The following is a 72,089-nucleotide window of genomic DNA, read 5'->3' as shown; positions in this document are numbered from 1 at the left end:
TTATCCAAATTCACTAAAGAAGACTAAATAGATAGAGTCCACAGTTCATTTATCAATACAAGTATAGGTTACTATTGCAGACTATATACACGAACTCAACAGAAAAAACTAACTAACAGCTGTAATTTAAAACTAATTGCGGGATATTGAAACAATAAGAGGAACGGGGAAATCAGACTCAAATGTAGCCTTTATTTAAACAGAACTTCACTTGATTTACATGTTCAACAATTATTCTTCACTCACAAGCTAAGGAGGATACCTGGAGACTGAAACAAAGAAGAAAACGAGAAGCCAGCAAGATAAACACCAACAGTCAGCACCAGCAGTAACACAGACCCCAGATCCGGGAAATTGAACCCATAAATCAGTGTAAATTCAATAGAACATTGATTTCAGCAACAGTTTAACCCAAAACTTGAATACCAAACAAACTTCAACTCATTTTTAATCCTTGAGTAATCAGGAATTGTTTTGGAAAGGAAAACCTCAGGAGAAACTTCAATGAAACAGTATTTTTCCTTGAAATTTATGAAAGTAGTAAAATTTTGCAGTTTTGGTATTTTCAGATTTCCAACTCTTCAAAAATCTCTCCTCCCTCTGCCTTGAAAGGCAAGCTAGGATGCCTTTATAGGCAAGCTACTAGGGCATATTTAGCTTGCACTTTGCCTCCTTTTGAATTTTGTTTTTTGCTTAGGTGTCCCTAGCTTAAATTCCAGAAATTCACTTTAATCCCTACCCCCAGCTTCCTGGAAGCTTCCCATTCAGTTAAACTCAAGATTCCTTAGGTCAATTCCCTAGACTACCCTTCGAACCCTGATTATTTACTCTAGGAACCCATATGGGTCATATTGACCTGATATTTAAACCAACATTTGAGCTCTATTCTGACCCATTGACCTAAATCAACCCCCCTTAGGGTGAGGTCTGCAATGGCTTCAAAGCCCAAACAACAAGACGAACTAAATCATATCAGTCAAAAAATAAAGGGCAAACATTTGAATGAGTTTGAGAATTAAAACCTACACTAATTAACTGATTATTACACAAATAAACAAGAAATTAACCAAGTCATCAAGATAACCCTAATTATATTAACTAGGTGACTAAACGAGATATAAAGTCAGAACTTTAAATGAGCTAATAACACAACTAAGGAAACAGAGGCAACTTTCACAAAGAAAGACAAAAAAGAAAAACAACTAATAGAAGATAGTCTAAACCCGGAGGATTGGTCGAGTTTCAACCAGACTAGTAGAAGAAAATTAAACCAAAAAAAAGGGAAGGAGAGGAAAATAAAATAGTAAAAGAATGACCAGATAAAAGAGGAGAAGGGAACCTACCGATTCAGACTCGAAATCTATCGGAGACACATGGCCTAACAAAATTAACGCCGATCGTTTGAATCCAGACTTCAGAACTCGAAGAACAGCCTTTATGACCATGCATGCACCAGGTCCGATAGAAAAGGGCTTTTGAACTTTCAAGGCTCGAACTCAGATCTAAGATTCGAGAAGCTCCGGCAAGATTCAAGGGAAAAAGAGTGAGGATTCGGCATGAGGGGTTCGTAGTGGCTATGTGGAGTTAATCTGGGGCCATTTGGGAAACGTTAAGTTTTTGGTCTAGTCTTCGATTTAAGATTCGAGACGAACCAATGGGATTCAAAGGACACAGGTTAGGGATTTGGGAAGAGGAGATGAATGAGGTCTTGGGGTGTAAGTTTGGTGGCGGTTTGCGGTGGCGCCGCCACCGGCGGTGGAGGATTTGAGGGTGGATAGCTAGGGTTTCGGGGGTGTCTCTGATGAAGGTGATGAGCAGAAAGGAGTTCGGAGGGGGGGGGGTAGGGTTATTCGGATATTTATATATCAAACGACCCTAGCTTCTGAGCTGTTAGATTAATTAACCTCGACGGCTCAGATCCACCCCAGGTGAAACGAGGTCGTTTTGATAAAGGGGAAGGCTGGACCGGGTCAAGGTGGTTTTGGGCTGGGTAAGGGGTGAGGAATCCATTTGGGCTGAGTCTTTTTAAACCAAAATTTGCCCAATTTCTAGTCTCTTTCACAAATTGTCCAAAATTCTTTTCTTTTCTCTTTTCTTTTGTTTTCAAAATCTAAATTAATTCTTGATAAAATTATCCTACAAAGTAAAATAAATAAATTAACTTTAAATAAATATTATCACAAATAATTAGATACCAAATTAAAATAAAGACTACCCAAATTTGAAGCTAATCAATTAAAAATGCAAAATAAGTTACCTTTTTCTTTTGATTTTTTCATTTTTATAAAACAATTAAATTACTAATTAATTTTTTTAAAAAAATGCAAAGTTAAACTCTAAATGCAAATGCAACATATTTTTTTTATTTTTCATTAATTAAATAGAATAAACATGCACAAACAAATGCAAACAATGAACAGAAAATGCCACTAAAATCCACAAAATTGAAAACAATGGAAAAATTATTTTATTTTGAATTTGTAGGAGTAATTCATATAGGAAAAAAATCACGTGCTCACAGCTGCCCCTCTTTGCCCGGAAACACGAAGAGTTTTTGTGCAAAGATAAAATGAGTGGATACGAGCGATTTTTGCCCGTTTGATTACTCCGTGGGAAGCATTTTTTGAAAGATTTGACCGCACCCTGCTTCCGAGGTTTCCTACATATTCTTGGCTATAAAGGAATCAGGTTAGTGTAGTTCGGGAAGTTTTGGTAGCTGGGACTACCATGAGGCTGTGATTTCATTGTTGCTGCTGCTGCGGCTGCTTATTGCATCCCCTTCAGAATAAAAAGAATCTAGGCTAGACTATGATCTATACATTACGAAAATCCTATCTATCTCTTCAACTTGCTCTTGTGGTTCTTGTTGCCTTGTTGACTTATATTCTCCTGGTGAAATCCATTTGTTACCACCTTGAATTGTAATCTGAGATGTTTTCCCTTTCTCCGGGGAGATGTCTGACTGCTGAACTTGATATGAGCTCCCATGCTCTCCAGGCGGGCTCCTGATTGCTGAACTTAAATGTATTCCATGCTCTCCAGGCGGGCCCCTGACTTCGGAACGTAAATGTATTCCCATGCTATCAAGGTAGGCTCCTGACTTCGGAACGTAAATGTATTCCCATGCTATCCAGACGGGCTCCTGACTTCGAAGTGTGAATGTATTCCCATGTTATCCAGGCGGGCCCCTGACTTCGGAACGTAAATGTATTCCCATGCTATCCAGGCGGGCTCCTGACTTCGGAACGTAAATGTATTCCCATGCTATCCAGGCGGGATCCTGATTTCGAAGCGTGAATGTATTCCCATGTTATCCAGGCGGGCTCCTGATTTCAGCTTGAAAGTATTCCTTGCTCTTCAGGCGGGCTCCTGACTTTAACTTGAAACGTATTCCCTGCTCTCCAGGCGGGCTCCTGACTTCAGCAAAATAGACAAAACCGAGAAAGTTTCCTACCCCAGTTTGGTGGCTGGGCACAGATGTGAATGTTAAACTAAATCATTTTGCCAAATATTACTAAGAATTCGAAAGCTAGGTCCCATTATCTAGGAGGGTCCTTACAATTCTTACCTAAACAACAATTTTAAATCTAAGTTATATCTTCTAAAGGTGTGACTTCCGCTGAATCCTGTTATCTAAGAGGGTGTTAAAGCTACATCCCATTATCCAGGAGGGTCCTGAAAATCAAAGGTCAAATTTTATCTTAAGCATAACAATTTCAATTATACTAAGCTACAACAGGATTTATGCTAAATGCTATTATCTACTCGTAATCTTAAAGCTAAGTCTCATTATTTAAGAGGGTCCTGGAAGTTTAAAATTAAATCCCATTATCCAGGAGGGTCCTGAGAATCAAAATTAAATCTTGTTATCCAGGCGGGTCCTGAAATTTCAAAATTAAATCCCATTATCCAGGCGGGTCCTGAAAATTTTAAAATTAAATTCAATTATCCAGGCGGGTCCTGAAAATTTTAAAATTAAATCCCATTATCTAGGCGGGTCCTAAAATTTTAAAATTAAATCCCGTTATCCAGGCGGGTCCTGAAATTTCAAAATTAAATCCCATTATCCAGGCGGGTCCTGAAAATTTTAAAATTAAATCCCATTATCCAGGAGGGTCTTGAAATTTTAAAATTAAATCCCATCATCCAGGCGGGTCCTAAAATTTCAAAATTAAATACCATTATCCAGGCGGGTCCTGAAAATTTTAAAATTAAATCCAATTATCGAGGCGGGTCCTGAAATTTTAAAATTAAATCCCATTATCCAGGCGGGTCCTGAAATCAAAAATCAAACCTGTTTGGCGACTGCCTTTCTCTATGGAAGGTTTCTCCGAAACAATTGGAATTTTCTGCCCCTATTTCAATCAAAAAACATTTTGTCAGTTTAAAATGGCGGTTAGTTGATGGCATTCGTGCTGAAGATCCTTCCACTGCATTGTGTTGTTTTGATTGTCTTCTCCGTACTGGCCCCGAACCGTCTGACTGCCTTTCAAACCCCATGACTTTAAATGACCCGGGTGTTCTATACCCAAATTGTTGTTTCACACCTCTGACCCCTTTAACTGAAACTCCGCATCTCCCATGAAATTACTAAATCATTTTGTCGATGGAACTTTTGCCGACACTTTATCCCACCTTACACCATGCTATTTTTGGTATGCTCTGGCCACGCTGTGCTTTGTAATTGTGGAAGTTGGTAGTGAGACTTGAAATCCTTTTTCACTTGCTTTGAGTATGACTGACATTGAAACCTCTTAGACAAATAAACCCCAAAAGAAAAAAATGAAATGCAATGATTTTGCGAGTTAAGGATACGAAGAATCCAGAACCGGATGACTACTAAATGATAAAGAAAAGAAACTTATCTGATTGGAACAGCTAGTACCAATGATCATGACATGCATTTCGGACTAATCGGCCCAATCTGTCCAACCAATCAGCTTTCAGTCGCCGTAGTTCGTTGCCTCAGAATTTCCATGACCTGATTACTTTACCCAAACCTTGACCTTGTTCATCCTGCGGTGCCTTGAAAGGTTTTCACCATCAAACCTCTTTCATTCGTTTATCTCTCAACTCACTTTCGCCTCACGGTGCCCGTAAGGGTTTTCACCAATAAGACTCTCTCATTCTTTGATTTCTCTCAGCTCCCGTCGCCTCAAGGTGCCTGCGAGGGTTTTCACCAATAAGACTCTCTCATTTTATTTTCCTGCTTGAACCAGAGTGTTGCCCTGACATGAATTACCTTTACTTGCTCGACTGGGCATTTCTCAAAGACTGATCAGAAGGTCTTTCTTTGGACCGTAATGTGGGCTTTTGAACAGGGTTAGAAAGAAAGGATATAAAAGGCTCAAAACAATTCAAATGGGTTAAAATTACAACTTTCGGAATCAGGTTTCTCACAACCACCACAACTTCTACCCTAGTTTCTTGCATGGTGACTTTTGGATTTTTGTTTTGACGAGACCAAACTGTGAGGCTGCCTACGTATCCTTAAAAGGAATTAGGTCGAACTTAGTTCATGTCATAGAGACTACTTTGTTGTTGTGATTTTCTTTTTCTCTTTCTTTTCTTTCTCCTTTTGCTTTCTTTTTCTCTTTTTGTTGTTTTTCTTCTTTCTTCTCTTTCTTTTCATTCTTTTCATTCTCTTTTTTTTCCTTTTTGTTCTTTTCTTTTCTTCTTTTCCTTTACTTATCTTCACGTTTGTGTTCCTTTTCTTTGCTACTGATTCCGAAAGAGGGGTATGAAAGGAAACAAATAAGGCTCAAAAGGGGTGACAAGGGATAAAGTGTTTAGATAACATAACAAAATGCCTTCGTCATTCCAATATTCGAGACATGCCAAATACAAACAAGTACAATTAAACAAAGACTTCATACATAGTATCTCTTGACTGCATCAGAATTGATAGCCATCTCTACACATTTCCCTTCTACATCCGTCAAATATAATGCGCCATTGGACAACACTCTAATTACAACAAATGCCCCCTGCCAATTTGGGGCGAACTTTCCTTTTGCTTCAACCTGATGAGGAAGAATGCGTTTCAATACTAACTGACCCACTTCAAACTTCCGTGGCTGCACCTTCTTATTATATGCTCTTGCCATTCTCTGTTGATACAACTGGCCATGACACACTGCTGCTAGTCTCTTTTCATCGATCAAACTTAATTGCTCCAGCCGGGTTTTGACCCACTAATCATCATCGATCTCAGCCTCTGCGACAATTAGAAGGGATGTAATTTCCAGTTCTGCGGGTATCACTGCTTCGATGCCATATACCAACAGATAAGGAGTCGCCCCTACTGAAGTACGGACAGTAGTGCAATAACCGAGCAATGCAAACGACAACTTCTCATGCCACTGCCTGGAACCTTCCACCATTTTTCGAAGTATCTTCTTTGTATTCTTGTTGGCCGCCTCAACTGCTCCATTCGCCTTGGGGCGGTATGGGGTAGAATTGCGATAACATTTACGTATGAAACTGATACAATCTTGCTCCATAGTAAGCCAATAATAACCTGCTCGGAGAATATTCTTTGCCAACACGTACCCACTCATGTGTGGTCCGCAGACTCCGAAGTGTATCTCAGTCATGATAGATGTGGCCTGTCTAGCATCTATGCATCTTAGCAATCCCAGATCTGGAGTTCTTTTGTATAATACCCCTCCACTTAAGAAAAATCCACTTGACAATCGTCAAATTGTTCTTTTCTGATCACCTGTGGCCTGTACCGGATATATCCCCATCCTGATGTATTCTTTGAGATCATGGAACCATGGCTCCCCATCAAGTTCTTCTTCTACCATATTACAGTAAGCATGCTGATCACGGACCTGAATCTGCAAAGGGTCCACATAAGCCTTATCTAGATGATGTAACATTGATGCCAGAGTAGCCAAAGCATCGACAACTTCATTATGGATCCTTGGGATATACCTGAATTCTATTGACTGAAACCGCTGGCAAAGATCATGCAAACATTGTCTGTATGGTATGAGTTTCAAATCTGGTGTTTCCCATTCTCCCTGAATTTGGTGCACCAGGAGGTCCGAGTCACCCAAGACCAAGACTTCCTGGACACCCATATCCACAGCTAACCTCAAACCCAGAATGCATGCCTCGTACTCAGCCATGTTGTTGGTACAGTAAAAACGAAGCTGAGCCATAACAGGGTAGTGCTGTCTTGTTTCAGAAATAAGTACTGCTCCTATCCCCACGCCCTTCATGTTTGCAGCCCCATCAAAGAAAAGTTTCCATCCCGGCTTCTCCGCTTGCTCCAACTCATCAATGTGCATCACCTCTTCATCAGGGAAATAAGTTTTCAAGGGTTCATAATCTTTATCAACCGGGTTCTCGGCCAAATGGTCTGCCAAGGCCTGTGCTTTCATTGAAGTTCGAGTCACATAGACAATGTCAAACTCTGTGAGCAGGATCTGCCACTTTGCAAGCCTCCCTGTGGGCATAGGCTTCTGAAATATATACTTCAATGGATCCAAGCGAGATATGAGGTAGGTAGTATAAGATGACAAATAATGTTTCAGCTTCTGTGCTACCCAAGTTAGGGCGCAACATGTCCTCTCAAGATGAGTATACTTAACCTCGTAGGATGTGAATTTCTTACTGAGGTAATAGATGGCCCGCTCCTTCCTGCCAGTGATATCATGTTGACCCAATACACAGCCGAAGGAACTATCCAAAACCGTCAAGTATAGAATCAAAGGTCGACCTAGTTTTGGCGGGACCAACACAGGTGGAATTGACAAATACCCCTTTATCTTATCAAATTCTTCCTGACATTCATTTGTCCACTTGGACGCATCATCTTTCTTTAACATTTTGAAGATTGGCTCACAGGTTGTTGTGAGTTGAGCAATAAATCGGCTGATGTAATTCAATCTTCCCAACAGACTCATCACCTCGGTCTTATTCTTCGGAGGTGGCAATTCTTGGATGGCCTTGATTTTTGATGGGTCCAGTTCAATACCTCGGCGGCTGACTACGAACCCCAACAACTTTCTAGACGGCACCCCAAAAGCGCACTTTGCCGGGTTGAGCTTAAGATTGTACCTGCGAAGCCTTTGGAAGAACTTTCTCAGATCCCTGACATGGTCAGACTGCTTTGTAGACTTTACGATCACATCATCCACATACACCTCGATTTCCCGGTGTATCATATCATGGAATATTGTTGTCATTTCCCTCATGTAGGTTGCCCAAGCATTTTTCAAGCCAAATGGCATGACCCGATAGCAGTACGTTCCCCACGGCGTGATGAATGTCGTCTTTTCTGCATCTTCCTCGTCAATTAAGATCTGATGATAACCCACATAACAATCCACAAAAGAACCAATCTCATGTTTGGCACAATTATCAATCAATATATGGATGTTCGGCAGGGGGAAGTTATCCTTTGGACGTGCTTTGTTGAGATCCCGATAATCAACACACACCCTGGTCTTGCCATCCTTCTTTGGCATAGGCACAACATTAGCTAACCAGGTGGGATACCGGGTGACCCGAATGACTTTGGCATCGAACTGCTTGGTGACCTCTTCTTTGATCTTTACACTCATATCCGTTTTGAACTTTCTTAGCTTCTGTTTGACAGGAGGGAATGCTGGGTCAGTGGGCAACTTGTGAACCACTAAATCAGTTCTTAGACCCAGCATGTCGTCATAGGACCATGCAAAAACATCTTTGTATTCGAACAATGATTTAATTATCTCCTCCATGAGTTGAGGTTCCAGATGGACACTTATTTTAATTTCACAGACATTATCTTGGTCCCCAAGATTAACTGCTTCTGTATTGTTCAAATTAGGTTTGGGCTTTTCCTCAAAATGACTTAGTTTCTTACTAATTTCTTCATAGGCCTCATCATCATCAAATAACAACTCCTCATCACACTCAATTTCTTGTATTATTATTTCAGAGTTAACTGGCTTTAAAAACTGGGCTGAAGATTCCTCATGCATGTCATGTCATTGATATCAGCATAAAAAGAACTGTATAAAAGAACAAAACAAAAATAAAATTAGAAGAAATGAAGGAAAATGAACAATTGCATTTCATTGAATTTAAAGATAACAGGGTTTTAACACATCCAACTGGACGGAACATAATATCTGAATTACAGACCCTGGAATAATCTAGACAACTAAAAGAAAATCAAAACCCACTACCAAGACTCCCTCCAGGTAGGAAGAGGAGTAGCTTCCCAGTTGTTGACTTTTGCATGTGGTCCCACGAATTGCACATCTACCTTGCTGGACCCTTCCCCAGCCTCAACCATGTTAACCTCGGCGAATAACCTTTTGAACCCCTTTTCCAAGTCTCCATCAGCACCAATCAATGATTCAGGCACCTTTTACAACAATTGCTTTCTGATACCCAGCCTGACGAATGATATGAATAGATGCGGGATTGGCCTTGGCAATGCCCATGCTTTCTGTTTCATTTTGCAGGCTCGTCTCACATCCGCAACTGTAGGCTTGAACCCCAGAACAAAAGTATCCAGATTATTTGGAAGAGAAACTGGCTGTACAATACCTTGCAGAGATGCACCCAAACCCTTGCCCAGTACAAAACCATTTTTCAACATTTCAACGGCTACCATGACTGATGCAGTAGCTACCTTTGGAGTTGGAATGCACTTCCCTTCTGGAATTTTCTCTACCGATAATGTGTCGAAAACCTGTTAAACCTATGGCCCCTTGTCATCTTCAATTTCTATGAGCGGAATAATGGCATCATTGAGCACACACAAATTATCCTCGCCGTGTACAACAATTTCCTATCGATCCCATTCAAACTTGACAATTTGATGCATAGTAGACGGGACCACTTTGGCAACATGAATCCAAGGTCTTCCCAACATCAGATTATAAGAAACAGCCACATCGAGTACCTGGAATTCCATAGTAAATTCAACTGGCCCTATTGTGAGCTCAAGCACTATGTCCCCGACTGAATCTTTCCCTCCACCGTCGAATCCCCAAACGCAAATACTATTCTTGTGAATTCTTTCATCCTCCACTTTCAGCTTGTTCAATGTGGAGAGAGGACAAATGTTCACGCTAGACCCATTGTCAACCAGTACCCGAGTAACCACGGAATCTTCGCATTTCACCGTCAAATAGAGGGCTCTATTGTGCTCGGTACCCTCCACGAGCAACTCATTATCAGAAAAAGTGACTCTGTTTACCTCAAATATCTTGTTAGCTATCTTTTCCAAGTGGTTCACCGAGATTTTGTCAGGAACATGAGCCTCGTTCAAGATCTTCATCAAAGCCCGACGGTGCTCGCGGAGTGGATCAATAATGACAATAATGAAATCTGAGCTAGTGTTTTCCTCAACTGCTCCACAATGGAATAGTCCTACACTTTCATCTTTCTCAAGAACTCCTCTGCTTCTTCCTCGGTCACCGCTTTCTTCACCAACACTGGGTTATCTTTTGAAGTCTTAGCTTTCCTCAACTCTTCGGGGGCAAAACATCTCCCCGATCGAGTCAAACCATGAGTCTCACACACTTCTTCTTTAACCTCTTTCCCTTTGTAAGTCACGGTCACTGGTTCATAATTCCATGGGACTGCCTTACTATTGACTATCAGTAATTGAGTTACCGGTTTGATAATGACAGCATCTGTGGGGGCGCCCTTCACAATTACCACAGGCTTGTTCGTCACTCCTGGCACAACCACTTTTGCTCTTTCATGTTTTCCTGCAATGTCACTTGAGGACCCCTTCTTGACCTTCACAGATGGTTCATTATTTGCCCCGTTCAACTTGATCACAGACTTCTCACTTGTTGACTTTTCAAATGGCTTGGCTTCACTAGCCTGAATCATCATGATGGTTTGCGAAGGCTTCTTAGGATCCCCTGCCTTATGCACTATCTCAATCATATTTGTTTCATGATGGGCTGGCAAGAGATTCTAATTGATATTGGGCGCCTGTGGAGCTTGGACCTCAATCCGATTGGTGTCAATGAGTTCTTGAATGGCTGTTTTCAATTTCCAGCATTTCTCTGTGTCATGTCCTGGGGCCCCTGAACAATACTTACAACTCACCGAGCGGTCAAAATTTCTGGGGGGGGGGATTTGGCAATTTAGCCTCGATCAGATTCAACATACCCAACTGTCTCAGTCTGTGGAATAGACTAGAATATGATTCTCCCAATGGAGTGAAAGTCTTTTGCTTCTGCAACCTCTCATTCTTAAAGGCTTGGTTGGGTCGAAAACCTGTTCCAGGAGGATTTCTGTAGGCCTTTGGGGGTGGATAGTTATTTTGTGGAGCTTGGTATGGATTTTGTGGAGCTGGCGCACGCCATTATGCGTGAGCGGGAGGTTGGGTATAGGTTTATGCGTGATGGACAGAAAAATGGGGATTGGGTGGTGGGCAGTAGTGTTGTGGTGGACTATATGGAGTGTGGGGGTAAGTTTGGAGATAGGGTTGCGGCTGGTTGTAGTAACGGGGAAGGTTCCTGGATCCAACCCAAGCTCCCGACTCATTTGTCGCAACATCCTCCTTCTTCTTCTTCCCGAGCACACCCCCAGTACCGTTTTGAATTGCCTGAGTGGTCGCTTTGATCGCTGAATAACTCATGATCTTGTTGGACTTGAGTCCCTCTTCAACCATGCCTCCCATTTTTACGACTTCATTAAAGGACTTACCTACTTTGACACCAAGTGACCGAAATAAGTGGGTTCCAAAGTATGCAAGAAATAATCAACCATCTCGCTTTCTTTCATCGGAGGGTCGCCGCTTGCTCTCTCCAACGGAATCCATATTCCCTGAAGCTCTCACCGGGCTTCTTCTCAAGCTTTGTCAATGACAGACGGTCTGGGATAATTTTGAGGTTGTACTAAAAATGTCAGGCAAAGGCTTGGGCCAAATCGTCCCATGTGTACCACCTGTTGTGATCTTGTCTGGTATACCATTCTAAGGCCGATCCACTTAAACTTTGGCTGAAATATACCATCAGCAATTCATCTCTTCCACCTGCTCCTCTCATTTTGCTATAAAATCCTCTTAAGTGCGCTACTAGGTCACTATGCCCATCGTACAGATCAAACTTGGGCATCTTGAACCCGGCTGGTAACTAAACATCTGGATACAGACATAAATCTTTATAGGCCACACTTACTTGTCCTCCTAAACCCCTCATATCTCGGAATGATTATTCTAAGCTTTTGACCTTTCTGATCATCTCCTCATGCTCAGGATTTTTGGGTGGCTTCTCGGTTTCTGCTGTGAGATCAAGATGAGGGGTGTAAGAATATGGTTCTGGAACTTTGAAGGTGGGTTCAGGGGGATAATACTGGTTGTCGTGAGTCTGGAACAGAGGTTCACTGGAAGATCAGTAAGGTAGTAGGTGGTGGTGCCACAAAAACAGGTGTAATTGGTGGGGGAGGGTATGGGACTTGTTTGGGAGGTGGAGCTTGAGAAGTATGGGAAGTGGCGCCATGACATTGTTGGTAGAGGGGAAAGGCTGGAGATGAGTTCACAGTGGGAGGCTCTGGAGGTTGGGCTGATGGTGGGATATAAGCAGGGTTGGCGGGATAAACCGGTGGTGGATGCCCCTTGGCCCAGGCTTGGTACATTTCAGCCATCTGTTGCTTTAACTTATACATTTCTTCCCTCATTGCATTAACGTCCAATTCTTCCCCTTCTTTCGATGGGTCGACAATACTTGTTTCCGGTTCCTGGTTGGCCATATTCAGCCTATCTTTCGATTGGGTGTTGTATGAGTGAGTTGCCAGAATGCCAATCAAATAATCACATGCCTAGACTCAATGCATCAACAACAACATTGTTAGCGATTAGGTTTTAACAGATTGGTAACCGCACATTGGGCATGAATGCACCTAAACAGTTAACCGTCTCTATTATGTATTTGATCGGTTACATGCGTCATCCCGGCCTTTTCTTACTTTTAATTGAAAATTTCCCGCTTTTATTTTCTTTTCTTTTCCTTTCTTTCACTCTTGCCTATGTTCTCTCTTTGTTTTTATTCTCTCTTGATTTCTTATTTTCTCTCTTTTCTTTCTTGTTTTTTCGCTTTTTTCTTTTTTTTACTCTCTTGCTTTTCCTCTTATTTTCTCTCCCTTTTTTATTTGGTTACGGTCAAATCCTATGGAGATTGCCTACGTATCATGACCCCGCATGAATCAGACCAAGCGTAGTTCTTGGAGATAAAAATAATAAAATATTTTTGGAATTTTCAAATTTTTCATAATAAGAATCAGAAATAAACTTAAATAGAAACTAACAGACTCTGATGAAAGACGAAATACAGACTCAAAAAACAAACATCCTACATACTCTAATAAAAGAAATACAGACTCCAAAACAACTGGCAGACTTTAATGGAAAGAAAATACAGACTCAAGAAATCACGAATACATCAGTGCCTCAATTTCCCCCGGGACCCGCGGGGCATCTTTTGGCCTTGCCGCGGCCCGACTCGCTAAATCCCCTTTGAGGTGGTAGAGATCTTCCATTACCCGGCGAACGAAAATCATCACAGTAGCGAAGAACATAGATCTAGTCATATCCTCACAGCTACTACACTTCATTGCGATGTAGTTAGCGACCCTTTTGATTCGCTCTCTTATGACGCCCTTCTCTTGCAACAAACGCCCAATTTGTTCGGTTCTGGCTTCCAAAGTTCGTTCGGCTACCTGGTTCTGCTCTTGGAGTTGTTGCAAGTCTCTTTCTAGCCGTGCCATTAAGGCGTAACAATGTTCTCTTTCAGCCTTAAAATTTTTGGCTTGTTTACCCATTTCACCCTCGAGGTTGCCAATTGCCTTTTCCCAACCTGTGACCCCTTTTTCATATCTTTCTTTCATCTGTTGAACGAAAGCTGCACGCCCTTCGACGCTTTTAGCCAACCTCTCCCGTGCTTTTGCTAGTTCAGACTCAGCTTTCTGCAGGTTATCTTCATAGTCACGTACCTTTTGAGTAAGGTTATAAACGAGCCTTTCATCTTTCCTGCTTCGGCCTAGGTTCTCGGCTTCAATTTTCAACTGTCGAACCTGAGCTCTGAGGGATTCATTTTCTCGTACCAATCTTCTCCTTTCACCTTCAGCCTCTTGTGCCTACAAATCATTGTTGAAGGTGACATTTCTCAACTCTTCTCGTAGATCTTGGATGATGGCCTTATATTCCTTTTCCTTCTCCCCCCAGGCTAACCTCTCCTGAATTTTATCATCAAAGGCTTGAACATGAGGCCTTTTTGCGGGCCTTTCGGGCTCTGGCTCGTTGTTTTCATAAGACATTTTCTCAAACCAAGAAGCATAATTTGGATCTACTTCCCCCTTGGCGATGTCTGGTACCTAGGTGCCATTTTTTAGATACCGGTAGCTATTCCAATCCTGATGAACTACAGCCTCGGGCAATGCAGCTTCCGGATGTAACTCTATGACCTGGGTGCTTAGATCTTCATCTTCAGGCACAATCTGATACCTTCCCAATTGCCTCAAGACCCTCTGCGGTGCATATGGCTGAATACTCCTTATGACGATTAACCTCAGGTAACCTTTGGTAGAAGTCATATAGATGGCTTCTGTCCTCGAGAGCCATCCTATAGTCGACTCGACCTGACCTGCGTTAAGAACTTTCAAGTGAGAGACCCATGCTTCAAACCCTTCTAGTGCGTTATAATCTTTTACCCTCTCCTCGTAACTAGTGATGAAGTTATTCGGGCTCGAACCATAACTCATTAATCTGGGATGATGGCGAAGGTGCTCGATCAACCACATTTGCAGAAGGATGCTGCAACTTTCAAAAAATTGAGCCCCTGCTTTGCATAAGGTCAATGCTCGATAAATATCTGCCAGCACCAACGAGGCAAGTGTATGATCTTCATTGGTAGTGAGGATTTGTGCAATTCTAGCCATACGAATATCCACCGTCCCTTTATCATTTGGAAAAACCATGATCCCCAAGAATGCCACAATAAATGAAAACCTGCGATGAATTTGCCAAAGGCCCTTGTCTTGTTTGTTGCTCAGACCCTTTTCATGCGTTTCAAAACCAGCAGAGTGCCCGAACCTGGAGTATAAGAAATGGAAAGCACAACACCCACTGCTCACACGTTCTTTATTTGTCTGTTTGCTGATATTCAGGAGGTCAAAGAACTTGTGCACCGATGGATCCCTTGGAAATATATGTTGTTGCTTCCTCAAATCCCGTCCGAATTCAATGTACCCGGCTATCTCCTCCAAAGTAGGGGTGATCTCAAAATCCGAGAAATGAAAGACATTGTGGACATGATCCCAGAAAGTTACCAAAGCCTTGATCAGATCTTCCCGTGGTTTGATCTCAAAAATGTTTGTAAGAGTACCCAATTACTTTTTCACCCATTTCTGACCATCTTCATCTAGATTATTCCACCACATACGCAAGTGCAACTAAGCATGTTCCCTGACCACTTCTGCGGATCCTGGATGGTATTCATTCTGTTCCTGTGGAAGGTTAAGGTTAGGGTTGACTCGAGTGGACCCTTTTGTAAACAGTTTTTTTAAGAATAAAAGAAAAAATAAAGAGAAAAGAAAAGAAGAAAAGAAAAAAAACAAATCAAAGGACCATGATTTCTTCCCCTATATGCCAATTTTAGCCAAGTGACTGTTTTTGCAAATGCGGCCCCTTCCCAATTTCACATGAATTTTGAGGCCGGGGGGGGGGGGGGATATTTTATGACTCTTCACAAAATTGTCCATTCTTTTTACGAAAATAGCCTTTCGACAACTGAAAAATACTCTGAGGCTATCTCGACAAAAACGGTTTAAGACATTGCCGAAGCTGGATCGACTTACTTTGATCAAGAATCCAGACTGCATTCACTCGACCACCGACTTTCTTTTCTTATTTTTCTTTCTTTTTTGGTTTTCAAAAATAAGGCCGAACCTTATGTAGGTTGCCTACGTATCCCACATTCGGTGAGAATCAGACCTGCGTAGTTTGGTCAGTTTTGACACATTTGAAAGAACACAGTGTTTGACTCTTTTGAAATAACTCTTTTTGAAAAATTTTGGGGCAGAGTTTCAGGACGTTTTTCAAATACCGGGATTTTTAGAACCGGGCTTTATTTCCTTCCCTATATCACTCTTGGTTTTCCTTTTTGCTTTATTTTCCCTGGCCGGTCAGCATGCAAGCCAAAACAAATAAATGTTCACATAGCACGTAGAATGCATTAGGATGGTCTGTTATTTCGGGCACAACTGTCCTAGATAGACCCAACCCCTGTGTTGAGTCCCCTAAGTCAAATGCACATGATGAAAACAAACGTTCTTACTAGGGATCCGGCATGAGGCTGTGTTTTTCTAGGTTTAAATCCTGGGGTTTTGTTCTAGACTTGGGTACTCGAGCGGACAACTGGGGCCGAAGAAGGGGCGACGTACCGGGAGCACTGAAGTCTACCCGACCTTGTCGCTTGCTCAACCTTGTTCTATTTATTATAATTTCTACAGAAAAAGCGGGTCACGCAAACGTGTGCACCATTTTCAAAAGACTCAGAGAGGTGGCGTAAGAAAACATTTATATACAATTCAAACGATAATAAAGCAGTAAACAAATAACATTTATCACAAAAGTTTCACAGAATACAGTAATATTAACAATAAATGAAACCAAGTAAAAATCATTAATAAGCTCGAATTCTTGAACCCTGAACCAGAGATTCTGGGTTCGATCCCCAGCAGAGTCGCCAGAGCTGTCACACCTCCTTTTTTATTACACCTCTCAAGAGGTATATAAGAGAGTTTTTCCAATTAAAGGACAATCAAAACGGGATTAATTATTTAAAATTCAGAGTCGCCACTTGGGATAATTTATGGTGTCTCAAGTCACCGGTTTAAAATTCTGAATCGAGGAAACCTGACTCTATTTACAACACAGAAATTCGGGTAAGGAATTCTGTTAACCCGGGAGAAGGTGTTAGGTATTCCCAAGTTTTATTGTTCTAGCACGGTCGCTTTGATCATACTTGGCTTATTAAAATCGTTTAATTACTGATTTTAGATCCTATGTGCATTTACCCTTTACCGCTTTTTAATTAAGAAAAATATCTTGAAAAAAGTCACGTGTACGTGTACCTGTTTGTTTGGGTGTGTCAAAAAAAATCATGTCACGCGAACGTGTCCACAATTGATGACACTCTATCATTATTAAGAAAAATTAGTCGATGTTGCGCGAACGCATACTCTGAATTAGTCTTTTTAAAATCGTAATTATGTTACGCAAACGTATACACAATCACGGTGGTATATTAAATGGTCCTAAAGCAAACTACAAGCATTTGTTGTTTACGTCTAAATCACAAGAATTAATAAAGGGCCGTGTATTTTAAGGTTTTATCCAGCATGGTGCACCTCAATTCCAATTTTTAAAAGAGAATTCAAACTAAACTTTGGAGGGCCATAAGCTATTTGTATTACCTAGTATAGCACATTTCCAATCTATTTTTTGAAAAGCCCAATTAATTAACTAAAGAAAATCTGAGGAACTCATGCTCGTTCGAATAAAATCTGACTCAGAAATCCCGTTCACGGCTACTTTCAAGCTTGGGCCCAGCGAGCCTAATCAAATTATCGGGGATTCCAGTGCTGCTAAAACCACTGATAGTTTCAAAATGATTCCCCACAAAAACAGGCCCAATCTAAAACACGGCAAATGGGAAGTATGGACTCAGGATCGAGTCCCTACGAGCCCAAACCAATTTAACATAAAAAATCAGCTTCCAAATTATTAGGCCAGTTCAAATTACCGATCAATTGATACTAAATTATGGGTATTGAAATTGATTTAGCACTATGAACTTCTGGTTTTAAGAGATCAAACACAACGATCTGCTTAACTTCTAATTTTAGTTATGATGACCTGATATGACTAGATAACATCATAACTCAATATTAAGTAAGCAAGCTAAATTCAACTTCTAACATAACTTTAAAATACGAATCTGAAACAGGGCTTTAAAACGGACATGTCAACAGGGCAAAATCTGGGTAAATTAATACACATACAAGCCACCATTCAACAATTCAATGCATTCAAACAACTTATCAAGGATAAAATACCATCGTTCTTCAGCATAAAATTAAACAAAAGCCTTCAACCCAAAGAAGTGCACTGAATCCTAACACAAGGCCTTAAAAGACCTTTTACCCCAGCCTTTATCCAAATTCACTAAAGAAGACTAAATAGATAGAGTCCACAGTTCATTTATCAATACAAGTATAGGTTACTATTGCAGACTATATACACGAACTCAACAAAAAAAACTAATTAACAGCTGTAATTTAAAACTAATTGCGGGATATTGAAACAATAAGAGGAACGGGGAAAGCAGACTCAAATGCAACCTTCATTTAAACAAAACTTCACTTGATTTACATGTTCATCAGTTATTCTTCACTCATAAGCTAAGGAGGATACCTGGAGAATGAAACAAAGAAGAAAATGAGAAGCCAGCAAGATAAACACCAACAGTCAGCACCAGCAGTAACACAGACCCCAGATCTGGGAAATTGAACCCATAAATCAGTGTAAATTCAATAGAACATTGATTTCAGCAACAATTTAACCCAAAACTTGAATACCAAACAAACTTCAACTCATTTTTAATCCTTGAGTAATCAGGAATTGTTTTGGAAAGGAAAACCTCAGGAGAAACTTCAATGAAACAGTATTTTTCCTTGAAGTTTATGAAAGTAGTAAAATTTTGCAGTTTTGGTATTTTCAGATTTCCAGCTCTTCAAAAATCTCTCCTCCCTCTGCCTTGAAAGGTAAGCTGGGATGCCTTTATAGGCAAGCTACTATGGCATACTTAGCTTGCACTTTGCCCCCTATTGAATTTTGTTTTTTGCTTAGGTGTCCCTAGCTTAAATTCCAGAAATTCACTTTAATCCCTACCCCCAGCTTCCTGGAAGCTTCCCATTCAGTTACACTCAAGATTCCTTAAGCCAATTCCCTAGACTACCCTTCGAACCCTGATTATTTACTCTAGGAACCCATATGGGTCAGATTGAACCGATATTTAAACCAACATTTGGGCTCAATTCCGACCCAATGACCTAAATCAACCCCCATTGGGGTAAGGTCTGCAATGGCTTCAAAGCCCAAACAACAAGACGAACAAAATCAAATCAGTCAAAACAAAGGACAAACATTTGAATGATTTCGAGAATTAAAACCTACACTAATCAACTAATTATTACACAAATGAACAAGAAATTAACTAAGTCATCAAGATAACCCTAATTAAATTAACTAGGTGACTAAACGAGATATGAAGTCAGAACTTTAAACGAGCTGATAACACAACTAAGGAAACAGATACAACTTTCACAAAGAAAGACGAAAAAGAAAAACAACTAACAGAAGATAGTCTACACCCGGAGGATTGGTCAAGTTTCAACCAGACTAGTAGAAGAAAATTAAACCAAAGAAAAGGGAAGGAGAGGAAAATAAAATAGTAAAAGAAAGACCAGACAAAAGAGGAGAAGGGAACCTACCGATTCAGACTCGAAATCTATCGGAGACACAGTGCCTAACAAAATTAACGCCGATCGTTTGAATCCAAACTTCAAAACTCGAAGAACAGCCCTTATGATTGTGCATGCACCAGGTCCGATAGAAAAGGGCTTTTGAACTTTCAAGGCTCGAACTCAGATCCAAGATTCAAGAAGCTCCATCAAGATTCGAGAGAAACCGAGTGAGGATTCGGCATGAGGGGTTCGTAGTGGCTATGTGGTGTTAATATAGGGCCATTTGGGAAAAGTTAAGTTTTTGGTCTAGTCTTCGATTTAAGATTCGAGACGAACCAGTGGGATTCGAAGGACACAGGTTAGGGATTTGGGAAGAGGATATGAAGGAGGTCTTGGGGTGTAAGTTTGGTGGCGGTTTGCGGTGGCGCCGCCATCGGCGGTGGAGGATTTGGGGGCGGCTAGCTAGGGTTTCGGGGGTGTTTCTGATGAAGGTGATGAGCAAAAAGGAGTTCGGAGGGGGGGGGGGGAGTAGGGTTATTCGGACATTTATATATCAAACGAACCTAGCTTCTGAGCTGTTAGATTGATTAACCTCGACAGCTTAGATCCACCCCAAGTGAAACGAGGTCGTTTTGATAAAGGGGAAGGCTGGACCGGGTCAAGGTGGTTTTGGGCCGGGTATGGGGTGAGGAATCCGTTTGGGCTGAGTCTTTTTAAACCAAAATTGGCCCAATTTCTAGTCTCTTTCACAAATTGTCCAAAATTCTTTTCTTTTCTCTTTTCATTTGTTTTCAAAATTAAAACTTCAAAATCTAAATTAATTCTTGATAAAATTATCCTACAAAATAAAATAAATAAATTAACTTTAAATAAATATTACCACAAATAATTAGATACCAAATTAAAAGAAAGACTACCCAAATTTGAAGCTAATCAATTAAAAAGGCAAAATAAGTTATTTTTTTCTTTTGATATTTCCATTTTTATAAAATAATTAAATGACTAATTAATTTTAAAAAAAAATGCAAAGTTAAACTCTAAACGCAAATGCAACATATTTTTTTTTATTTTTCATTAATTAAATAGAATAAACATGCACAGACAAATGCAAACAATGAACAGAAAATGCCACAAAAATCCACAAAATTGCAAACAATGGAAAAAATTATTTTATTTTGAATTTGTAGGAGTAATTCATATAGGGCAAAAATCACGTGCTCACACTGGCTAGATGAACTGGGTGTGGAATTTGACCTCTGGGCATGAGAGGCCACTAGCTAAGTCAGAATTTGGATAGCTCCCCTAAGATCCCCATCAGAAATACTGGAACCGGAAGCTGGGGCTGGAGGCGGAACAAGCATACCAGCGGGAGGGATGGTGGTACCCTCCGTAGATGTAGGAACTGAGGTAATCTGCTCTAGAGTAGAAGAATCAGGTAGTGTGATAGCAGGGCGATTATCCTCACTCGCAGTATCAAGTAGTCAATCATCAGCCACTCTTGAGGTGGCACTGGCTTCTTGGCCAATTCTCACTTTCTTCTTAGGTGCCATGTACTAAAAATGGAAGGAATGCACTAGTTAGAGGAGGAATAGTTTCACAATTGCTGCACGATCCAGAATATCAAAGAAGGGTGTTATTCCAAAATGCCCAAGTAGCCTCCAACTTATAGATGTGGTCAACTACACACCGATAAGAAGGACTATACTAGACAAGGATATGATACCAAGTTTGTCACACCCCAACCTCGGGAGGCGCGACCGTCGCTCAATCGAGTGAACCCAACTGAGCAAGCCTCTTTGACACCTTCTACCCATTCACTATGATCAAGAAACCATGCTTTCATTTGGATTAGACAGTAGGAAGGATCGTACATTAAACATTACTAGTTCATTTTATGTTACAATCCTCAAACCATAGTTATATTCCCAAAACATTATGCAGTTACAGTTTACACGAAACAAGAGTTTAGAATTGCAACATAGTCTAGTGACCCATCCAATACCCGAACATAACCCACACAACGACTACGGAGCCTCTAAGGATAAGAAAGACAGTTATGATAACGCGGTCAACAAGGCCCCGGCTATACCTCAAAAGTGGAAATTTTATGACAAAAAGTGTACATCATAACCCCTGAAGGAAAAAGGTAACCAAGACTTCTAAGAGGAGGATACTCCGCTACCTGCGATCGGCACTGTCCGCTATAGAACCACCTACATTCATTCAAAAATGTAGCGCCCCCGGCGAAAGGGACGTTAGTACCATGGAATAGTACTAGTACGTATAACTAAACACCATCTTGTTAGAAAGAACAACCATACAAGAGTAAAGAAATCATAAGGACTAACAAAGCTTCAAACAATCACCATGTTATCAAATAAAAGGTCCACATAGCTTTCACATAATTTCCGTATCTTTAGGTTGGGGCATTCCATATTGTTGCATCATCATTCACAATACCATCGCTTTCTTGCGCGGAGTCCGATCACGGCCCGATCGGCTAAGCTACCTCATTTGAGACATATACCTCAATCACTATTTCATTCTCACTTTCCGGTTTCAATCATCAATACAATACCACCATGTGTGTAGCATGGCGTCCGATCACGGCCCGATCGGCTTGGCCGTCTTACCAAGACTTTATCCCTTTTTCCATTAATCATCTCACTTCAATTTTTGGTTTCACAAACATTAGTTCATCGTCACTTGGGGCCACAACTACCACATCGATACTTGGCACTAAGCCACATTCCATAACTCACGTTTTACATTATTCCCATTTTCAACATTAACCTTGCCATTTAAGATCATAGGCACATATAAGAGCAATTCAAGTTGTAAGCATAAAGAGGAATTCACCTAGTTCAGCATAATAATCACAATGTAACCTTGACTTGAAATTTAGGCATTTTAGCGCATAGTTCATGTTCTTCGCACATCCTCAATTTTACAAAGACTAGCACATTAAACACATGGAGACGTACCTTCCACATATATTCTCACAACAACAATTCATTTGATATAACAAGTACTACATCAATCAAATTTCGGAATTACAACATTTGCACGAACACCATGAAAGCTTAATTCCTAAGAAGAGGGAACTTTCCTTAAATCCTTACAATAATTCCGGAATTTCCTAGCAACTTTGATCTATTTCATGAGGATTAAAAATTGAACCAAGAATTAAGGACATGATTAAGATTCTAGCTTATTTGAATATATTACCAAGCGCTAAGTGTGCATTGTGATTTTAGGACCCCTTTTGTGAGGGGTTTTTATCATCTTACACCCAAATTGCTATCTTTTTAACTCACAATCTCCCCATACCCTATTATCATTTATGCATGCAAGATAATCAATCCTTATACCCATGAACCCACTTGTTAATCACTTATTTTAATAGAAATTTCGAAATTATAGATTAGGGAACAAGTTCTTGCCTCTTAAGATGAAGACCTAGTAAAATTTTACTTGAAAATCTTCAAAGATTTGGGCAAGGATAGTAGTGACTTGGTGAGATTTAGTTTCTCCCTCTAGAACTCCCTCTTCACTCTTTTTGAATTAAAATAGCATAAAAGGGGTCTAATGGGGTTTTTTGAACGGTATGGGGTCGGGTTTTAAATGTTAGAAAATAGGAGCCCCGACACAATCTGCAATCGCCTATGGGATCACATAATAGACATGCGGCCTGCAAAAGGGACCGCAAAAATGGCCCCCAAAACCTAAACAAACAGCCCGGGTATGCGACAAGAATGCGGTCCGCATACTTGTTCTGCGATCGCATAATACAGCGCAGAACTGCCCCTCGCAAAATTCCAAGGAGGTTATGCAATGACTATGCAACCCGCATATTAATTATGTAATCGCATAATTGGCCGCATAGTTGACCTCAAAATTAACCATCAAACTGATTCACTCTGCAGCGACTATGCGGTCCGCATAGCTATTATGCAACCGCATAATGGACCATAGAAACGTGTTCTTCTGAAAAATATTATTCCTTAACTTTTTAATGCACAGATCAGTCCAAAGGGTCCGAATACGAATTTCTAACACATATTCCTAACTTGGCACTACGAGATCTCGGGTTTCTGAGTAAAAAATTCACGGGGCCTTACAACCTCCTCCACTTAAGATCAATCGCCCTCGAATGAAGATCAAGGTTCACTCATTAGCAATCCTTATGCAACTTCAGATTTTTCACATCATGAAACATATCAATAGCCCCAAATTTGGCTAGCTCCCTAATTTTCCAAAAATTTTGCCAGAGTTTCCTTTGTATCTAGGCCTATCCACCTGTCAGAGAGCCCCCAAAACATATCCTAACAGCATATACACAATCCTTATACATGACATAACTTGTAACGACACCAACCATGGTCGCATAGGCAATACGTAACTAAAACAGAACAGTTTTACATAGACCAAATCAAAGGATACAGAGTTCATAGGAACCAAATTCATAAAAGTTATTACATGGCTATACAAAAAAATGTGGGTACTTCTTTTTCATTTCTTCCTCGACTTCCCAAGTGGTTTCTTCAACCTGCTGGTTTTGCCATAACACCTTTACGGAGGCAATTTCTTTGTTTCTCAACTTCCGGACCTGCATGTCAAGAACGACAACTGGAATTTCCTCATATGACAGTTCTCCATTAACCTCAATAGTTTCAACTGGCACAATAGTAGACGGATCTCCCACTACCTTCTTCAATATAGACACATGGAAGACTAGGTGTACCATTGACATCTCGGGTGGCAGCTCAAGCTTGTATGCCACCTGACCAATACTCAGAATGATTATATACGGTCTGATATACCTCGGACTCAATTTTCCTTTCTTTCCAAGCCGCATGATACCCTTCATGGGGGAAACCTTCAAAACTACCCAATCATCTTTTTGAACTCTAAATCTCTGCGACGAATGTCCAAATAAGACTTTTGGCGGCTCTGAGCAGTTTTTAACCTTTCCTTAGTAATTTTGACTTTCTCCATGGCCTGATGCACAAGGTCTGACCCTATCAATTCAGCTCCACCAACCTCTAACCACCCAATGGTAGACCTACATCTCCTACCATACAATGCCTCGAATGGTGCCATCTGGATGCTAGCATGGAAGTTGTTGTTATAAGCAAATTCTATGAGTGGAAAATGATCATCCCAGCTACCTTTGAAATCAAGAACACAAGCACGCAACATGTCCTGAAGCATCTGAATAGTACGCACTACTTGTCCTTCGGTCTGATGGTGAAAAGCAGTACTGAGATTTACCTACGTACCCAAACCTTGCTGAAATTTCTAACAAAAGTTGGCCATGAACTGAGCCCCTTGATCTGAAATGATTAAAACTGGAGTGCCATGCAACCTGACTATTTCCTTGATATACAACTGAGCATACTGTTACGATGTGTCGGTAGATTTGACTGGCAAGAAGTGCGCCGATTTTGTGAGTCGATCCACGATTACCCAAATTGAGTCAAACTTGCACGGAGTGCACGGTAACCCTACCACAAATCCATGTTGATTATTTCCCATTACCATATTGGAATTTCTATGCTTTGAGCCAATCCACGGGGCCTTTGGTGTTTGGCCTTCACTTGCTGACAGATCAGACATTTTGCCACAAAGTTTGCCACATCCCTTTTCATGTTACTCCACTAATAAACTTCCTTAAGATCATGATACATTTTGGTAGAACCTAGGTGTACAGAATACCTAGAAGTGTGAGCTTCAGCCATGATTCTCTCCTGAAGGACATCAATATCTAGAACACATAGGTGGCCTTGGTACCGTAGGGTACCATCATCCATGCCAAAGGAAAAAGCTATGGTTTTGTGTTTGTAAATTCCCTTCTTCAGTTGTGCTAACAACGGATCGTTGTATTACTTTTCTTTGACCTCCGCTACAAGCGATGATTTAGCCCTATTCTACACAATCACTCCCCCTTCACTAGAGTCCGCAAGGAAAACTCCCAAACTAGCCAATTGGTGAACCTCCCGGGACAACGACCTTTGATATGCCTCCAAATGAGCCAAATTTCCCATATATTTTTGGCTAAGAGCATCCGCCACGACATTGGCCTTTCCTGGGTGATAGAGAATATCGATATCATAGTCCTTGAGTAACTCTAGCCATCTTCTATGTCTCAGATTCAACTCCTTTTGCTTGAAAATATATTGAAGGCTCTTGGGGTCCGTAAATACATCCACATGGACCTCATAAAAATAATATCGCCAAATCTTTAGTGCAAACACCACTGCCACAATCTCTAAATCGTGGGTTGGATAATTCTTCTCATGATTCCTGAGTTTCTTAGAAGCGAAAGCTATAACCTTGCCATGTTGCATTAGCACACACCCAAGCCCGATCCTTGAAGCATCACAGTATACCACAAATCCCTCTGTACCCTCTGGCAGGGTTAATACCAGTGTTGTAGTCAATATTGATTTAAATTCATAGAAGCTCCTTTCACAAGCATCGGACCATTTGAACTTAACTGCCTTCTGTGTCAATTTAGTCAATGGAGAGGCAAGAGTAGAAAATCCCTCCACAAATCTTCTGTAGTACCCAGCCAAACCTAAGAAACTGCGAATCTCTGTTGGAGTGGTAGGTCTTGGCCAATTCCTTACTGCTGAAATCTTTTGAAGATCAACCATAATCCCTTCCCTGGAGACGACATGACCCAAGAACGTGACAGATTCAAGCCAAAATTCATATTTCGGAAATTTTGCATACAATTGATGTTGCTGAAGAGTCTACAGAACTTCCCTAAGATGGTCAGCATGGTCCTCCCAACTTCGGGAATACACAAGAATATCATCAATGAACATTATCACAAAGGAGTCTAGAAAGGGCTTCTAGACTCGATTCATAAGATCCGTGAAAGCTACCGGGGCATTTGTTAGCCCAAAACACATCACCAGAAATTCAAAGTGCCCATATCGAGTCTTGAAAGCTGTTTTTGAAATATCCTTCTCCCTTATCTTCAATTGATGATACCCGGACTGCAAGTCAATTTTTGAGAAACACGTAGCACCTTGCAATTGATCAAACAAGTCATCTATCCTTGGTAGAGGGTATTTATTTTTGATTGTGAATTTGTTGAGTTACTGGTAGTCAATACACATCCGTAGCGACTGATTGAGGCCAACCCTGCACTACTATTGAGTAGCAAGAGAGGGTCGAAGCAGCTTTTACCCGATTAAGGTCGGGATCGATTTCCGCAGGGAGCTAGAAGTTGGAGTCGGGTGTCTATCTAGTCGAGAGTTGTGTATGTGTTCCAAATTGCACTTCTAAATTTTGGGTTTTGATTTACTTCTAATTATATAAGCTACAGTGCACAATTAAACTAGAATAAGCTAAGAGTAAACTATTGCGAGTTGTTCAAATTGTTAAAAGGCACTAGGGTAGTGACTTTCGCCTAGGTAGTCAATTGATGGGTACTTGCGTCTACAGCATGATTGACACATTTGGGAAGTTTGATATAATCGTTGCACTATTCTACCCACTCTACACCTCTCGGTGGTTCGAGTGATTTTACCCGAATTGATTTTCTCAAGACCAATTGGGTATGCAAATTTGCACAAGCAATCAAGGTTCAAGTTGGGTATTGCTATCTCTAGGTTTAATCCTTTAATTGGGGCTATCAATCTCTTGAGTACGCCCCAGCTCCTTTTTGGACCAATTTCAGAGGCTTAGGCTCTCTTTCTCAAGAAGAGACAAAGTCAACTAAACAAAAACTAGTATTTGCAACCACCAATTCAGATTAGCCCAAATATCAAACACCCATAGTCAATCTAGCCCTAAAATACAAGACCCATTAATTACCCACACTAGGGTTGAGCCACAACCCTAGCTTATGGGTCTAGCTACTCATAATTAGAGAAGAAAACAAAGAAATAGATGAAGAAAATCTCATATAAATTAATTGCTAAGATAAACTAGAAGATTCAATGTTGAAATAAAGCTAAAATTGCTCAAAATAGCTAAAACTATCGAAATGGGAAAAGAAGCTATTTATACTAAGCTGAAAAATTTGGACAAAAATAGCCTTGCGGGGCTAGTGCGGATCGCACAAAATCACTTGTGGCCGCACTAGGGCTCTGAACTTGAAAATCCAACTCTCTGAACTTGGGCAATACGGACCGCACAGAATCAAGTGCGGCCGCGGTGGCTTCTAGTGCGGTCCGCATGAAATGGAGCGCGGACCGCAATTGCTTCAATCTCCAAACTGGCACTTCTATGATCCTTGGTTATGTGGACCGCACTAAATCGAGTGCAGCCGCAGTGACTCCAATGCGGACTGCATTAAATCTCATGCGGTCGTGTTGCCTGTTGGCGTGGAAATCAAACTCTCTGAACCTCACTTGTGCGTACCGCACAGAATGGTGTGCGGCCGCATTAGGCCTGTTTTGCCTGAGCTTTGTCTTGTCCTGGTACTTGTGCAAGTTTCACTCCTTTCTGAGCTGATCTTTGATATCTTATCACTTTGTTGATCAAACATGCAATCAAGCACAACTTGTGAACCTTTTGTGACTATTTTGTACAAATTTTTAATCAAAACATAAGCAAGAAGGAGTATAAATGTATCAAAATCCCTAGTTATCAACTCCCCCAAACTTAAGCTTTTGATTGTCCTCAAGCAAACAAAATAAGACCCACCCCTTAAGGAAAATTCCAAGAAAATTCACCTGTCCTAAAGTGCCCTCATCTAGCCTCAATTGGGACTAACAATTGCCCTCAATACAAATGGATCATTAACAACATTTACTCTTTTAAACACCATGGATTAAGTGCGACACAAGAGCATCAAGAGTTGACTCAACACATCAAAGAACTCTTTCTATTACTATGGTCATTGTGGAACCCAAACTCACACATCCTCAGCTCTCCCTAAGCAAACCTCACCTTTAGAATAGTATCACTCAGAACGAGGTTAATGGAAAATCACTCATCTCTCTCAAGGAAAAGTCACAAGTCCGTCTCTAAGTACCATATGCTTGCCCCTTATGTGAGTCACCACTAATGTAAGTTTCATTCAACTCAAGATTATATAGGGCTTTTGTGGAGACATAGTAAAGGCTTTTGGCTTAGGGTAGGTAATGTTTGGTCTAAGTAGGTTCCATCTTCCCTTAAGCACTTCTTTTGTTTCATTTTGGCTCAAATTCATTTGACTTTTTGAGTCTTTTCACTTCTTTCTAAGGGGTTAGAGAGATACACTGTCACTCTTTCTTATACATTTCAAATCTTTTTTCCTTTCTCAACTTTCCACACCTTTCATTCTTTGCTTTTCTTGAATCCCTTTTTATTCAATTCTACTTTGAGCATTCTTTTTGTATTTTTGCTTTTCTTTCTTTTTCATTGCCTTTCCTTTACTTTATTTTGTAACTTTTTACCACTTTGTTGCCATCCTCTTCTCTCCCCCCAAACTTATACTTTTGTCATGTGCTATAGGAAAGATCGGGTGCTAAGAGAGGGTATCTTTTAGAACGGGTAAAGGCTTGTATCATGGTTCTTTGAAGTAAAAAGGTCTAAGGCACAAAAGGGTTGACTAGGGATCTTATCATTGGTAGGTTATGGAAGTGTTCAAGCTATCATTTGGACCAAGGAGAGCCTATAATCATGTCTCAAGTCAAAATTCACTTAGGATTTTGCCTCAACAAACATTCAGGGCAAGTTCTAGACCAATGGCTTGGGACTTGGACTTGCAATGCAATTTCTCACCACACAAGTTATGGGATTGCTAAAGACACAGAGTCAGGGGCCCACAATGATATTAGATAAGATTTGAGCGCACAATGGTCCCGAAAAACCACTTGATAATTATCGGTCAACAGAAGAGTCTCAAGGTCACGACTTTCACCATCCTAAAGACAACAATTTATTTTTGATCATGAGATCAAAGGCAAATGTGCTAGGCCCAAGTGAATCTTTGCTTGAGGCACCCTTAACCACTAACTACTAAAAGCGAAAAGAAAGACGGACTCAAACCCTTAAGAAAGTTGTCACGCCATTCATCATTGGGAAGAGCCACCCAGTTCACACAAACTCTACCTTTGAAAAGAATAGTGTCATTAAGAAAACCGAAGGCTTACTGTAAACGTTCAAAACAAGAAGCTACGAACATAAATAAGGAGCTACGGAAAGGCAAAATGCAGAAAGTAAAATGAATATTTACAAGAGGGGATTTAATCGAATATACAATAGATGGGATGAATATGTACAATGTAACATTACTTTATATACAGACCCAAAGTAAAATAAAAGTACGAGAAATGTAACGAAATGTTAAAATTATATACAAACCAAAGATAAAAAATAAAGAAACTATAAAAACTGTCAAATATATAAAATAATCCAAATCCATAAAAGTAGGCCTACCCCCTCAAATGAAAGCTGGCATTGTCCCAAATGCCAGCTAAACCAAATAAGCACCAAAAAGAAAAGGGGAAAAAATATAGAGACTCTCTATGGCTCGTCTGTCTGCATGGGATCCTGAATGGTCCCTGGGTCCTCAATATGCTCGAGAACCTCAGACTGGTTCCCTATGGCTTGCTGCTCTACTACTGGGACCTGGGCCTAGACAGGCTCCTGAGGTGCATCATGTGGCTGACTGAGTAGGTCTTCGGTGGGTCTGCCAACTGGATGACTGCATCGTCTGCTCGGGGAATCATCCTCTTCCTCTTGGGAGGCCTCTAGGACTGCTCAGGCTGGGGATGAGCTACTGGTACCGGGTCCTATAGCAATAAGTACAAAGGTAGATGATCTAGCTTCATCCTGTCAACCTCGGCCCTCAGCTCCTTTACGGACTCCTTGGAAGCCCGCGTCTTCCTCAACTTCTTGTGCTCCTTAGCAATCTCCTTGAGATCCTTGTTATGTGAATCAACAACATCCGTGAGCACTTTCTGGGTGTCAAGGATTTTCTTCTAGTTGGCCAGAATCTCCTTGAGGGTATCCTCGATAGACTACGAGACCTACGGAGGCGGAGGTGCCGACTGATCTTCCATTGTAGTAATGATGATAGATAACTTGGAAGAAGTTGTCTGTATCCAGTTGTTAATGCTGAGAAGAGCCTGGCTCAGTCGGTATGCAGTCACTGGGTAGGATCGGGAAGAGGGTATCTCGGGATCTGCTGAACTGGATGGACCAGAAGTAATGTCTGCAGAGGTGGAGGCAGGCTGAGTAGGAGCCACTACCACAACTGGCTCTTCAGACTGGCCAGTTGGAGCAGTAGTTGTTCCCTTGAAGTTCTTGCTCTTTGGGTTGTCATCACCCTGCATAATGTACCATGAAAACGGGGCCTTTGCTTTCACTTTGATATCAAACGACCTCTTTTCAACTTTGAGGTCCCTGAAGTACATGGTCAAGAAGCTAGGGAAGGGGTAGTTTCTATCACTCTCACTGACTACCTGCGTAATTACCCAAGACATTACCTTCTCGACATTAATCGGATACCCTGCCATGATCGATGCCACCAAAACTGCTCGGTGAAAAGGGAGGGATTTGTCATGAGTAGTGGGATCCAATCTGCTGCATTCAAATGTTTCCCACCCCTTGGCCTCGAAGTTCAAACTTCTTATCAAAATCTTTGTGCCTGCATTCAACCAATCGGGGGTGGTACATGGGATTGCCAGATACTGTGCCAACCAGGGATGGACCTCCTCACCTAATTCCATCTTCGCCAAATATAGTAACTCATCCTCCTCATCAAAGCCCAAGTAGTCATTTATGGGTTTCCCATCAAACAACACTTTCAAATTGCGCACCTTGGTCACTTTGGTGCCCTTCTTGATGTGGGCAACATTAGTGTAGAATTCCTTGACCAGGTGCTCGTTTGCATCCTCATAGTTGTTTAAGAAATACTCCTAGCCCACTCTCTCTCTAAACTACCTTCTCATATTGGGGTTGTGAGGCAAAAGATCTCTATATACAAAATTTCTCTCTGGAATTAATTTCCTCATAGGCCACCATTCTCTGAATTTATGGTAGGCCATCTCGCTCACAAAGCGGTCTTGCCACACCTCCGGGTTTCTAGTTCGTTCTACCCCGCCAACCTGGGACTCACCCCCTTCTCCTACTACCTCTTCTTCTCCTACTGCACCCTCTCTGGATAATGAAGTTGTGGGAGAGGTGGAGTATTCATCCCTATTGCCTTCAGCTGAGCCCTTAGATGACCCAGAAGATACATGTACTGACGCTTGGGTAGCGGGGGAAGGTGGAGGAGTGTCTCTTAGCCTGTTCCTCTCCGGCCAGTCCGTGATGTATTCTGGCACAGAGTCTGAAGATATCTCCAGAGAGGGCTCGTACTCACTCTCAGACATGTCAATGGCCCTATCAGCATCTTTAATCATCTTCCTTATGTTTTTAATGTTTTGTCGGGCTTGAGGAGTCAGTCTTATCATTTTCTGTTTAACTCTCCGGGAGAATTCACCTCGACCAGCTTGTTTAGAACCATTGCCTCTTTGTTTTACCATTGTCTGAAAACAACATCCATTAGGCTTGTTAGTATCAGTAGAAGTAATTAAGATCAGAGTTACTGATGATTAATGATTCCTAGCAGTTAGTTACGAGCAATAGGGACGATGAACATTATTTTTAGGGGTTCTGAGAGCAACAAGATCGAAAAGTGTAAAAGGAGGGCCTCAGGCCCTATTTATAGAAAAAGGACCTGGGGCCCAGCTTACCAACCCAATGCGGACCGCACAAAATAGACTGCGGTCCACACCACACAACATTTTTTCAAGTTTGCAAAGACAACCCACTGCGGTCCGCATAAAATGTCGTGCGGGCACAGTGGTCCACCGCGGACCGCACAAAATGTAATGCGGCCGCGGTGGCAAACTTCAGAGAACTAGACTTTTCGTCCTTTATCAGTGCTGTCCGCACTAAATGTAGTGCGTCTGCATTGAAAACTTCAAAGACCTGAACATTTTTTCCACTATGTCCTGCACTGCATCAACACAATCCTGTATCATCTCACAACCAGTTAGTCCAAAAATAAATCCTATACTACAATGAAAAGCAAATAAAAACAAGAAGAAAAACGCATGGGTTGCCTCCCAAGAAGCACCTAATTTAACGTCGCGGCACGACGCATGTTACCATCAAATCATTTGAGATGAAGAAGTGCCACCACGTGGCTGTCATCAATTTTTCTCAAGTAGTGCTTGACCCTATGCCCATTCACTCTGAAAACTTCCTCATTTTTGTTCTTTAAATCAAGTGCGCCAAACGGGGTCACACACACCACTTTAAAAGGTCCACTCCATTTTGACTTAAGCTTTCCCGGAAACAGACGTAACCGAGAGTTGAACCAGAGAACCAAATCACCTACTTTGAACTCGTTTTTATGAGCATATTTATCATAAAGGTACTTTATCTTGTCCTTGTACAGGGACGAACTGGAGTAGGCATTGAATCTGAATTCATTAAGTTCATTAAGCTGCTCCACATGAAGATTAGCTGCAACATCCCATTCAAGATTTAGCTTCTTCAAAGCCCACATGGCCTTGTGCTCAAACTCGACCGGTAGATGGCAAGCTTTCCCAACCACCAACCGATACGGAGACATACCAATCGGAGTCTTGTAAGCAGTCCTATAAGCCCATAGAGCGTCATTTAACTTCTTTGACCAATCGGTCCTATTAGCATTGACCGTCTTTGACAATATACTTTTGATTTCCCTGTTGGAGACTACAACTTGACCACTTGCTTGAGGATGAATGGGAGTAGAAACTTTGTGATTGACACCATACTTTGCAAGCAAAGTGTCAAAAGCTCTATTGCAAAAATGAGACCCCCTATCACTTATGACTGCACAAGCAGTACCAAACCTTGTAAAAATGCTCTTCTTGAGAAATGCAACAACACTTCGGGCCTCATTGTTGGGCAAGGCCACGACTTCAACCCACTTTGAAACATAGTCCACCGCCACAAGAATGTATGTGTTCCCATACGAGCTAACAAACGGGCCCATAAAATCAATGGCCCATACATCAAAAATATCAACCTCAAGGATGGTATTGAGAGGCATCTCATCTTTCTTCGAAATTCCACCCGCTCTTTAGCATTCATCGCATCTCTTCACAAAATCACCCGCATCTTTGAACAAAGTTGGCCAATAAAACCCACAACTAAGAACCTTGGAAGCTGTCCTCACCCCGCCATGATGGCCACCATAGGGAGAGGAATGACAAGCGTCCAAGATACTCAATTGCTCTTCCTCCGGGACACACCTTCTGATCACACCATCTGTGCAAATCTTGAACAAGTACAACTCATCCCAATAGAAATCCAAACTATCCTGCTTGAGCTTCTTCCTTTGGTTAGAAGAGAGCTCACACGGGATTATACCAGTCCCAAGGAAATTAGAAACATTGGCAAACCATGGCATATCATTCATCGACACCGAAAGGAGCTGTTCGTCGGGAAATGAATTATTGATCTCTAGGATGTCACGAGGCCTCCCTTCCTCCTCCAAGCGGGACAAGTGGTCGCCCACTTTGTTCACACTACCCTTCCGGTCCACAATCTCCAAATCAAACTCTTGAAGTAACAAGACCCATCGCATCAGTCTAGCTTTGGAATCCTTCTTCGTCATCAAGTACCGGAGTGCGGCATGGTCGGTATGAATAATAACCTTAGCACCCATAAGATACGGCCGTGATTTTTCCATTGAGAACACAATAGCCAAAAGTTCTTTCTCAGTCACCGTGTAGTTCACTTGAGCATCATTCATTATCTTGCTCGCACAGTACACCAGGTGAAATATTTTGTTCACTCTTTGACCCAAAACCGCCCAACCGCAACATCTCTCACATCACACATGAGCTCAAAGGGCAAGCTCCAATTTGGTGCGATAATGATAGGAGTGGTGGTCAACTTATGCGTGAGAAGTTCAAAGGCTTGTATACATTTTTCATCAAACATGAACTTAGCATCTTTTTCCAACAACTTGCACAAGGGATTCACTACCTTCGAAAAGTCTTTGGTAAATCTCCGGTAGAACCCCGCATGCCCAAGAAAACTTCGAACTCCCTTGATAGATGTAGGGGGAGGGAGCCTTGAAATCACATCAATTTTTGCTTTGTCTAACTCAATACCATGCTTTGAAATTTTATTCCCAAGAACTATCCCCTCTTCCACCATAAAGTGGCATTTCTCCAAATTGAGAACAAGATTGGTTTCTTTACAACGGGCCAAGACCCTATCAAGATTTTTCAAGCACTCATCAAATGAATTCCCCAAAACACTAAAGTCGTCCATGAACACCTCCAAAATGTCTTCCACCATATCGGTGAAAATGGCCATCATACACTGCTGAAATGTAGCCGGTGCATTACACAACCCAAAAGGCATACTAGAAAAGTCAAAGGTGCCATATGGACAAGTGAATATGGTCTTCTCATGATCTTCCGGAGCAATCAAGATTTTGTTGTACCTAGAATACCCATCCAAAAAACAGTAGAAGGCACGCCCAGCAAGTCGATCTAACATCTGATCAAGAAAAGGCAAAGGAAAGTGATCCTTGCGAGTCACTTTATTCAACTTGCGGTAGTCCATGCATACCCTCCAACTAGTGACATTTCTTGTAGGAATCAACTCATTTTGTGAATTTGTAACCACGGTCATGCCACCCTTCTTTGATACACATTGCACAGGTGAAGTCCAAGAGTTATCAGAGATGCGGTACACAACCCCAACATCCAACCACTTGATCACCTCCTTTTTCACCACATCTTGCGTTGCCTCATTCAACCTCCGTTGATGCTCCAAGGTGGGCTTTGCATCATCTTCCAGATTAATCTTGTGCATACAGAATGCGGGGCTTATCCCCCGAATATCAGCTAAAGTCCATCCAATTGCCTTTTTCTGCTTTTCAAGCACCGCCAATGTGGCATCAACCTGCATGTTAGTAAGGCAAGAAGAAAGAATAACTGACAAAGTAGAATTTTAGCCTGAGAAATCATACCTGAGGTGTGGAGGCAGTGGTTTCAACTCCAACACCGGAGGCTCCTCAATTGAAGGTTTTGTTGGTGGAGTCTTTCTATTCTAGAGGTCCAAAGATAATTTCCTAGGCTCATAAGAGTAGAGCCCATTCCATGTAAAGAATTCACGCACTCCACTCGGCTTGCATCCTCATTGACATCAAGATTAAACAATACGCCCTCCAATGGGTCCTCCACATTGATCATTGCACTGGTGTCATCAATTATCACTGTTGTGACGAGGTCCACAAAAGAGCACACCTCGGTACTATTGGGTTGCTTCATTGATTTGCACACATGAAAGACCACCTTTTCATCACCCACCCGGAAGGTGAGTTCCATTGCTTCCACATCAACTAAGGCCTTCCCCGTGGAAAGGAAAGGTCTTCCCACTATGATAGGAACTTCATAGTCCACCTCGCAGTCTAAGATCACAAAGTCAGCTGGCAAGATAAATTTGTCCACCCGGACAAGCACATCATCAATAATACCCAATGGTCTCTTCATCGATGTATCCTCCATTTGTAATCTCATGGAAGTCGGCCTAGGTTGCCCAATACCCAAGGTTTTGAAAACTGAGTAGGGCATCAAGTTGATACTAGCCCCCAGATCACATAGAGCCTTAGTAAAATCTGCCCTCCCAATAGTGCAAGGAATGGTGAAAGCACAGGGATCTTCAAGCTTCGGGGCCATTGAATGCACTATAGCACTAACCCGGTGAGTCATCTTTATAGTTTCACAATCCATAGAATGCTTCTTTGTAACCAAGTTCTTCATGAATTTAGCATAGCCCGACATTTGTTCAAGAGCCTCCACCAAAGGCACATTAATGGATAAGCTCTTCATCATGTCAATGAACTTTTTAAACTGATTCTCATTTTTTTGCTTTGCGAGCCTTTGAGGATAAGGTGGAGGTGGCCTTGGCTTTAGGCACAACCGACTCCGGCATGTCTATTATGTGTTCCCTAGACGGGTTCACATCATTTTGAGTTTCCACCTCGACATCTTGAATATCAATCCTCACTTCTTCATTCACATTTTCATCAATAACATTTTCAACCACCAAAGGAACTTCATCTTCTTGCAACTCAACATCATCACTCAAAATTTGCTTTTGTTTGGAGGCATTCACATCACCGCCTCGTCCACTCCTTGTAGTTACTGCCATAACATGATTGTTCTCACCCTTCGGGTTCACTACCGTATCACTTGGTAGAGCACCCTTAGGGCGAGTATTTAAAGACTGTGATATTTGACCTAACTATACCTCCAAGTTTCTGATAGAGGTATCGTGGGAAGCCAACTGAGCATCCGACTCCGCATTCTTCTTCATCATTTGTTCGAACATCATTTCAATTCTACCCATATCATTGCTAGAAGAACTAGGACCTTGAGATGGAAATGGGGGTGGATTGTTCAGTTGTTGGTACATTGGGGGCCTTTGAAAGCCTTGCCCCCGGTTTCCTTGGTTTCCATTGTTCCATCCACCTTAATTGTTATTACTACCCCAATTGTTGTTATTACCATTCCAATTTCCTTGGTTGTGTTGATTGTTGTTCTGATTGCCCCAGTTGTTATTTTGGTTGTTGTTCCCCCAATTACCATTGCCTTGTTGTTGATTGCCCCAATTGCCTTGGGCTCTCCATTGTTGTTGGTTGGAAGAATTGCCTCTTTGGCCTTGATAATTATTTACGTATTGCACCTCTTCACTTTGTTCACCATAACCATCATTTTGAAATCCACCACAATCATTGTCAAATTGATCCAAATTCCCTTGGTTCTGTTGACCTCTTTGTCTTCTTTTGTTGACAAGCATGATAACACCCTCTATGGCATTCACTTGGCAAGGATTTTGAACTTGTTGCAACTGTGCCTTTGCTAGTTGGTTCATTGTAGTTGTCAACTCAGCTATATTCTGCCCATGATCATGTAACTCCTTGTGCAAATGAATAACCGTAGGATCACCCTGGGGCACATTGGCTCTACTTTGCCAAGCGGAAGAAGTGTCAGCCATCTCGTCAAGAATGTCATAAGCCTCTTCATAAGACAACTTCATGAAGTTGCCCCCAATAAGTTGGTTCACTATGCATTGGTTTGTGGTGTTAATACCCCGGTAGAAAGTCTGTTGTATCATTGCGTCGGTCATATCATTGTTGGGGCATTCCTTCACCATTGTTCTATAACTCTCCCAAATCTCATGCAAAGGTTTCGTGGGCTCTTGCTTAAACACCAAGATCTCATCTCTCAGTGTAGCCACATGCCCCGGTGAGAAAAAATTTACAATGAACTTATCCACCAACTCATCCCAAGTAGTGATGGAATGGTTGGGAATTCGCTCGAGCCAATCCAATGCCTTCCCTCTAAGTGACAATGGGAAGAGTCTTAACTAGAGAACATCCTCAGACACATTAGTTTGCTTGCTCCCCCAACATGTATCCATGAACCCCTTAAGATGTTTGTAAGCATTTTGATTTGGAGTGCCCGTGAAATACCCACGCTTCTCTAGTAAGGTCAACATCACATTGGTTATTTGAAAATTGCCCACCCGAATTCGGGGTGGGACAATAACACTTGCATAGCCTTGGTTCGAAAGCACTCTAGGAGCCACTCTTGGAGGTGGCGGAGGAGGGTCTGGAATATTGTCATTAACATTAGCATTAGCCTGGTGGCCTCTACGTTATCCTTGAGGTACAAGAGGCACCTCATCATCTCCGACACCATCTACCTCCTCCCCCGCAATCACATTTCCAAGAGGGTGATTGGAGTTGTTTGCTGCCATTTGGTACCTAAGTTGTGACACAAACAAATTAGTAACAAAGAAAGAAAGAAGAACAATACACAAAACTAGTTAGATAGATAGCCAAAACTGTTAGCTCCCCGGTAACAGCGCCAAAAAGTTGATCGAGGCCAAACCTGCACTACTATTGAGTAGCGAGAGAGGGTCAAAGCAGCTTTTACCCGATTAAGGTCGGGATCGATTTCCACAGGGAGCTAGAAGTTGGAGTCGGGTGTCTGTCTAATCGAGAGTTGTGTATATGTTCCAAATTGCACTTCTAAACATTTTTGGGTTTTGATTTACTTCTAATTATATAAAGTACAGTGCACAATTAAAGTAGAATAAGCTAAGAGTAAACTATTGCTAGTTGTTCAAATGGTTAAAAGGCACTAGGGTAGTGACTTTCGCCTATGTGGTCAATTGACGGGTACTTGAGTCTACGACATGATTGATACATTTGGGGAGTATGATATAACTGTTGCACGATTCTACCCACTCTACACCTCTCGGTGGTTCGAGTAATTTTGCCCGAGTTGACTTTCTCAAGACCAATTGGGTATGCAAATTTGCACAAGCAATCAAGGTTCAAGTCGGGTATTGCTATCTCTAGGTTTAATCCTTTAATTGGGGCTATCAATCTCTTGAGTACGCCCCAGCTCCTTGTTGGACCAATTTCAGAGACTTAGGCTCTCTTTCTCAAGAAGAGCCAAAGTCAACTAAACACAAACTAGTGTTTGCAACCACCAATTCAGCAATTAAACATGAAATTAGCCCCAATATTAAACACCCATAGTCAATCTAACCCTAAAACACAAGACCCATCAATTACCCATACTAGGGTTGAGCCACAACCCTAGCTTATGGGTCTAGCTACTCATAATTAGAGAAGAAAATAAAGAAATAGATGAATAAAAACTCATATTAATTAATTGCTAAGATAAACTAGAAGATTCAATGTTGAAATGAAGCTAAAATTGCTCAAAATAGCTAAAACTATCGAAGTCACGAGTGCAGCTCAGTATAAAATCTATTTGATGACCTAAAAATGAGAAAAGAAGCTATTTATAATAAGCTGAAAAATATGGACAAAAATACCCTTGCAGGGCTAGTGCGGACTGCACAAAATCACGTGTGACCACACTAGGGCTCTGAACTTGAAAATCCAACTCTCTGAACTCAGGCAATGCGGGCCGCACAAAATCGAGTGCGGCCGTGGTGGCTTCTAGTGCGGTCCGCATTGTCTTCAATCTCCAAACTGGCACTTCTCTTATCCTTGGTTATGCGGACCGCACTAAATCGAGTGCGACCGTAGTGACTCCAATGCGGACCGCATTAAATCTCATGCTGTCGCATTGCCTGTTGGCCTGGAAATCAAACTCTCTGAACCTCACTTATGCGGACCACACAGAATGGTGTGCGGCCGCATTGGGCCTGTTTTGCATGTGCTTTGTCTTTTCTTGGTACTTGTGCAAGTTTCACTCCTTTTTGAGGTGATCTTTGACATATTGTCACTTTGTTGATCAAACCTGCAATCAAGCACAACTTGTGAGCCTTTTGGGAATATTTTGTACAAATTTCTATTCAAAACATAAGCAAGAAGGAGTATAAAATGTATCAAAATCCCTAGTTATCAGCGACCCATCTTTCTTCCTTACAAACAAGACCGGTGTGCCCCTCGGTGACACACTCAGTCGGATGAAACCCTTTTCTAGCAAATCCTTCAGTTGTTCCTTTAGCTCTTTCAATTCTGCCAGTGCCATTCTGTAAGGTGGAATTGATATAGGCTGCGTGCATGGCGTCACATCGATCCCAAAATCAATCCCCCTGTCTGGTGGGATCCCAGGGAGCTCATCTGGAAAGACATCCGGAAATTCATTCACAACTGGCACAGACTCAAGGCTACGCACCTCAACATCAGTGTCCGTAACACGGACTAAAGGATAGATACACCCCTTCTTTATCATCTATGTGGCCTTAAGGTAAGAAACAAACCGACCTTTTGGCACTACATTATCTCCCTTCTATTCAACAACGGGCTCATTAGGAAATTCAAACCTCATAGTTCTAGTCCGACAATCAAGTTTGGAAAAACATGAATAAAGCCAATCCATTCCCATTATTACATCAAAATCGACAATCCCCAATTCAATAAGATCGGCCATGATTTCCCTACCACGCATCGTAACAACACAACCTCTATAAACTCGAGCAGTTGTAATAGACTCACCAACCAGAGTAGATATCGAGAATGGCTCATGAAGCTAATCTGGTTCTATCCCGAATCCCATAGCAACAAAAGGGGTAACATAGGACTAGGTGGAACCAGGGTCAATAAGTGCATACACATCATGAGATTGGATAGTCAGAATACATGTAACAACATCTGGAGAAGCCTCTGCAGTCTGGTGACCACTCATAGCATAGAACCGGCTGGGTCCTCTAGAACTCTGCGCACCACCCCTAGCTGCACCGCACCCCGCCGGTGCTGGAGTAACTCGAGCTGGAAATGGTGCTGAAGATGTAGTAGTTGCTAGACTGGATGACTGTGTTGTGCCCCTACCCGCACCATGGCAGGATACATGACAATGCCTTTGAATGTGGCCCCTTATCCCGCATCCATAGCATACGGGTAACTCCATGTAGCAAATCCCTTAGTGAATCTTCCCGAACCTGGGGCACGGGGACCTCTGTTGCTGCTGGGACCTCTCTCCTAACTGACCCCGCTGGTGGGATCCCCTGTTGCCCTGATTAGGCTAGAAATGACTCCACTGCTACTGCTGGCTGGGCCCTGATGGTGGTGCACTAGCTGAAGACTGTGCAACAGACTGGGACGACCCTAATGATCCTCCATAGAAAGTGATCTTCCCCCACCTAGTGACTCACCCATGTTGCCCGTAGACCGAGCCTTTTTGTTACCCTCTCTCTCCATTATGTTCTTCAGTTTACGGCTCTCTGTGGCCTGAGCAAATACCACCATCTTCCCATAATTCATCTCAGAATTCAAAGCAGTTATGGAAACCTCGTTAATAGTAAAAAGATAAAGGCCCTGAACAAACTCGGCGCACCCTGGCCTCCATCGTAGGTAACATGTGAATAGCATACTTGGACAGGCGGGCAGACTCCATGTGGTACTCCCACACACTCCTTCTACCTTGCTTTAGATTCTTAAATTCTACTGCACGGGTTGCCCTTGTCTCAGCAGGCAGGAAATGATCTACAAAGGCATCGGCAAATTTGCTCCACCTCACCGGAGGGCTCCCCTCCTCGCGGGAATCTTCCCACAACTCGAACCAAGAATAGGCCACCCCTTTCAGGCGGTAGGCAGCCAACTCTACTCCCTCTATCTCACTTGCACGCATAACCCTGAGGGTCTTGTGCATCTCATCAATAAAATCCTGGGGGTCCTCCTCTGGATTTGAACCCATAAACACTGGAAGGTCTAGCTGAAGGAATCTATTTACCCTAGAACTGGTGGAATCTCCTTGCTGGATAGATGAACTGGGTGCGGCATTTGACCTCTGGGCCTGAGAGGCCACTAGCGGAGTCAGCATCTGGATAGCTCCCCTAAGATCCCCATCAGAAATACCGGAACTGGAAGCTGGGGCTGGAGGTGGAACAAGCATACCGGCGGGAGGGATGGTGGTACCCTCCGTAGATGTGGGAACTGAGGTGATCTGCTCTGGAGTAGAAGAATCAGGTAGTGTGATAGCATGGTGATTATCCTCACCCGCAGTATCAAATAGTGAATCATCAGCCACTCCTGAGGTGGCACTGGCTTTTTGGCCAATTCTCGCTTTCTTCTTAGGTGCCATGTACTGAAAATGGAAGGAATGCACTACTTAGAGGAGGAATAGTTTCACAATTGCCGCACGATCCAGAATAACAAAGAAGGGCGTTATTCCTAAATGCCCAAATAGCCTCCAACTTATAGATGTGGTCGAATACACCCCGATAAGGACTCTACTAGACACGGCTTTGAGACATCCTAGGACACTTAAAAACCTTTGGCTCTAATACCAAGTTTGTTATGCCCCAACCTCGGAAGGCGCGACCGGCGCTCAATCGAGTGAACTCAACTGAGAAAGCCTCTTTGACACCTTCTACCCATTCATTATGATCAAAAACCATGATTTCATTTGGATTAGATAGTAGGAAGGATCGTACATTAAACATTACTAGTTCATTTTATGTTACAATCCTCAAACCATAGTTATATTGCCGAAACGTTATGTAGTTACAGTTTAAAGAAAACAAGAGTTTAGAATAACAACATAGTTTAGTGACCCATCCAATACCCGAACATAACCCACACAGTATCTGCAGAGCCTCTAAGGATATAACAGATAGTTATGATAAAGCCGGCAATAAGGGCCCGGCTATACCTCAAAAGTGGAAATTTTATAACAAAAAGTGTACAATATAACCCTTGAAGGAAAATGGCTCACCAAGACTTATGAGAGGAGGATACTCCGCTACCTGCGATCGGCACTGTCCGCTATAGAACCACCTACATTCATTCAAAAATGTAGTGCCCCCGACAAAAGGGACGTTAGTACCATGGAATAGTATTAGTATGTATAACTAAACACCATCTTGTTAGAAAGAACAACCATACAAGAGTAAAGAAATCATAAGGACTAACAAAGCTTTAAACAATCACAATGTTATCAAATAAAAGGTCCACATAGCTTTCACATAATTTCAGTAACTTTAGGTTGGGGCATTCCATATTGTTGCATCATCATTCACAATACCACCGCTTTCTTGCGCGAAGTACGATCATGGCCCGATCGGCTAAGCTACCTCATTTGAGACATAGACCTCAATCACTATTTCATTCTCACTTTCCGGTTTCAATCATCAACACAGTACCACCATGTGTGTAGCATGTCGTCTGATCATGGCCCGATCGGCTAGGCCGTATTACCAAGACGTTACCCCTTTTTCCATTAATCATATCACTTCAATTTTTGGTTTCACATGCATTAGTTCACCGACACTTGGGGCCACAACTACCACATCAATACTTGGCACTAGGCCACATTCCATAACTCACATTTCACATTATTCCCATTTTCAACATTAACCTTGCCATTTAAGATCATAGGCAGATACAAAAGCAATTCAAGTTGTAAGCATACAGAGGAATTTACCTAGTTCGGCATAATAATCACAATGTAACATTGACTTGAAATTTAGGCATTTTAGCGCATAGTTCATGTTCTTCGCACATCCTCAATTTTACAAAGAATAGCAAATTAAACACATGGAGACGCACCTTCCACATATATTCTCACAACACCAATTCATTTGATATAACAAGTACTACATCAATCAAATTTCGGAATTACAACATTTGTACGGACACCATGGAAGATCAATTCCTAAGAAGAGGGGGTTTTAGCCATACATACCTCAATAGAGCTTTCTTTAAATCCTTACAGTAATTTCGGAATTTCTTAGCAACTTCGATCTATTTCATGAGGATTACAAATTGAACCAAGAATTAGGGAAATGATTAAGATTGTAGCTCATTTGAATATATTACCAAGCGCTAAGTGTGCATTGTGATTTTAGGACCCCTTTTGTGAAAGGTTTTTATCATCTTACACCCAAATTGCTATCTTTTAAACTCACAATCTCCCCATATCCTATTATCATTTATGCATGCAAGATAATCAATCCTTCTACCCATAAACCCACTTGTTAATCACTTATTTTAATAGAAATTTCGAAATCATAGATTAGGGCACAAGTTCTTACCTCTTAGGATGAAGGCCTAGCAAATTTTACTTGAAAATCTTTAAAGATTTGGGCGAGGACTGTAGTGACTTGGTGAGAGTTAGTTTCTCCCTATAGAACTCCCTCTCTCACTCTATTTGCAGTAAAATAGCATAAAAGGGGTCTAATGGGGTGTTTTCAATGGGATGGATCGGGTTTTAAAAGTTTGAAAATAGGAGCCCCGACACAATCTGCGATTACATAATGGACATGCGGCCCGCAAAAGGGACCTAAAAAATGGCCCCGAAAACCTGAACAAACTGCCCGGGTGTGCGACAAGAATGCGGTCCGTATACCTGTTCTGCGGTCGCATAATGCACCGCAGAACTGCCCCTCACAAAATTCCAAGGAGATTATGCAATGACTATGCGGCCCACAGATTGATTATGTGATCGCATAATTGGCCGCATAGTTGACCTCAAAATTAACCATCAAAGTGCTTCACTCTACGGTGACTATGTGGTCCGCATAGCTATTATGCGACTGCATAATGGACCGCAGAACACGTTCTTCTGAAAAACATTATTTCTTAACTTTTTAATGCACAGATCAATCCAAAGTATCCGAATACGAATTTCTAACACATATTCCTAGCTTGGCACTATGAGATCTCGGGTTTTTGAGTAAAAATTTCACGGGGCCTTACAGACAAAGATGTATCATGATATTAGGGAAGTATATGGGTGGGACAGAATGAAAAAGGATATAGCAGAGTTAGTTGCTCAGTGTCCTAACTGTCAGCAGGTGAAGATTGAGCATCAAAAACCCAGTGGATTATTGCAGGCTATGGAGATTCCGACTTGGAAATAGGAAGTAATCAATATGGATTTCATCGTAGGCTTACCTTGTACGCAACGTAAGTTAGATTCGATATGTGTGATTGTTGATAGGCTTATAGAGTCAGTTCATTTTCTGCCTGTTAGGACTACATATTCAGCAGAGTATTATACAAAGTTTTATATTAAGGAGATAGTACGACTGCATGGCGTCCCTGTATCTATTACCTTGGATATAGGAGCTCAAGTACTTCTGGAAAAACTTAGCCCTCAGTACATTGGACCATATTGCATCATACACAAGGTAGGCCAGGTAGAATATGAGCTAGACTTGCCTTCGGACTTGGAGTTTGTACATCCAGTCTTTCATGTGTCTATGCTCCGTAAATTTATCGGAGATCCTTCCAGAATCATGTCAGTTGATGAAGTTCAGGTCACAGAGTAGCTATCATATGAAGAAACTCCCATTGCTATACTAGACAGATAGGTTCAGAGATTGAGAACTAAAGACATAGCTTCGATGAAAGTACTTTGGAGAAACAACAATGTGGAAGAAATGACTTAGGAGGCCGAGGAAGACATGAAGTCTAGATATCCATACTTATTTCCTCCTCCAGAGAAGGGTCCGACTGAGACGTGATAACCTTAAGGTACATGTATGTATTCTTGTGTCAGCTATTGTCGTTGGTCGTGTGAGGCCATTGTTGTTATTGATGATTGTGGTCCTATGTGGCATTGAATTATTAAGTTTCTACAGGAAGCGCTGGTAGTAGTATTGATACAAAGGTGACTCTTCCAAGGTTATATAGATCCTAGAGAGTTAAACATTTGAGGACGAATGTTTCTTAGGGGGGAAGGATGTTACATCTCGCATTTTTGTACGTTAAAGTTTTATCTTCAGTTACTCGACATAGACTAGGGGGATGATATTATCTTAAGGTTAACGTATTTATGTTATTTATAACAAGCGATAAGTAAGTGTCATGAAGGATAAATGGTACACGAATTAAAGAAAATAAGTTTCGTTGAAGGTTGTCGATTTTGGATAAAATATGGTCCAAGCTATAATACCCGATAATTATGGACTAGTACCATGAAAGGTATCATATGACCACGGTAGTATGATGTATAAAGTACATTAAAAATAAGTAGAAGTTTATGTAATTTGAGACAATTCTTAATTATGCGGGTAATTGGTTAATTATCGAATAAAGGGATATTACCTAATTAACTAATAAGTTGGATAAAGAATAAAAATTTCGCCCCAAATCCCCACGTTGCAGCAAGGCACCTAACCAAACACATGAATCTTGGTCATTTGTGGTTAGGTTGCAACATAACACAATAATATTCAAGACGCCTTATTTTGTTATACTTTGTATACAATTCCTACAATCAAAAATGTTATTGAAAAGCACTGCAATTCAGACATGAACTTTGCATTAGAAAAGTGAATCCTTACAAAGTTCGGTTCTTCCTAAATTCATATTCAAGACACCTCATTTTGTTATACTTTGTATACAATTCCTATAATCAAAAATGTTATTGAAAAGCACTATAATTCAGACATGAACTTTGCATTAGAAAAGTGAATCCTTACAAAGTTTGGTTCTTCCTAAATTCATATTCAAGATATTCAAACCAGACGCTCAAACTCCATCCAGTAAGTTTTCAACAAAATTCTTGCAACCAAATAATTCCAACGAGAATTGTTAGAACCATAGCAGCGTAAAATTTTATGGTTCTAAAGGAGTACGTTACAATCTTTTCCAAGGATTATACAGATTTTTCCCTATTCCAGGTATATTAAGGCTATCCCTTCTTTCTTTTTGGCATGATCCAAATAACACAAATGAAATGAGCAAAATACGCAACTTTCATAAATGACTCTATTCATAGAAATACTAGGGGTGTCTATATTTTTGATTCCCCGTGTGAATTATTATTATATCTTCTGTTCATGGGTCTCAAAAAAATATGTATTTGATAAAGTTTAGCAGAAAGGTATATTGATTTTTATGGCATTCCGATAAAATCTTATCAACGTATTTCTTAGGCATTTCATGCATTTATACATGTACATTGACCCATGACCAGATGGTATTATGTGTGTGTATATATATATATATATATATATATATATATATATATATATATATATATATATATATATATATATATATATATATTATATGGATATGGGATATGGGAAAAGGTTATTACGGCGTTATATAGGCACCACCACCTGATCAGTTGGTATATGTTGATGATGTTGCCTATAGTGGCCTAAACGATATGATAGGATACCTTCAGAGGCTTGATAATGTTATGTACATATATAGCTATGGATGACACGACATTCATATGCACGTGCATGACAATATAAATGTTGCAGAATCAGTACATTATCCTACCTGTCAAACTTATAGATAGATTTCTTATTCCATGTTTCATCTATGTGTTTTACGTACTGATTTTCATGCCTTACATACTCAGTACATTATTCGTACGGACGCCCTATTTCCTGGGGCCTGCATTTCATGCGCATAGGTATAGGTAGGCAAGCTGACGGTCCCCCTTCCTAGGATCCTTGATCAGCGAGAGTTGGCGTGCTCCACTTGATCCCGAGCTGATTTTGATTTTGCTACGATATGATTTTATGTGTGTGTGTGTGTATATATATATATAGGTATAACGTGGCTCAGTCCCGTCTTTGTACAATTGTATTTCTATTAAAGATCTATAGACAATATATCTAGTTGGATAATATGTGGCCTTGCTGGCTTCCACTTTTGAGGTATATAGTTGTCTATAGAAGCCTTGTCAGCTCACCCTACGTATGTTGCACGTATATGTACATATTCCTTTTGGGCAGGTTTCCTTCATTTATATTATTCTCGTAATTCAACAGATATTATTTAAGTTTATATCTTAGACGCATGCTTAGGGGTGTTTGACAGGTAGGATTCGGGCACTTGTCGCGGCCCATCGGTTTGGGTAGTGACAGTTACTTATTTAGTTTGGTTTACTCACACTACACCATGCATTTTGTATGCAGATCCAGGTGTTTTCAGGTACGGCGGTTGCTGATTCCTGGCGTTCCATCAGTTCGGAGATCATCGAGGTAGCTGCCTTGGCATCCGCAGACCTTCACTCTTTTATTTTATCTTTTAGTCCTATTTATATTGTTCTACTTTCCTAGACAGTGTTCCATTTGTTAGACCGTGTTGTTATGTTGATGCTCATGTACTCCGTGACACCCAAATCTTTTAGGAGAATTTTGTAGTGAGTTCGATGTTTATATCAAATTTTTACGAGATTCTTAATTATTTAAACTTATTTCCGTATATTTGGGCTTTAAAAATATTGCTATGTGTGAGGTGTCGGCTTGACTTGTACCATGATAGGTGCTATTGCGACAGGTCAACTTTTGGATCGTGACAAGGCCCGGGGTTGACTTTTTGACTTGAGTTAAAGATCTTAGCTTTATCTTTTGGAATCACTTCCTATGGCTTTTATTGATGGTATTGTGTTACTTTGACTAGATTCGGGTCGTCCGAAGGTAGATACATGCGGGAAATTCTTGTTAGCGGAGTGATTTAGCTTTCTTGAGGTAAGTTTCTTACCTAAACATGGTTGAGGTACTAGTTGCCTGAATTATTTGTGATAGCTACATGCTATGAGTGGCGCATATGTGTAGGGTTGAGCCCATATGCATGCTCCGGGATACTATTCACATGCTCGAGGTAGTTCTTAGGCTATGACATGCCTTGACTTGATTGTTCAGAGTCAAGCTGAGATGTTTCTCCTATTTGTACCCCTCTACGAACTATGTACCACGTTTTAGATTTCATTGAGGTTATTTTCTTAATTGAATATGATAAACTGCTATTGCACAAATGAAATTGTCCGTTTTAGCTGTGATAGCACACATTGCACATGCCTATACTATAGCGTGTAGTTATGCCAGTCTAGGAGTATGAAACTTAATGATCATTAATCATGTACATATATTCTCGTATATTTGCTTTCTGTGAGTTATGATTTGGACTAGTAGCCTATGACCACGCCAGACGAATTGTAATTGTTAGCATGTGAGTTGTCTATGCGGTTGATATTATTGGCACATGAGTTATTCGTGCGGATCCATATATTGATATTATTGGCACGTGAATTGTCCATGTTGTTGATGTTCATAGCACGTGAGTTGTCCATGCAACACGTAAGTTGTACATGCATCGTGTGGATATGGATCCATCCACTAAGGGTTACCCTCTCATGTTTCTCTCTTGATGGTGTACACGCAGATATTGAGTAAAACTAATCAATGGTTTGGTACGGATATGGAAAGGTTAGGAAAGTCTAGCTATTGTTGTTTGGATTTTCATTTTATCTCTACTTGCAACTTCCAGGGATATTTACCCGATTCATTTGCTTATCACCCTTATATGTTGTATCATTTACTGAGTAGAGTACTTGAGTAATAGTACACACACGCAGAGATATAGTTCCTTCTGTGCTTTATACTTGATCACATTATTGTTCTGTACTTGTTAAATTAATGAAACTGTATAGGTTATAGCAGGTATCACTTATAATTCTTACTTCTTCTACCTCGCCGAGGTTAGTTACAATGCTTATTAAGTACATTGGGTTAGTTGTACTCATACTACACTCTGCACTTAATTGTGCAGATCCAGGTGTTGGGATAAGATTTGCTGGTTGAGTTGAGTTTTGGAGAGATGAGGTAGAGATACATTCTCTCACGTAGTCTTTGTGTCTCTTTTCTTATGTACTATTGTCTTTATTTCAGACAGTATTACCTTTAGTCATTTCAGATTTATATTCCCATATTCGAGCTCATTACTATGTATTTACAAGTTTTGGGGAGGATTTATCTTGTATTAGCGGCATTTGTTATGCTAAGATTTCAGACTTATGTTATTCCTGCTAATTTTGTTATTTTGGTTCTTATTTGGTTATGTCTGTCTTGCCTAGCAAGTGTATTAGGCGTCATCACAATGGGTTGGGATTTTGGGTTGTGATAGAACTTTATTTCCTTTACTAACAATTTATCGACTCTGTTCCAGGAGCGTATGACTGATTACTTATCCTGGTCTTTCTTCCCCCTTTCATGTGCATACTTACCTTATCTTAGTGCCCACGCATATTGGAATTCCATACAACTCATATGATCTTAGTTACTTCCCGTTCATTAGCCATGGTAGGTGCCATTTTCTTATGGAGTGCATATAATATTGTTGTGAGACTGTTGTTATAAGACCATTCCCTCATTAGGTCACTGAGCTTTAGGTTGAAGCCTTCTTCCTTACTTTCTCAGCTAGTCTTTCATTATAGTATTTAGGGAGGACCCTCTGACTCTTGTAAAGTTGTCAGCTTATCACATCGCATACTTGACGGAATTTTTGATGTCTTTCCTCACCTATAATTATCTGTAGTTACTTACTTCCACACTCATGTGCTCGTACGATTGCTTCTGAACTGAAGGTTTGACTGTCTTCCCAGTGGCACTCTCTTTTATCCCCATAACACTCACATGGTACCTTTAGCTACCCCAACTCATAACTGAATATTTCTCAAGTATTACAATGACATTACTGTGAGGGTGAATTCACTATATTGGATTTTACTCTGTTTATCTTGCACGATCTCCTGATTCATCTGTAACCTCCTGTCTAGCCATAACTAGGCTCTTCCTAAATCAACTACCAACTACTTGTTGGCCCATTCTCATATCAATATTCCACGCAATCTTTCTTGGGTTATTTCCTTTGTCTTAACTTACCTTTCGCACTGGCTCCTTATTTATCGATAACATACCGGGCAGGAGCCCTTACTTCCTTTCCTTGACGTCGTGATTACATGTTGTTCTGGAATCATAGAATATCTATAGGATTTGAATAAGTGCAATCTTATCCTTTCTCATTTTTATCGCTTTCTTCCTTTACCGATCCATAATTATTAGAACTATTTAATTCTTACTTAATACCACATCACTCCATATCCCCCCCTTTGCTCCATCCAGTGGCTCTTCCGGTTGCTTAACGTTCTCTCTCTACTAGCGACACGAGCCATACTAAAGTAATACTTATCCCTTCAAAGCTTCCAGTGTCTATCTTCGTAGCACTCACATCTAGCTATACTATTTTAGAGTGCACCATCTAGGTTCTCACAAGGAGATCTGTTACCATGTTTGAACTATCCTTCGGAAATGTCAACTAATTCTACAAATCCATCCCCTATTTTGGGTTACTCTAACCCCAGCCGGATCCTAATAACCCGTCCTTCTCTTAAACTATATATGTTAGCTCCCATAAGGCATAATTGAGAGCGGTGTGGCCGATTGTATATACATCTGTCAGTGTTGAAGGTAATTCAAAATGCATTCAAAATGCCTTACATCTCCCTTCCTGAATGGTAAATAATGATAATCATTGTTTACTGGGTACATCGTACCTTTTTTCACCTTGCTTCTTTTATTTGCTGAAACTTATATCTACCTTTCGATTATGTTATTCCTTTTTATCATAAGAGTGGATAAGTATTATTGCCTTAAAACTCATTGTCAAGGACCTTACAACTTTGAGTACACAAATGGTCTGCTGAAGATCTCACATTTACTCACTATAAGCATAATGCAAAAATCGAGTTCCTTTAACTCAATACTTCCACAGCTATATCTTATACCACCCATTTTTCTGAATGTAAGCATTGTTGTATTACGAAAAAGATAGAGTTTAGGAAATTGAGTTCTTATAACTGAGCTCTACCACACGATCTAGAGTAAGAAAAAAGAGTGACAGTCCTAAATGCCTTGTAGCCTCCTACATATAAGTGTGGTGTACGACACACCCATAAACAAGACTCTACTAGACACGACTTGTAGACTCCCTAGGGCAGAACTGCTCTGATACCACTTTTGTCACGACCCAAACCGATGGGCTGCGACAGGTACCTGGTACCTTACTCAACCGAGTACCAACGTAACGTATCTTCTCGTATCATGATATTAAATGTAAATGAGACGGAAAGGCTGCCATAGGATAACTAGAATAAAACATGTAATACCAACTTATACATAATATCTATGGACCTATAAGACCAAAATGATCACTCGTACATTAGACGTAGGCTGACAAGGCCATAAAACTTTTATGTACGTGAAATCTGTCTACAATCCTCTAAGAATACATAATATCATAAAGGTCGGGAGAGGGTCCCACCATTCCAATCAATACATGTACTAATCATACTGACCAAATAAGCAACTCCGGAGCAAATGGAGCGCACCAACACCTTTCGCTAAGCTGATAGCCTACTTGGAGTGCTCTCATCCTGTCTATCAGGACCTGCGGGCATGAAACGCAACGTCCCCAAGCAAAATGGACGTCAGTACGAATAATGTACCGAGTATGAATATCATATCATGCAGAGGTACATGTGTTCATAACATCATCAAGCCTTTGAGGGCATCCCATCATATCATCTCTGCCACTGTGGGCAAAATCATCAACGTATACTAGCTGATCAGGTGGTTGTGTGTATCTAATACCATAACGTTTTTCCAAATATATGTATATGTATAAATTAATGCAATGCATGAAAAGTACGCCAATAAAATCTTTCGGAATGTCATAAGACCATTATACCTCTGATTAATATGAGGAAATAAACTTTATCAACTTACGTATTTTCTAAGACCCATGAACAGACGGTAGAGTAATAAGACATATGGGAATTCAAGAACATAGACATCTCTAATAATTCTATGAATAGAATTATTTATGAAATTTGTGCATTTGCTCGTTTAGTTCGTGTCGTATAGATCATGCCAAAAAGATAGAAGGGATAGCCTTAACATACCTGGAGTAGGGAAAAAATCGTATGATATTCTTGGAAAACGTTGCACCGTATTCCTTTAGAATCGCAAAATCTCACATTGCTACGGTGCTAAGAAATCTCGATGGAATCGTTTTGTTTCAAGATTAATAACCGTTCTTTGTTGGAGTGAGATTTACTTCCTTTCTTGTAAATGTTTGGATTTAGGAAGAAATCTTATAAGCTTACCTTGATTAATTTAAGGCCAATGAAGACCACAATCCAAACTTTGAATGTCTTGATAGACTTTACATAAGTGTCATTTGTATGACAATTTAGATGCCACCTTTCATTTTGTAACATTAGTCATTTCAATTTGCATGGGGGCTGCCACCTCATGCACTTGATTTCTATCCAATATAATTCCTTAATTAATTGGGTAATATCACATTATCCAATAATTAACCAATCACCCACATAATTAAAAATTATTTTAAATTTCTTAAAATACTATTCTCCTTTAACATACCTTGTACATCTTATTATCATGGTCATGTAGTACCTTGTATGGCACTAGTTCATAAATACCGGGTATTATAGCTCGGACCACATTTTTTTTCCAAATTGCCAAGCTTTGAGGAAAATCATTTTCTTCGATTTGCTTACCCTCTCACCTTCACGAATTTACTCATCACTTGTTTGAAATAGCATAATGCTTATATTCTCCAAATAATCTTGTCCTTGAACTGAGGTCAATTATCTTTCAACAATTCCATGTATAATATTACAGGATGTAACATCGTCGTAATATAATATTGCGAAGCGTAACATCATAGTAATGTAACACTGCAAAGCGTAATATCGACGTAATATTGCGGGGCGTAACATTAAGGAACATTCTGCCAGAAGACATAGCTGAACACATTATGGAACACATTCAACCTCCTGTTGAGCATAATGTACTAGACAAACATCTTTGGATGCAAGATACAAAGGGAGATTTTAGTGAAGACGGCATAGGAGTATGTGAGGAGAAGAAGCGATCCTAGCATTGCTTTTACAAGAACATGTGGGTGAAAGGGTTACCTTTCAAATATCATTCTTTATGTGGAAGGTTTGGTGAGCAAAATTAACTCTTGATGATATGATAAGAAGAATGGGTTATATGGTGACATCTAGATCTTGGTGTTGTGTGAATCCACAAGATGAAACTATGGCACATGTGTTCTTTCGATCAGTTGCTGCCAAGAAACATGGAAGTACTTCTTTGCACATGCGGGCTTATCTTTGGAAGGCTTGAATCTACATCAAGCAATTGTTAAATGTTGGACACACCAAGTAATTCCTAGACTAAACCCAATTTTCCAAGCTTTTCCTAGCATTATTGTATGGGAACTCTGAAAGAGGAGAAATAGTTACAAATATGGAGATGCGGTATCAATTATTAGTTATTTATCAAGTCTCTTCTACACTTCAATCATTGGTGAAGATCAGGAAGCCAGGGCTGCAAAATGTGCCACACAAATGGCAAGACTTATTAAGGATGATGGAGCAATTCACACCAAGATTGAAGCTTGACAAAGTCCCATGAGAGTTGCCTATGGATGAGTGGATAAAAGTAAACACTGATGGGGAATCTAGAGGGAACCCAGGAAGGAGAGCAATTGGATTTTGTTTAAGGGGTGAACTGGGAAATGTGGTATATGCTCGAGGGTAGGATATACAAGAAGCAACCAACACGGAGGCTGAGGTAAAAGCAATTAAGCAAGCTCTCATATACTGCTGCCACCATCAGTTTACACATGTCTGGATTCAAACGGTCTCTTTGTTATTGAAAAATATCATTAAGGGAAAATTGAGTATACCATGGGCACTGATGGAGGTACGTAATGCTAAGATCACACATATTTTTATAGAGGGCAATAAATTAGCGGATCACCTAGCTAATCATGCACTGGACATATGCCATATTGAGTGTGATTCATTTGCACAACTGGATTCAATGGGGAGAAGGCTAGTGAATGCTGATAAACTTCAATGTCCATACTTGAGAATAAGAGCGGACAAGAGGTAAGGAGTGATGAGAAGGGGTGTACAAAGTGGAAGGAGGAACCTAGGGGCAGTATATATGGCCATCGTGTTCAAGTACTTGGGGAGGAGAACAAGATGGTTTTTTATACTAACATGAATTTCTTTTTTGCAGGAGACGTTACTGTATCCATGCCTTATCTTTTGAATAACCTTCAATTGGAGGTATCAGTACTAGGTACTCATTCCATTGAAGGGGAAGCAAGGATAGACAGAAGCATGGAAGCAAGGAGGACAAACAAGAGGCTAAGGACTGGATCTCTTAATATTACCTTTAGCTATAGAAGGTTTGATCGTTATTTACACCACCCTAGTTCTCTATCAACCAATCTGGAGGCCATTGATGTGAGGAGTCATAAAACAACTGGAAGGAGAAGGAAGACTACTATCCAGATTTTCTCCATTAAAGATCATTTGAGCTACAGATTTTTGCGAGGAAATATTGGACTTATGGATGCATTATGGATTCATATCCTAATGTATTTCATTAGTAGTATACTTCAGCATAAGTTCCATATAAAGTTTGACAAAGAATATGCTGTAAGATCACGCGTAATGTTACGCGACGCCTTCCTGATGATCTTTGGAAGGGCAACGTAAGGCTAAGCAACCGATGTCAGTGCGGTTGATGTCCGCCAATGAGGTCCTCGCCGCACGCTAGACTAGATTGTCAGTGCCGTGCGGGAAAACCAATGTCGTAAGCAAATTGCGGAAGCTGAGAGAGAATTGGGTTTTGAATGATGATGATGATTTTATTGCTGAATGAAAATGATGATTACAATGAGGCGGTGTCGAGGGGGAGAGACACCAGAAAATGCTGATTGAAATGTTTGATTGTTTGGTCCTCCTTAATAATGCTTAAAAAAAATAAACCAACATGACAAGACTAGTCCTAATAAAGCTGTAGAAGCACACTGAAATGAAAATGATGAAAACTAGTCTATGATTACAATGAAAAGGACTTAGATTATTACAAGGAAAAACTAAGTCCGATGGCAGCATCTTTGTCTTGCGGGTCTGCGCGCGCGTTGCTGTGGGCGCGCGCGACACTTGATGTGCTGGCCTGAGGCTGGGCACTGGTGCTTGGCATCAGGGTCTGTGCGCGAGGCGCTGCTGGAATGGGCCTGCAGCTGGGCGCTGGCGAGGCATCAGGATCTGCGCGCGCGGCATTGTCAGGGCGCGCGGCGCTGTTGTCATTGGCCAGCCCTTGGGCGCTGGCGAGAGGCATCGGTGGGGCGACAGAGGCACATGCGCGCTTGTCGCTTGGCGCAGCCAAGACCACGGGGCCGACCATGGCGCTAGGCATTGTGAGGCTTGCTAGGCCGCCATGGGGCGCGGCCAAGGGGTCATGGGGCATGTCTGGAAAGCAGCCCATGACATTCTCCCCCACCTGAGTTGGCGCCGTCCTCGGAGCCTTATGATGATGATGATGATGATGATGATGATGATGATTCTGATGGTTGTTGGATGGGAGGTCTGCGCCCCTCTGTTCTTTGAGCTTGCTATTGTAGCGAAGCAATGATTTCATGCGGCTGACATGGAAGACTGGATGGATCTTCCACCAGGATGGAGTTTTGACCTGGTATGTGGACTTCCCAATGCGTTTTGCAATGGGCAGGGGCCCGATGTATTTTTGTTGCAGCCGAGGGTCATGGGTCCTTTCTGCAAACAAGTACCGCTTTGGGATGCATAGCATTACTTTGTCCCCTGGTTGATGTTGGGCAAAGCAAAGATTTTGTTCGGTGAACCTTTTTGCCCGCTCTTGGGCCCTGATGAGATAGCTCCGCACTATCTCCATGTTGCGCTCCCATTCGCTCGAGAAGTTGGCAGCTCGAGGAGATTTCGGCATGGTTGAGGCATTCACCGTTTGCGGGAGAAGCGGTTGCTGTCCGGTAACAATTTCAAAAGGGCTCTTGTTTGTATGATGGTCCTTTTGAGAATTGAAACACAGTTGAGCAGCATCCAGGAGCTTCACCCAATGTTTCTGTGATCCGGTTGCGAAGTTGCGGAGATATTCCTCCAGCATGTCATCGAACCGGTCTGTCTGGCCATCCGATGGTGGATGGATGTCTGTGTTGTGACTCAATGTTGACCCAAAGCACCTGAAGAGATGGGTCCAAAAGTTGCTAGTGAAGCGTGAGTCGCGCCTACTAACAATGTGTTTGGGCAGGCCCAATGTTTGACAATGTGCGAGAAGAAGAGTCGAGCTGTATCTTCCGCTGATGCATTTTGCGGGGCTGCTATGAAAGTTGCATAGTCTGAGAACTGATCAATGACAACCATGATGGATGCAAGATTGCCAACTTGGGGCAATCCCGTGATGAATCTGAGGGAAACACTTTCCCATGGTCTCTGAGGGACATGTAATGGCTGCGAGGGTCCCGGCTGTGATGAGTGATCCGACTTGTCCTTGTGGCATGGCTGACAAGTCTTCACACGATGATGAGCGTCACCAGTCTTTTGAGGCCGATGACATGATGGCTGATTGTTGTTGCGAAGGGTAGCCTGAACCTGAGGTTCATGTCTGTTGACTACCTTCTCCAACTGCATGGCCGAGATGTTTTCAGCGGCCATCTTTATAGGAAAGCATGGTATGGTGCAGGGCTTGGCCCCGTTTTCTCCCATCATCAGGAGCATGTTGGCAAATGGTACTGGAATGGTGTTGGTCTGCCTCATGAACTCCAGACCCACTATGATGTCGAAGTCATCTATGATTGCGATGCGCAGGTCGATGCTTCCTTTGTATGGGCCAAGTTTCACTGGAACATTTGTAGCTGTTCCACCCAATGTCTGAGGTGGTGAGTTGATAGCCTTGACGCAGCCTTTGCTCTTTTGTACCACAAGACCTAGGCGCGCTACTTGCGTTGATGACAAGTAGTTGTGGGTGGCACCCGTGTCTATCAATGCGTGAAGGGGCTTGCCGTTCACTTTCAATTCGACGAACATGAGGGTCCTCGCTTGTTTAGGAGGTCCTTCGTCCATCTTTTCTTTCCCTTTCCTGGTGATCGGGACTGATGTTTTCTTAGGAGGACATGCACTGGTCCCCGCTAAGGCATGAGGGATAGAGCCAACAATTGCATTGAAGGCGCCTACCTGGTTGTCTTCAGATGTGTCTGATGCATCTGTCTCATCCTCGACAGTCTGATGAGCATTGACCTTGATGTTTGGGCATTCATTGTTCCAATGTGCCCCGCCGCAATGACGGCATTCTGAGGGAGGCTTTCTCCCCTGATTGTTGTTGATGGATGCAGCACTGTTGCTGTTGGAGGGAGGAGTCTTAGTTTTTGATGCACTCCGATCTCCCCCACTTTTGCTTGGGCCACCATTGCTGGGATGGTGCCCGTTGAATCCCCCTCGGACAGACGGCTGGGGTCTGTCGTTCTGAGTTCCCAAATGATAGTCGCCAAGGCATTCTGCAGCTTGAATGGCCTTGGGCAGGGTGTCTACCCGCTGTCGTCTGTAGTTCCATACGGGCATGAGGTTTCAAACCTTCTATGAATGCGAAGAGTTTGTCTTTGTCCCCCATGTCGCGTATGTTTAGCATGAGTGCGGAGAATTCGCGCACGTACTCCCTCACTGATCTGGTGTGGCGGAGGTCCCGTAGCTTTCTCCTTGCATTGTATTCCACATTTTCGGGAAAGAACTGCAGGCGTATGGCTACCTTCAATTCGTCCCATGTCTGAAGAGTATCTTCACCGGCCTTGATGGCTTCGTGTTTGACCCGCCACCAAAGTTTGGCATCGCCCTGAAGATACATGGCAGCAGTCGCTACCTTTTTGGATTCCTCCAAATGGCCCACGGCATCGAAGTATTGTTCGATGTCGAAGATGAAGTTTTCCACTTCTTTAGCATCCCGGGATCCGTCGTATGGCTTTGGCTCCGGTATCTTAAGCTTTTGTGGAATGGGGGTGAGGTTTGCTGCACCCCTGATGTGATGGTCGCCTTCTCGAAGTAGGCTCTGTAAAGCAGCATTGACAACGTTGAGCTTGTCAGTCAAGTCGTTTATGGTTTGCTGCATGGCAGTTAGTCTGTCTGCCTCATGTTGCTGATGGGCTAAATCGTCGGCACGCTCCTGTTGGAGGTCCTCAAATTTGCCATGAATATTGGCAGTTTCGATGGCTGCCGTTTGTCGGTCCTCGTCGGAGTCACGACTGATGTTTGCAATGTCATTTTCGGCCTGCCGCATTCGGCGGTCCAGGTCGTCCAACCTTTGCACTAGGTTGTTGCTTTGATCAGGCACCGTTTCTACGATGGGTCGTAATCGGTCAACCGTCTCTTCTAGGGATGCTAGACGCTCCCCATGATTCACCATGGTCAGAAATGGTGATGATGGCAAATGTTTTCCCTCGTCCGATGTCGAGCCTAGGCTCTGATACCAACTGTTACGCAACGCCTTCCTGATGATCTTTGGAAGGGCAACGTAAGGCTAAGCAACCGATGTCAGTGCGGTTGTTGTCCGCCAATGAGGTCCTCGCTGCACGCTAGACTAGATTGTCAGTGCCGTGCGGGAAAACCAATGTCGTAAGCAAATTGCGGAAGCTGAGAGAGAATTGGGTTTTGAATGATGATGATGATTTTATTGCTGAATGAAAATGATGATTACAATGATGTGGTGTCGAGGGGGAGAGACACCAGAAAATGCTGATTGAAATGTTTGATTGTTTGGTCCCCCTTAATAATGCTTAAAAAAAATAAACCAACATGACAAGACTAGTCCTAATAAAGCTGTAGAAGCACACTGAAATGAAAATGATGAAAACTAGTCTATGATTACAATGAAAAGGACTTAGATTATTACAAGGAAAAACTAAGTCCGATGGCAGCATCTTTGTCTTGCGGGTCTGCGCGCGCGTTGCTGTGGGCGCGCGCGACACTTGATGTGCTGGCCTGAGGCTGGGCACTGGTGCTTGGCATCAGGGTCTGTGCGCGAGGCGCTGCTGGAATGGGCCTGCAGCTGGGCGCTGGCGAGGCATCAGGATCTGCGCGCGCGGCATTGTCAGGGCGCGCGGCGCTGTTGTCATTGGCCAGCCCTTGGGCGCTGGCGAGAGGCATCGGTGGGGCGACAGAGGCACATGCGCGCTTGTCGCTTGGCGCAGCCAAGACCACGGGGCCGACCATGGCGCTAGGCATTGTGAGGCTTGCTAGGCCGCCATGGGGCGCGGCCAAGGGGTCATGGGGCATGTCTGGAAAGCAGCCCATGACAGTAATATCTCTAGAGACATCAGACAAAATGCAATGGTCCCTAATTTCTGTATGGATGATACCGTCCAATTTTCCGTCATTATGATGCCTCGTAAGCACATTTCACAAGGTCCAAGACTAGGGTCGAGGTTCATCCTCGAGGGCTATCAACGCTCGACCTCGGGGCGATGCGGACCAATAGCTATGATGGAAAAGTGGGGAGTTCCCAAGGTGCACAACTAGGGCCGACAAAGTCTAGTGAGCTAAGTTCAGACCCGAATCATGGCGTTAACTAGCTGTCCCATCCCCATATCTTTTAAATAAATGCGCTTGTACCATGTTGGGATTCCCCCAAATATATAAAGGGGACCCTTGTTATTTTGTGGATATTTGTTGTTCCATACTAAATATACTAGAACATTCTCTGCTCTCTAACACATTCTCGTGATCTCATTACTTCATTTATTGCTCATATTTATTGTGTTCTACTTAAAGTTCATCATTTGTTGCTTATTATTGGCCATAAAGAGCCGTCATTGATTTGTTTATAACTGTTAGTCTCCATCGACCACCTTCGATAGCTCCCAGCCGAGCTTCAGACTCAACCCCTAGGCCCTCGAATAGGCAAGCTCGAGGCCTCGATTGACAGCGATTCACGGTAAACAAGGTAACAATGTCTGAAGCGTGTGATGTTGTATTTCATGAAGATGCATGTATTAGCCAATGCAAGGCACACCATAAGGAGGTCACTAGCTACTGGAAAAAAGACTGGATGCAGGCAAACACACACGTACAACGAGCCACACATATGAGTACAAAGACAATATTTCTTGCTGCGTGTGACTGGAGATGCAGAGCGATTCATTTAGATTTTATTAGACACTCAAGGACGTTGCTACACACTATTTTTATTGTGAAATTCAGATGCCAAGTTTCATTTTAGAGAATGAGCAGTTACTGCTAAGAGGGGGAGAAAGTACACAAATTTGGAGATGGTGGTTGTTTATATTCCTATATAGGTTGCTATTTTTTATATTGATTAGTTCAATTTGTAGGACCAAGTTTGGGTATCACTTACTCAAACTTGGTTTTAGGAGCTATGTACTTTCTATGACATATTGTTTTACTACTTGTAAGACCCCATTCCACATTGTTTTCTTTTTTATTATTATATATAAAAGCAAGTCCTAGTTACCTTGCCTAGTGGATTTACTAAAAAAACATTACACCCATCAACATCTCCCCAAAACCTGGTGGGCCAGAGTCATAAGCTCTACAAGAATGTACTAATAGTCTCGAAATATAATACAATTCTGGAACAAGAAATAAACAGTAGAATATCTAAAAGTAGAAGGTGACTTCAAGAACGTCTAGCAGGTATACCTCAAAGTCTCCAAAAGCAGCTAATCAACCAATCACTGGTGTCCAGCATGGGCAGACGTACCTGGATCTGCATAAAAATGTGCAGAAGCGTCGTATGAGTATATCACAACAGTACCCAGTACATATCAAACTAACCTCGGTAAAGTAGTGGCAAGGACATATCAAGATACCTACTAGGACAAGATAAACAGAACAAAATATAATAATGAAAGGTAACGGAAAATAAAGAAATGCATAATAACAATCCATTTAGTAATGTAAGCTAATGACAGAATCTGAAGCAAAAAGGAAACAAGAAGGGAACACCTAATGAGAACCACAAGAAATCAAATACAGTCAAATAGGTAAGGCAAGGAAGAAAACAACAAGAACTGTTCAACCAATAAACCTTTTCAACATGGAATGTACAAGAAGAATCATAACTAAGATACCGCCTCGTATTCACATTTCACAATTTCGATCACAATCATTATTTATATCACCGCATGAGCCTTACATTTAGTTTTTAAAATTATTTTTTCCAAATAGCTACATGTGTTTTAGCCCACCTTATCTCACCACGTGGCGTCAAGTAGTTCCCCTACTAGCAACACACGTATCAAACCCACCTTATCTCACTGCATGCTTATCAACCCCTAGCCGTATACCACCGTATGCGTATCAATATTACAACCCAATGAAAACTCGCACCACAAGCCACAAGTGACCATATGCCACAACTTACCAAAAGTCCGCAATACCAATGGTTCCACATCAAATGGCCCATTGCTCAATCACAATGTTTAAAATAATCTCAATAACAACAAGATGAATGAGAAATAGTAATCAAGGAAAAATCCTCAACAGTTAACAACTTCAGATAATGACTTTTACAATTTGAATAATAATAACTCAACAAGAAGATATTCCATGATTAACGAATATAATTAAGAGTAATTCAACAATAAAGAGGTAACAAGACAATGAGGAAAGTAGCAACTTTAGCTAAAGCATATGAGAGCAAATATAACAAGTAGGACGCAAAATAGGTGTTAACGACGTCTAATAAGGCATGTAAGAGTGTATTAACACAAATAAGAGTAGACTAACAATGAATGATGTAACATATTAAGACAATTCAATTAAAGGCATGGAAAGAGTCTAATTAACTAAAGCGGTAAAATAGCACATATAACCCGTGTACACACCTCGTATACACGACTTCCACATAACACAAATAGCACAATCAATCCAAATCCTAAGGGGTAGTTTTCCCTCACAAAGCTAGGCAAGACATTTACCTCAACTAGGCCAATCAACCCTTGAATATAACTTTTCCCTTAAAATTCGTCCCCACACAGCTCAAATATAACCAAAAATAACTTATTATCATCAACCAATGCAAGGGAAATCAATTACAAATGATAAAGCTTTGATCTTTAAAAAAAATTCAAAAAGTCCAATAAAAGTTAACCCCGGCTCGCCTGGTCAAAACCCGGGTCAAAAGATAGATTCCGACTACCCATAACCCGACAAGTTCATATATGTTTTTTGTTTTCAAATGCAAGTCCAAATCGACTCTCAAAACTAAATTCTTCATTTTTTCAAAAAATTGACAAATTTTCCCTATTTTCCTCTTTGATTCTCATAAATATGAATTTAAATCTAAGATATAATCATGAAATATAGTTGGAAATTGAGTATAATCACTTACTCAATGTTTGTAGATGAAAATCCCCTCTCCAAATAGCCTCCCGCCGAGTCCAATGTTCTAAAATGAGAGAATATGATGAAAAATCCCGACTCCCGACCCTTTTGTTCAGCTGCAGATGTCGGATTTGCGACACTGTGAAAACCCTCGCAATTGCGAATCAGAAATCGCAATTGTGAACCCTAACATCCTTAATAGAAGTTGCAATTGCGAGTCAGTTGCGCAATTGCAAAGCTGACTCTCATCGTAAAAAAGACCAAGTGGTCACAAATGCAACCCAAACCTAGGACTATTGACTTCGCATCGCAATTGCGATATCAGACCACCCCATGCCCACTTCGCAATTGCGAGGCTGGTGCTTGCAATTGCGACATCAGAGCACCAGCACCCCAGCAATTCCAGTTTCAGTCTAAATCATTCCGAATCACATTCAAAACTCATACGACTCTTCGGGGCTCCAAACCAAACATCCATACAAGTCTAAAAACATCATACGAACTTGCTCGCGTGATCAAAACAAAAAAATGACATTTAAACTTACGAATAGGACATCAAAACATATGCAGATCAAAGTAAAGTTCAAGAACTTCTAGAATTGTAACCAAGCATCTAAATCCTATCAAATCAACTCCAAATGATATCTAATTTTCTAGACAAGTTATAAATAGCATAACGAACCTATTCCAAGTCCCAAAACCAAATCTCAAATCCGATAGCTAAAAGCCAACCTACGGTCAAACTTCTAAACATCATATTGCCAATTTTTGGCAAAACAACACAATTAAACCTACGAACTTCTGAATTCAAATCCGGGCATACATCCAAGTCCAACATCAAGATATGAAGCTATCAAAGCCATTAAAACACCGGTCAAGGGTAATTTTCACTAAAGTAAAAGATTGATCAACATAATTAACTTAGGTTTCTAAGACAAGAATCAAGGGGTCCAAATCAATCTGAAATCTTTCCAGAATGAAACTAACCAACCTCGCATGTCATAAAACCAAAAATGCACATGTGTGAAGCATCAAAAGGGGAACTAGTGTGCAATTACACAAAATGACCGGTCGGGTAGTTACATTCTCCCTCTCTTAATATAAACATTTGTCCTTGAACGTGCATAGAGTCATACTTGAAGTGATGAAAAGGTGAGGTTAAGGATTCCACATGTCTTGCTCAGTCCCCCAGGTCGCCTCCTCGACTGGTTGATCTATCAAATGAACCTTCACTGAAGCAATACTCTTTGACCTTAACTTTTGGACCTGCCTATCAAAGATGGTCACTGGCTCCTTAATATAAGTCAAATCCTTGTCCAATTGGACTGAGCTAAAATCTAATACATAGGATAGATCACAATAATACTTCTAGAGCATAGAAAATTAGAACACCAGGTGAACTGCCGACAGGCTAGGCGGCAATGCAAGCTTGTATGCCACATCACCAACTCTCTCAAGGATCTCAAAAGGACTGATATACCTAGGGGTGAACTTGCCCTTCTTCTCGAACCTCATCACACCCTTCAGGGGTGAAACCTAGAGCAAAACCCTCTCTTTAACCATAAATGCTACATCACGAGTCCTCCGGTCAGCATAACTCTTTTGTCTAGACTAGGCGGTACGAAGACGATCCTGAATTATCTTGATTTTCTCCAAGGCATCTTGAACCAAATCTATTCCCAACAACATAGCCTCTCCCGGCTCAAACAAACCAATTGGAGAACAACATCGCCTCTCATATAGGGCCTTATAAGGAGCTATCTGAATACTCGATTGGTAGTTGTTTTTGTAGGTCATGAACTCTGCAAGAGGCAAGAACTGATCTCAAGAACCCCTGAAATCCATAAAACAATTACGAAGCATATCCTCTAATATTTGAATGGTGCACTTAGACTATCCGTCTATCTGGGGTGATATACTGTACTCAACACAACCCTTGTACCTAAGTCATGTTTCATAGCCCTCTAGAAATGCAATGTGAACTGTGTGTCTCGATCGGAGATAATGGACCCTGATACGCTATGGAGACAAACAATCTCACGGATATATACCTGAGCTAGCTGCTCAAAAGAATAGGTAGTCACCACTGAGATGAAATGAGCCGACTTTGTCAACCTGTCCACAATTACCCATACTATGTCAAATTTCTTCAAGATCCGCAGGAGCCCCACTGTCGTGACCCAAACTGGAGGGCCATAACTAGCACACGGGCCATACCTATCGAGCACCAACATACATTTTATCTAACCTTTCTTATTATATATAAGGGCCAAGGAGACAAATATAAATGGTAGACATGAATCCTAAAAAATCAACAATGACAGATAACAACATGAACACATATAACGTGGGCTGACAAGGCCGTCGTGAAGCTATATCCAAGAAAAAATAGCCGACAAGGCTATCAAAAACTATACATGAGACGATACCTGTCTATGAGCCTATAAAGGAACATAAGTGATGTAACATTATCGGAACAGGCCCCGATATACCCATAATGTCAATAACAAAAGTGCATACCAAAACCACGACAAGTCTGGAGAAGAGATCTCGCCAATAACCGCTGAACTGAGCAGCTTTACTATGGTAACTATTAGGATCTGCAGCACGATATGCAGCATCCACAAATAAAAGAGACGTCAGTAAATAATACAGTACTAAGTATGTAAGGCAGAAAAGCACAAATAAAACTAGTAATATAAAGATGGATAGAAAGTATATAACCCGTAATATCTGAGTACCCTCGAGAGTTACTGACATGAAATGCATGGTAGATATAAATATATACAAATACCTAAATTTTTAAACATATGCCTCTGCGGGTATCATCATCATCATATTGTACCCGGCCATAATAGGCTCGGTAAAAATGTACCTGGAGATCATAAAGCTCAGTAGAATTGTACCCAGCCACATGGAGCTCGGTAAAACCCAACTGACCTGTGGTTGCACAATAGGTACCATATCCGGCCGACTATAGTGCGGCTGAGTAAGGTAAAATAGGTATGTATATATAATGCATGCTAGACTCATGGGAATAACATTTTGAACCTTTTGGAGTGACGTAAGGGCGGCAACCTCCGTATACGTTATTAGGACTAACTCTTCATCAAGAACCTTATAAGAATCTGATAGTACCAAAACTAATAACATGAGAATGGGAGAACTAACATCAATATCAAACGTTCCATAAGAAGGGAAACAATGTAAGTACTGCTAGTTTTTATGAGTGGAATATCTTTGGATGCTCGTTCATCATATTATGTACAATCGGAGTCATGAAAAAGAAGTAAAAAGATAGCCTCACATACCTTCTATGTACTGTCCAACCTCAAGCTTTGCAAAGGTTACTGCTCCATTGTCTACCATAAGAGAAACGATACTATCGTCATCGTTCAAGCGTCGTAACAATTACATGTCGACCACGACCTATTTTACAATAAAACAGGCAGCATCTCCCCTATTTATATGACTTCCCACTAGTTAAAATGACCACCAAACAACACAAATAACATCAACAATACTCATATTAAGCCTCCCAAAATGTTTAACAATTGTTACAAGTGGTAAGTTTGGTTAAGATTAACAAACTATAGTTTAAATCTCTTTCTTCTCCGGTGAGTATGTATATAGCCACAACAACATTATACATATGTTATTACACCAACAACAATACTACAATACCAACAATCAATCACCACCCATTCAACCCCTTAAAAATGCAAGAGCAACTCCGATAATCTAATGAAACTATATCCAATTCTAGTCCACCATTTCTAGTTACTACTCCATATGGTTTCATGGTACTAAAAATTCCAACACTTACACACATAAATTAAGAGGAATTTCTTACTTTAGATGTACAAGACAGCTCTTATTCCCACATTAATTCAACTAGTACTTTCTTGTGCGTAGGGTTTAATTGATGAAAGTGAAGCTTCAAGATGCTAAAAGCTTCCCTTCTCTTCCTTGATTCAAAAGGAACACCTTGGAAACGTTTTTCTTGTTCAAGGGAACATCTAAAATAGTGTATGAACCCTTCTAAGGTCAACTAAGTTTCTACCCATGTTCAAGAGAAACTTTCCAAGCCAAATGAAGCTCTAAAGTGCTGGAACATTTCTTGTTGTGAAGAAAATCAGCAACCTAATAAGTCTCATGTTGTATAATTACCTTATGTACTATGGGCCCACAAGTAGATATATTTTCTTTGTATGACTCATACACTTGCTCATCAAGGTGATGACAAGCAAGTAGGTCATTAAATGTGGTGGTGAAGCAAGCACCTTATTTTCCATTCCTTTGTTGATAGATAATTGTTATCTATATAATATATGGTATGTATAGTAATATAAAATATGTGTACTTGAAATAATATTTGCAACCTACTTATCGTATATTTTCAAAACACATTTTCTTCCATTTGCTTAACCTATATCCTTCCGGACACATACGTAACATTGTTCTCAACTCTTAATATCCTTAACCTTGGTTCCTCCAACGAAACACGTTTCTTCGATTCGTTTAACTTCTAACTTCTAATATGTATTAACCACTCTTATATACCCTTGTAACATCTAAGACCAATAGGATTAACTTTTTATCATCTCAAAGATAATCTCTTCTCGGATTTATGTCGACTAACTTACGGCGTGAACTAACGTATGCGAATATGGCTATTAACACCCTCCCCCCTAGGAACATTCGTCCTCGAATGTAAAGGTTTTTGGGGAGTCTAACTCATCGTGGATTCCGGCAGAAAATCTCGGCTGAGTTTCCCCTATAAAATGGGCACTAGCCAAACTAGCAAGCAGTTAAACCCAGCTTATGGCCTCACAAGACTATACAAAGCATTATGGATATAAATATTAGCTATATATCACCCTTTTGTATTAAGGAAGCGTATTCTCAATCTATTTCTTACTTCATAGAGTTATTTCACCTTCTAATGCGTCATGCATTCCCCCGGCATCCTCGTTATATTCAATCTGGAATAGGTAAGGGTATTAGACTTCATCTCCTCTTCTGCTTCCCATGTCATTTCTTCCATATTCTTGTTAATCCATAATACTTTGACGAAAGCTATATCCTTTGTTCTCAGCTTGCGGACTTGTCGATCTAATATAGCCACGGGCACTTCTTCATATGATAGATTATCTGTAACTTGTACATCTTTGATAGGGACTACCTGAGAAAGGTCTCCAATATATTTCCTCAACATAGATACATGGAATACCGGATGAACAGATTCCAATTCGGATGGCAATCCTAACTTATAAGCAACATGTAAAATTCGTTGAAGAATTTTGTACGGCCCGATATACCGTGGATTAAACTTGCCCTTCTTCCCAAAACGCATAACACCCTACATCGATGAGACCATCAGGAAAACCCAATCACCAAATTCAAACTCCATATATCGATGTCGGACATCATAATAAGACTTTTGCCTGCTTTGTGCCATCCTCAGTCGCTCTTATATCACTTTCACCTTCTCAATGGCTTGGTGAATCAAATCTGGCCCATATAATCTTGTTTTACTAACTTTAAACCATCCAACTGGTGATCTACATCTCCTCCCATACAGTGCCTCGTATGGAATCATTTTAATGCTGGAATGGTAGCTATTATTGTATGTAAATTCTATGAGTGTCAAATGGTCATCCCAATTCTCCTTGAAATCTAGAACGCATGCTCGTAGCATATCTTCAAGTGTCTGAATGGTACATTCAGCTTGTGCGAATGTTGAGTAGGTAGACCTTGAAGTCTCCAAAAGTAGCTATCAACCAATCACTAGTGTCCAACAGGGGCAGACGTACCTAGATATGTACAAAAATGTGCAAAGTAAAGTATGAGTACACCACAACAGTACCCAATAAGTATCAAGCCTAACTTCGGTAGAGTATTAATGAGGCAAGGGGAAGACACCTACTAGAACAAGATAAACAGAACAAAATATAGTAGCGAGAGGTAACAGAAAGCGGAGAAATGCATAATAACAAACAATTTAGTAACGTAAGCTAATGAGTGAATCTGAAGCAAAAAAGGCAACAAGAATGGAACACATAATGAGAACTATAGCAATCAAATACGGACAAACATGTAAGACAAGAAAGAAAACAACAAGAACTGTTCAACCAATAAACCTTTTCAACATGGAATGTACAACAAGAATCACAACCGGGGTACAATATATTTCACAATTTCGATCACAATCTTTCCTTATATCACCACGTGAGCCTTACATTTGGTTTTGAAAACCATTTTCCCAAAATAGGTACACAAGCTTTAGCCCACCTTATCTCACTACATGCGTATCAACCCCTAGAGTTATACCACCGCATGCGTATCAATATCACAAAATAATTACAAATCGCAGCACAAGTGCCCATATGCCACAACTTACCGAAAAGTCAACAATACCAATGGTTTCACAGCAAATAGTCCATGGCTCAATCACAATGTTTACAAAAATCTCAATAACAACAAGATGAATGCGGAATACTCAACAAGGAAAGATCCTCAACAATTAACAACTTCACCTAAAAATGACAACAGTTTTTATAACTTCAATACCAATAACTCAATAAGAAGATATTCCACGATTAACGACTTTAAGTAAGATTAATTCAACAATAATAGAAAATATAACAAGTATGAAGCAGAACAAGTGCTAATGACGTCTAATAAGGCATGTAAGAGTGGATTAACTCATATATGAGTAGACTAACAATTAAGGATGTAACATATTAAGACAATTCAATTAAAGGCATGAAAAAAGTCTAATTAACCTAAATCGATCAAATACCACATATAACCCGTGTACACACCTCGTGTACACGACTTCCACATAACACAAATAGCACAATCAATCCAAATCCTAAGGGGTAGTTCCCCAACACAAAGTTAGGCAAGATACATACCTCAACTAGGCCAAATCAACCCTCGAATATAGCTTTTCCCTTAAAATTCACCTCCACACGGCTCAAATCTAATCGAAAATGACTTTATAATCATCAAATAATGCAAGGGGAATTAATTCTAAATGATAAATCTTTGCTCTTTACAAACATCCCAAAAAAGTGAACAAAATTTAACCCCGGGCCTGCCCAGTCAAAATTCGGGTCCAAGGGTAGCTTCCGACTACCCATAATCCTACGACTCCATATATGTATTTTGTTTTCGAATCCGAGTCCAAATCGACTCTCAAAAATAAATTCTTCATTTTTAAAAATTTTGACAAAATTTCCTAATTTTTCTCTTTGATTATCAAGAAAATAATGTTAAATCTAATATAATCATGAAATATAGTTGGAACATGATTAGTATCACTTACCTAATGTTTGTCGATGAAAATTCCCTCTCCAAATCGCCTCCTACCGAGTCTAGGATTCTAAATGAGAGAATATGATGAAAAATACCAACTCTACCTCTTTTATTCAGCGGCAGATGTCGCATTTATGACACTGAATTCACATTTCTGAACTCTCGCAATTGCGAATCAGGGATCGCAATTGGGAACCATAACAACCTCAACAGAAGTCGCAATTGCGACAAAGGCTGGCTCTTATCGCAAAAAGCGATCAAGTGATCACAAATGCGACCCAAACCGAAGACTATTGACTTCGCAATTGCGAAGGGGGAAGTCACAATTGCGACATCAAACCACTCCTGCCCACTTCGGTTTGCGAGGCTGGTGCTCGCAATTGCGACATCAAAGCACCATCACATCAGCAATTCCAATTTCAGTGAAAATCATTTTCAATCACCTCCGAAACTCACACGAGCCCTATGGGCTCCAAACAAAATATCTACACAAGTTTAAAAATATCATAAGAACTCACTCGCGCGATCAGAACACAAAAATGACATCCGGAACAATGAATCGAACATCAAAACGCATGAATTTCAAAGTAAAGTTCAAGAACATCTTGAATTGCAACCAAGCGTTTGAATCGTATCAAATCAACTCCAAATGACATCACATTTTGTAGACAAATTCTAAATAGCATAACAGACCTATTCCAAGTCCTTAAGTTAAATTCGGAATCCGATAGCTAAAAGTTAACCTACGATTTAACTTCTAAACCTCATATTGCCAATTTTCGGCAAAACAACACAATTCAATCCACTGACTTTCGAATTCGATTTGGGGCATATGCCCAAATCTAAAATCACGATAAGAAGCTATCAGAGCCATCAAAGTACTGTTCCGAGGCCATTTTCACTAAAGTCAAATATTAGTTAACATAATCAACTTAGGATTCTAAGCTAAGAATCAAAGGGCCCAAATCAATCCAAAATCTTCCCGAAACAAACTAACCAACCCCACAAATCATAAAACCACAAATGCACATGCGTGAAGCATCAAAAGGGGAAATGAGGCGCAATTGCACAAAACGATCGGTCGGGTCGTTATAATATTTTTTTACCTTAGTTTATTTTATATTACATTATCTTACTAACATATTTTGTTGCTTCTTTTGCGAAGTACCCTACCCAGAAGCTACCTTTCAAAGATGACGTTTGGAGAGAAATCAAAGGCTACACCCCTTTAATTGCCTCGCTCCGTACTTTCCATTCTTGGTTTTACTCAAAATGTAAACATAGTAAACTATTAGTTAGTTGTAATAATTTATGTGTTCGTTTGTATGTGTTTAAAATGATCGCCCTTAGAAGAACATGCTTAGGCTAATAATCGGCTTTGCCCCCTTAAGTGTTTTAATCTAATAAATTGTAGGTTGCATCAATACTAAGAACCTTAAACACGCTTTCATGATCAAATTAACTAATTGAACTAGTGTACATTATTAAATTAGATAGACACTTGTGAACATATTTACTTGAACTTAATATAAATTCATGAAAATATTTGGCTTTAACATTTTGTTACATTCTTACACTCAAGCTAGTTAGGTTGTGAATGATTCTTTAACTTTGTGGTACTATAACTGATGACGTCTAAATTCACTACTAAAAAGTAAATGGACATGATCGCATGCAATATAATTTACCCAATTATGAGTTGGGATCGAATCCAACAGAGAACAATATGTAGGCAATTAGGAATGTAAGAGAATTATCACTTGTTATGCAATG

Source organism: Nicotiana tabacum, chromosome 8, assembly GCF_000715075.1.
Source record: "Nicotiana tabacum cultivar K326 chromosome 8, ASM71507v2, whole genome shotgun sequence".
In the NCBI taxonomy this organism is placed as follows: Eukaryota; Viridiplantae; Streptophyta; class Magnoliopsida; order Solanales; family Solanaceae; genus Nicotiana; species Nicotiana tabacum.
The sequence above is the reverse complement of the archived record's forward strand: the minus strand, read 5'-3'. Positions refer to the sequence as shown.